The sequence below is a fragment of the Acanthochromis polyacanthus genome, chromosome 6 (genome assembly GCF_021347895.1).
Source record: "Acanthochromis polyacanthus isolate Apoly-LR-REF ecotype Palm Island chromosome 6, KAUST_Apoly_ChrSc, whole genome shotgun sequence".
Taxonomy (NCBI): domain Eukaryota; kingdom Metazoa; phylum Chordata; class Actinopteri; family Pomacentridae; genus Acanthochromis; species Acanthochromis polyacanthus.
This window is the reverse complement of record NC_067118.1, coordinates 38,858,208-38,910,270: the sequence shown is the minus strand read 5'-3', so window position 1 is coordinate 38,910,270 and position 52,063 is coordinate 38,858,208. Positions and strand designations below refer to the sequence as shown.

Below are 52,063 nucleotides of genomic sequence, written 5' to 3'. Positions count from 1 at the left end.
ACTTAGAAATGACGTAATCCCATAGCCTGTGTCATAGAGCAGCACATTATTTACAAAACTAGAAGCAACGTCTGCAGCACATGTAGCAGAGTACACATTATAGCGGAGCAGATTGTGGTGTGGAGTCGAACTTTGTCTTCATATATAGATAAATAAAAGTGGAAACATATGTCCTAAAAATTAAATATGAAGAGAAAAAGCATAAATTGTAAAATGTGTTCTCAGAAAGTAAAAGTGTAAGTAGACAATGTAATAAACTGCAATATTGCTGTATTTGTAGACGTAGTTCTTGCACATTATTAACTGAAGAAGTGAAGTGTAGTTTGTGAAATACACACTGCTAGAGTGCTATAAATACAACTGGTGAGAAATGTCACAATTTGTTTCTCCCTATAATTTGTATTGGGCCTCAAAAACTCCAATATTAGGCGTCACGCATAACGAACACAGTGTTTGTCTCAGAAAGACGTTTGTTTCAGATGCTGTAGGACTTAATAAATCCACAGTTTGTGACGTATATTTAACGTATAGCATCACAGATTCTGAAGGTTCTGTCTTGCCGCTGTCGCCTTAGGGATTCGCTCTGGGGATTCAGGCCTTATGGGTTCTGTAAAGACAATCTGAATTGTAGTCGGCGCTATATAAATTAAATTGAACACATAATATACACCCAAACCCCAGGCCACATTTTTCAGAACCTCTCTGCTGTCAGGTCTCAGACTGTGGGACGCTGAACCCCACATTCACCCAGCCGGTCATCACCAGCCCTGCACACTTCCCTTTACGTCACCGCCCCTCCTCGCTCCTCGTTTCTCAGTTGTTCCAGTGTCAGCTAACAGCTCCAACAGTCATGCTTCTCTGCTCCACTCCCATTCCACAAACCTAATCATCTTATAGCTAACAATGACATTAGTATTTACGGTAGAGCCATGTTTCTGAGCGCTGTTACACATGACGTGCACGCTGATGGCCTCTCCCAAGGTTTACATAGCAGAAACACGTGTATTTATGGTGCTTTTTAGTTTCAAATGAACATGAATTATAAGAAATAATGACTTTGATTTTTAAACTTCTCAAAAAAACTGTGTGGGTTGTGAATCGATTGACTGCATTATCAGTGTAATGTGTCAAACCTCAGTGGTTTTGAGTCTTTACCAGTCCTGATTACCAGAAAACCCAGTTGCCCCAGTAACTATCTGCTCGCTTGACCACACACAAGTAAAACACACAGATCATAGTACACTGGACACTAAATGATTATCATCTGAGTCACTGAGTGATTAATGTGTTTGAGGTTTCACAAGCCGTATGAGTTTTTGCTGTAGAGCTTATCAGTAGCATGTGATTATGTGTGACAACATGGACAGTCTGGCCCTGTTTATCTGCTTTCCAGTGTTCGCTGTACGTAATCGCTTCCAGACTGAAACCCTGGTGACGCTTCTCCTTTGAGACCGAGAGCTGCTTCAAACTTCTGTCAGTCCCGAACAGAGACTTGAATCGGATACAAATGGGAGAGCTGTTTCTGAGAGGCGGCCTGCTGGGTCTCCTGATGGAAATGTCTCTTTATTCTCAACACGGGGAGAAAACAATAACAAAAACAGCTGTCCTTCAGTGTGAGGATCAAACTGTGGTCATACAATGATGGCTGGAGGAAGGGTCACCGGTGCTGCTCTGCCTGAGCTGAGGTTACTGTGCCACTGTGTAATTGGTAACTGTGTTTGTGAGGATCTCAGTTCTCAGTGCTGACTGACCTTTTGTATAGTTACCATGGCCTCATGTTAGCATCAAGACTCGGCTTGGACGCTTTCACAACGCTGAGAGCTGCAGCATTTTCACATTTACACTTGAGTTAACTTACAGACCTCAATACGCTGATCTGAAGGCCTCAACTTGGCATCTTTTGATCCCCTCAAAGTGGAAGTGTGTGAAAACAATTCACCTAGACAGTCGAAGAAGCTGCAGTAACATCTGTGAGAGGCATTTATTAACACACAGACACTCACCAGGCAGCAGCAGCAGCAGCAGAGCTCCTCCATCAGCGACATCAACAGGAGTCTGTCCACGGGTTGCTGCAGGGTTCCTCCAACACACTGGAAAACTGTTGACCACCAGCCTCTTCTCTCTCTCTCTCTTTCTCTCTGCTTCACTCAGGCAGCACAACAAGTCAAGGCATGTTCCAACACGCCACCAGCAGCCGGATGGGGTGTATGAGCCTGCTCCTAGACCACAAGGGGGAGGAGCAGAGGATCAGACAAGGGGGGAAACCCAGAAAAGACCAAGCATGACTCAGCCTGCTTCAGTAAGTTAGCATAGCATTCCCTTTCAAACACATGAAGGAGCCGCCGCTTGATGGTACGTTAAGCTGGTTAAGGAGATTTCAGCTGAGTGAAAAAGTGTTAAATTGACCTGTCAGAGCATCTGTTTAGTCCTAGATGTGGAAAAAAAAAACAATCAGATCAGTGTCTTGTTCCTGGTTAAAACTAAAATTTTTTCTGGCTGAAGCTGGAGGGATTCTCGTAATATTCTGCGTTCAGTTTTGCTGTTCTCGCTCTGCTCTTATTAGTAAGTGTTCCCACTTAATCTTTAACACAGCTGTACTTTATAGAAGCTGTAACCAGGCACCAGAGCAGCATACTAATGAAAGCTGCTGATTCATCAAATCATATTATAGACTAACCCTCAGTAGGTCACATCAATTACAGATGAAGCCCATCAGTATGAATTATAAAAATGTGAAAAATCATAGGGAATGCATTGGCAAAGATATGAAAAACTTATGAAATATATATGTTTTTTCCTGGAGCGGTGACACTTTATGTTAAATCTAATTTTAAAAAGCGATTCTTAAAAGAGTTGTCCATCTGATGGATGACACAGATATATACAAGTGTATATTGCATGCTTTTTAGCCACGTTCAGCTGCATCAGATGTGCAGAATCATCACCATCCTTGAGCGCTAATTATTCCGAGCTGCACTGATGCTTTTTTTTCTTTTTACTAGAGGGGGGGTGATGCCAGTTCATCATTGCTGTAGTGGAAGTTGATCACTAGGCAGATTCTGGGTACAGCGGCAGGAGCCAGCTCAGCAAAACTCACCTGCTACAATATGGTCTGAGTTTGGCTGCCTGAGCATCTCTAAAGCGCCACACTGTACATCACTGGTGCTGCTCTCCACTGCAGCCTGTCAACAGACTGATGACCTTATCAATGAAAGAGCAAAGTCACTATGATGTTACGCCCAGAAAGAACTCGGAGCACTTAATGGCTCCGCTCGGAGGTTCGTCTTTGCCCCGCAGACGGCGGAGCAACTTTGTGAAAGAGCAGCGATGGTGCACTTGATTGCAGACAGTTGCTTTAATTTATTGGAAGTGGTGATGCGGCACTGCACTGCACTGTCGCGCTCTGACGAACCGCCAGCAGTAGTTTCACAAACTGAGTTAATTAATGGAGGCTCGAACTGCATGTTTACACGAGAGTGAAATATGGACGACCATCGAGCTCGCCCCACTCACAGGAAATTATTTTCTGCACTTTAATAGCTAAATCATCACATAAAACTGTAATTTACCCGTCTTCCACCTGGGACACAGACTGCAGCTGGGGCCTCACATTTGCATCTGTGGCAGTCAGGGGGGAGTCGGAGGGGGGAGAAGGAGCCCCCAGCCCGGCAAGTTCAAAGCTTGCTGCATTGATTACATCATCGGGACTGGAGTGCTGGAACGGGACAATGCACCATCAGAAGGGGGGGGCAATCGGCTAATCTCACCAGTGCCTCCCCGTGGCGCTCCATGGGCAGAGAGTGTGTCTTTTTCTTTCTTTCTCTTCTGCCTCTAAACTCAGCTCCGTGATACAGAGTGAGACGGCCTGCTCTGCCTCACTCTGACCACCACGGCGTCACGTGACCGAAGGACTGTCTCTGTCTGAGGGAGAATCGTAGTGTCGATGTGCATCCTCCTGTTCCTTTGCATTTGCATCTATGTGTGTGTATCTGTATGTGTGTGTGAGGTTGTGCTTCTGTGTGTGTGTGTGTGTGTGTGTGTGTGTGTGTGTGTGTGCATGTGTGCTATTAGAGGCCGACACTGCAGGAACTCAGCTGCTGCAGGACACTGCAGGATTGCTGTTCTGCTGCCGGCTCACTGGCTCTTGCTTTTTTTTCTTTTTTTTCTCGTCCTCCTCCTCTCTCTCTCTCCTCTCTCTGTTCACTCAGGCAAATTGCTCAAGGAGGATGGTGAGAGCATGTGCTGCATACTTTTTCAGCAGGGGGGTGGAGGTGGGGGGGGGGGAGCCGAGTGGAGGAGAAAGGAGGAGGAGGAAGGAGGAGGAGGCACAGAGGTGCAAAGCATGCCGGTGAGGCGCTGTGCTGGGCAACTGTACCTCAGAGAGAGACTACAGTAGAGAAATTGGAGACGAGGAAAGAGGAAGAGGAGGAGGAGGAGGGAAGAAGAGGCGAGAGAGGGTGGGAGGTGGGGGGAGGGCAGAAGTGAGGTGCAAGGAACATCAGGTGAGTGCGGCAGTTTCCTCTGCTGGCGGTGCAGCACCCACCCTCAGTGAAAGTGTGAGCAGGAGAACTGCAGATGTTCCGAGATGATGTCAGGCTCCGGATGTAGCGCGGACCTTTAGTGCAGTTCGCTACCACCACCACCATCATCATCATCACTCGCCTGCCTGCAGTGGGGAGAAATCTGAAGGCCAGAGAGATGCTCTGGACTCACACAGAGCCAGCTGACGGTGCAGGGTCAGCAGCTTTTTCAAGGTCTTAGCACAGTTACCTGAGGTGAACTCACATCTGACTGAACCTCCAAACTGACCTGGCTGGACTCCCCATCCTCACCTTTCACACTAGCACACACTACCCACTCACTTTATACGAAGCTTTACCCCCTTAAACTATTACTACTGTACTGAAAGGGTTGGAGTTGAGCTTAGACGTTGCAATAAGGCAAAAGAAGCAACACTGACTTTTGGAGCAGAGAGTAGCTGAGGTACTGCTGCAGCGATATCACTGAGTGTCAGCGCGGTTGTGCCCTGAGAAACCGTTTTCTATCTACTTTTACCCAAGAGACACATAAATCTAAATGTCTGAATGCACAAACACCTTAATACACTTTGTCTCACACAGTTTATGCCAAACTCTTCAAAAAAAATCTCAGAGAGCTGTACTCTGCGCCCTTATCCACTTACAGGATGGTACAAAAGTCCTACTAGCTACAGCACAACTTCATGACTGCACCACAGCTCCCCTGTCCCATGCAGGCCACTGTAGCCTCATTCTGTGTTCCCCTCGTTCAGCACTGAGACACCGACATCCCAGAATCACAGACACACCAAATCATTATTACCAGTTTCCAGCATCATATTCACAAACATGTCAAATAGAAACCTAAAACTGACGAAGAAAAGTAGAGAGCTAGGGATGTCTGCACTCCACTAACGGCTAGGTCAACAAAGATAAAAGTCTCCTCTAGTGGAGGGAACTCTGCATCCTTGTGAGTTTTTTTGTCCTTGTGTCAAATGACGAGTCCTCTCAGCCGCTATCTGACACGCCGGCTGCTATTTCCAGCCTGTACCATGTGTTAAACATGGATGAGGGAGCAGTGGAGCCTGACTGCTAACTGACTGGCTGTCTGGCTGGCCGCTGCTCGCTTATTACTGGTGCAGAGGAGGCTGAAACTGATGAGACAGTAGCAGCCAGGAGCTCCAACACTGCAGGCATGCACACCGACATATCAACTCCTGTAAGGCTGATTAAAGAAGTGCACCGTCCGTTGCGAAAAGGAAGACACGCAAGAAGACAGCATACAAGGTAAATAAGACAAGAGAGGAAAGGAAACGTATACCTACAGACGAGTCTCGGGACCGCAGCACCGGCAGGGAGGAAAACTTCTCTGCACTCACTCTGAGCCTCTTGGTTGCTGGTGATGTTCTTTCATGGCGCGGCAAAGTTGACTGCAGCATTGCCTCCTGAACAGAATGACATTGTTTGCACTCTCTCTCTCCCTCTCTCTGCCTCACTCCTCCTCCTCCTCCTGTACGCGCTCGCTCCCCCTCCTCTTCTTTGCACGCTTGCTGGCAGCACAAACTGCACAGCTCAGCAGTGTTCCCCCACTGCCGCAGCAGATCCTGCATGAGCTCTGCGTATCTGAGTGGGATGGGACTTTTAAAGGGGAACGCAACCTCCAGGGTCAGTGTGTGTGCACATCCTCAGTCCGCCCTCCTCTCCTCCCTATCCTCCTCAGCAACCCCTCCTACCACATCCTCAGCAAACACCCCCCCACCCCACCCCACCCCCGAGAATCATCAGTGTAAAGGACTCCTCACCAGAGAGACCCCCTCCACGCACACATAACTCTCCATCCCGCTTTTTATTCATTTTCACACCACAGCAAAAAGCTGCTTTGAGATATGAGGGTGCTCAAACCTCAGTGAGGAACTGCTCGCTCCACAGAGACGCCGTCATCTCCCCGGGTGTGCTTTGAAACTTGTCACAATGTCTGAAATCACTGAAATCTAATTTGCTCGGAAAGATGCCTGGAAGGACGTCTCCAGGTGTAAGTCGCAGAAAGACTATTTAAAGACGTTTAATTCGTCTAAGATCGGAAAACTGTTGAGATAAATGAGAAAAATCAACGTTTGTAGATCACGATTTGTCACCTGGTTATGTAGTAAAAAAAAAAAAGATTTATTATAGCTACTCTGAGAAGTCACTATGAATCATATTTCAAGCCAATACGTCAACAGAGGACAAAACACAAGACACACCACAGGATTATTGCACTCAGTGGCACCAGACACTGTGACAAATGAGTAATAATCATGCAAGCAGTAAGCGAATGTGGAATCTCAGGAACTCTCTCCAAGTTTCACAACTCTACTAAAGGTACAACATCCCCTTCAGTGAGGTAAAACGTCTTTAATCTGCAATCCCTGTTTCTTACCTTCCATTACCCAAGATGCACTGCTCTACTAGTGCTATTCTGCAGTGCGCTAAAATATAGAAATATCTTGACCAACCGAATTTGTCTTTTGTGCGTTGCACAGCTCTGTGAGAGTGAGATCATCCATCATTTAGTCACACATTAAGGTTGAACTTCTCTTTATGCAGTGTCTTTCTTCGTAGAGAGGCACACGGCGGTAAACTTCCCAGCATTCCCTCATGACATTTGCACCGCGCTGCACCGGGTGTTGCAGAGATAATGGTGCTGCCATTAGAAATTCTGTGTGTTTGAGGCATCAGCGTCTTGGCGATTCTCTGCAGCAGTGCAGCTCTCTCTGCTTCTCACTGCAGGACTGAGGCTCTTTTTTTTTTTTTCTAACATGACTTTGTTCTGCCTGGGCCCCGGTTGAACCCTGTGATCCTTCGTCTTCTGGAGCAGAATGAGGTGCTGCATGCATCTCACATTAACCCCAGAGTCCTGCCTGACAAGGGCAACGCTTACCTGTTTTTAAGCACAGCAGTGTTTGCATATTATATGATACGGAGGCTTTTCTCCCGCATCTCTGCTCTTATAAGAGACGCCGGTTCAGATTGCTGAATCAGTGATACTCACATAATGGACTACTGGGAATCAGCTACACGTGGCTGTCCATATCAATCAGCGTCTGCGTGAATCATGAGTGTGTGTCACGCAGAAGCGGAAATCCGTCAGCTGAGAGCGAAGCATCGTTCGCCTGCATGTGCGATCTGCATTCGGTGCTGCTACTGCATCAGCCTGCCGAGCCTCGCAGCATCTGTCCTCTCCTCTGTACTCTGTGACACCAGGGAAAATGCCCCCGCCAGCATATCCCTCACATAGCCCTTCGCCATTCTCAGTAATGGCATCCCCTATAATGAATAAGCCATGAGGAGGGGCCCTTTTACATGTCCTATTAGATTACCTCGCTGTGCTTTACCTGGCTACTGTCACTTCATCGCCTCTGCGTCTGCACTTGACTTAATATTCTCTTCTGTTATCCCAGCCAAGGGCACAATTTGTAAATGTGCGCAAAGGCTCATATATCACATGTGTGTATAAATATAGCGTGGAGTCGTCTGCATTCACTTCAGTGGAAATGTGCTCACACGGCTCTCACTTAGGATTTGCATTCAGGTCTGAGAAAAGTGCAGTTGGCGTTGATAGGAAATGTTGAGCTTAAATAGGTGATTGTTTTTTGGTGAGGCTCATCTTATCAGACGTGAGCTGTAACCAAACCAGGGTCATGCTCATTTGAAGCAATAAAGGTTATCTGTCAAATACGGACAGTCTTGACATGCTCCGATAATGAGGCCAACCTGGCCGGTGAGTTTGCGTGTGTTTCCTTTTTTCTCTTTTTTTCCCCCCTTTTTTGCCATTCACAGCTCATTCCTCAGCTCCATTGATCTGTCCGGAAAAGATAATAGACACATTGATCCACAAGCTCAGCAGCTTGCTTGGTTTACACATCAGTTCAGACTAATTCTCAATAGTCCTCAGTCAAGCAGGAGAATTGGCTTGACTGATGACTGACCCGTGGTTTTTTGAAGGAGTACATTTAAAATCTGCTCTGTGAAGATTTTCGGTGTCTTTGGGTGCTCTGTGTAGCAGAATTTATTTCTGAAAATCTGACAAGATGTAACAAAATGTGTTTCGGTGAGCGTAAATGATTCGGTGGTTAGAAGGCAAACCCTTGGGGGAAACTTGACACTGCTGATGAAAAATAGAGTCAGAAAGGAGGTAATTGAAGCTAGCTAGCAATAAATTGACATCACAAAAGTCTTTCTTCGCTCGCTTCAGTCTTTCTGGCATAAAGATAGACTGAATGAGTGAGTTTGTAGGCGAAGGTGTGTGGTGTGTTTCACTGCACCAGTTCTTCTTCACTGACCTCATTAAAGCTGAGTAGATTCCTCCTCCGGCCAAGTGGAGTGAAAAAGACACTGTCAACGACAAAGCAGGGCAAACGTGGTTGTACAGGAGCTGGACTGTGAGCACACAGGAGCAGTTTCTGGATTGCGAATTCACAACAGGTGAACATGTCCTGATAGGTTTTATTCACTGACATGGAAACACGGTGTTTTCTTTCTGTGTTAATAAAGAATGTGATAGAACACTACTCACCGTGATATTGAAGATCCCGTTTGCAGGGCAGAGCTCGATGTGTGAGAACATATGAAGCGCAGGAAGTCGTCAGTTCCTCCCTTCAGTTTGAGGTGAGCCGCTAGTAAAAACGTCTATGATGGATTGATGTTCTAGAGAGCGGCTGAACTTCTGACAGCTGGCTGCTCGGCTGTGGTGAATGAGCAGCAGCTCAGTCAGCTGTCAGTGTCAGCAGCAGCAGCGGCGGCAGCCAGTCTGCTCAGTACAGAAAAACACAAGCATAAATACACAGATCAGCCTTAAACGAGGGAGACTGCAGCTGCAAAGTCTTGATTAAGCCCTCACAGGACTGTAAAATCCATTTCAATCACACCTATGTAGTATTTTCACAAAAAAACAATGAAATATGGACGTGTTTTTTTCTGGATTTCTCATCAGAATTTTGCATACTTGAGATGACTTCAGATAAATATTGTCTTTTTTTCTTTGTATAGAAACTGAAGTCTGGATTTTTAGTTTCTTCTTGTCTGGAGCAGTTGTGTTTATATTTCCATTAGGCTGTATACCTGTAAATACTACTTTTCGCAATAAATCCAAGGCAGTGCCACTAAAAACACAAACGATCGCGTTGAAAGCCCTCGCTTCGGCTCTGTTTTATGAAACATAAATATGTGTGGTAGTAGGTTAGAAAAGAACTGTGTGTTAAATCGAAAATGTCAATATCATTCCTTGATTCTAAAAGAAGCTGCGCTCTGCTGAATATAGTCCCCGGTGTTGTTTGTGTGCCCTTTTCTTCTGCAGAGATGGCGAGCTGCTTGTTATTTCGGGCCTTTTCCCTGCTGCATTGTGTTGTGCGTTACGGGTTCTTGGAGTGTTGCAGATCCTCCACAGCAGCTCGTGTCATCTGGAGATGTATGATGACTCCTGGCCTACATTCACTGCTGCCATTTGTTACCATCAAAACAGGTATAGCTCACAGGGACAAAGATAGATAATGTATAGGCTCCTCCAGAGTGGCCTGCCCATGTCTGCATCTGCCTGTGAAACATTTTAGCAGCAGCAGCAGCAGCTTCGGGGTGATTCCTGACATGTATTGTCTTCACCAGAGACGTCTGCAGCTTAATGAGGGAAACTGGAGGAACTGGATCATATTCAGAGGTGGTGTGAAAGAATGAAGAATCCGTAGCCCTTTATCAGGGCATCATATTTGGTTACTTCTGCACACATTAAACATGATGATGCTCTCGCCTCGGTCAATCAGCGAAGGTCACTCTATGTTAAAGCACACAACATCGTGGCATTTGACCAATCAGCAGAGGCCTGGAACGTATCAAACTTTCTCTTTTCTCCAAAGTTGGAAAAAGACGGACTTGCGGCTCGGTCCTCTTCTATATTTGCTGTTGAAACGTCAAAACTACCCACAGTTAGTGGCTGAAACTCACACATTTTACAGTTGAGTAGCTGTGCTAAGTGATGACATATACATTTCTTGGAATTTTTTTTAGGGTTAATATATAATGAGATATATCTTGCATACATTTTTATTAATAGTAAGAAAAACTAATGTTTTTTATGTTCATTACGATCATGTCTTGTGATCTTTTTATTACATTGAGATGACTCAAAACTCCAAGATGACTCGGAAATTGTCTGAAATGACTCAAAAATAGTTCAGAATGACTTGAAAATGATCCATTATTACAGAAAATTAGTCCAGAATGACATGAAATTTGTCCTAAATCACTTGAAAATTATCCCAAAGACACAAAACTTGTCCAAAATGACTCAAAAATTGTACAGAACAATATAATAGAGGGACTTTTGACATCCATGGGATATATCTTGCATACATTCTTATCAAAAGTTATAAAAAGTAATGTTTTTATGTTCATTATGATCACGTCTTTACAAATTTCAGAATTATTAATTGTGGAAACAATCACCTATTAATAAAAAAAAGACTGGATATCACTAAAATGTCAACTAAATAACCATCCCAATTTAATAACAAACACCTTCTAATTAGATAAATAATAATAAAATGAGCTGATTCAAAAAGTGAGATAATCATGACAGATATTTCTTTTTTGACAATGTATCAAATTTTATAAGGAAAATAACAAATTGTATCTGTGCCCGAGAAATCATTTACAACTAAGTTATCCACTACAAAAACACCTCTAAAGTACACCATTTGTCAGTGTCAGAAATGATAAAAACAAGAAAAATCGTCAAACTTTCGACTTTTCAAAGCTCACTGAACTAACCAGGTGTGACAAACCGTTCTTATTTCTAATAAAGGGGCTTAAAATCGAGGGACTTTATCAAAATCACTTTATTCTACATTAAAATAAAATGGAAAAAGTAAATAATTTGCACCAGATTCTGTGATAAAGAAAAGCTTTGGCGCACTTTGATGATTGACTCAAAAACGGAGAAACTTTTAGGATGAACTGCAGGCTGTGTTTAGGATGAAAAGAGAGATTGAAATGAGAAAAAAACCCCACAGTTGGTCAGTAAAATAAATGCAGCATTGCTCGAAAACACTATACACATGTTCAGCATGGTGAAACATCTTTTTAGAGGTCACGTGCAGAGCAAAAAACATGATTTGCAATAGTTGTAGTATGTCCAGTGCATGAAGCCATCATTCTTAACACGTGTGGCTGCTTGAAGAATTGTTGCACATACTGATTCCATTTTTAACAAATTGAATAGCAAAAGGAATTCATCTTTTTTCTCTTTTTTTTTACAATTTATTGCTGTAAAACAGTGCCATAGGACTTCATATTCCAGAGAAAAATGAGTCCACGGCGAGTGAAAATGTGACAAGAACAAAAACACCCTAAAGGATGAGTCTGCAGTATTTTATTTCTCTCGGTATTTTCAACTTTTTGGCCCGTCTGTAGAGCTCAGCCTCATAAATTGCCAGTGAGGATGTAAATCTTTAAAATGGATCACAGACCTATACTTAAATTTAAAAAAAAAAGACCCCGTAATTTTCTAAAAGAGCGTGGCCCGTGGTTTTTACCGACGCTAACAGGAGTAAACAGAGCATTTATGTGGTGCCGCTTTCACCCATGGATTGGCAGCGGAACACTGTACAAATGACTGAATCAAAATAAACAACATTTGCTGTGTTCATTATAATGAAGGGAAAAAATATGGCTTATTATGTGTTTAGAATAACAATAGATGTCTGTGGCACAAAGGAATTCTGGCTGTTGACACACAGACAGGAGTTGGATTAATTCGCTGCTGTTTTTAGTGTTTTCATGGGATTTGTTAACAAAAAGAAATATGTATAAAATCACCAGACTTTGAATGTAAATGTGGAGGAGCAGAAGGATATATTTCACTATGTAGCCATGCGTTTTCTAGCATATGCTGGTAAATGCTTTGTTACTTATTGGAGCTTCTGCATTCTGTTTGTGTGAGAACAGTCTGCTTATTATCGTCTTAACTTATCATATGAGCCATTATGAAGCCAAACAGTGGATGTAGCTTTGGTATTACTGTCAGTATGGTGATTTATTTTTAGGTAATTGCCACCAATCTAACCAATAAATCTTGCACTATTAGTTTTAAGGTTTTATTTCCCCAATTAGAGTGTTTGGTGAAATAATATTTCCCTTATTAAGAGGATCAGTTGTGATGTTTTATGGCATTTTTACATAAAAATGCAGCATCCCCACTATCTGTACACATATTTTCAGTCATGACAGGCCAACAAATTCAGATTTTAATGCCGGAAGAGTCTCTGGCTTCATGTTAGCTTCTATAAAATAAAGAATTCTTGCTGTGTAATCTAGTTATATAGATATATATTGCATATATTTTTTATCAAAAGTAATAAAACTAATGTTTTTATCTTCATTATGATCATGTCTTTACAAATTCTATAGTTATTTGTTATGGAAACAATCACTTATTAATGAAAAATGACTGGATAACACTAAAATGTCAACTAAATAACCGTCCCAGTTTAACAACAACCACCTTCTAATTAAACAATAATAAAATGAGCTGATTCAAAAATTGTTTTGATTGTGTTCTTTTTATTAAGTTGAAATAATCATGACAGAAATTTCTTTTTTGGCAGTATATCACATTTTATATGGAAAACAACAAATTAAATCACTTTCAGTTAAGTTCCCCATCACAAAAACACCTCTCAAGGAAGTGTGTTAATTCCAGATCACATGACCTGCTCCGCATGATGTCATTTCCTCCTGAAGAAAAGACTGGCCAGATTCCAAGGCTTTCTGACTTATTTAATATAAAGTAGTCAACAGGTTTACTACAGTATCTTTATAAAGTTTAGATTTCAATTGTACTCAATTGTTTATATAATATTTAGAAGAATTTTTGTGTAAAAATGCCATGTGGTGTTTGGTTTTAAGCGGCCATGTTGGTTTTAGGCCTGAAGACAGCAGAAATGTCAACTATGATACCTGTCAACTACATATATATTGACCCTGTAACAAGACCACAGTGATTAATTCGATCTAATTGTCCCTTTGAGTTCATGTGTTTGAAAACTACCAAGCTCATACTGTTGTTTTATAAAAGAACTCCCTGGTTTAAATCAGAGAATTTAACACTTTTAATCACTACAGATTTAAGAACTGCCAAGAGTGAGTTTTTTTTTATGTATTCATGACCTCAGTTCAGTACCATTTATTCAATTCAGTTCAGTTTTATTTATGCAGCACCGTTTCACAACTTAAGAAATCTAAGAGCGCTTCACACAGTAAGGTCACAACCTCACAGTCTTATATTATAGAGAGAAGCACAACTAATTCAACAATTCCCTTTGAGCGAGCGCTTGGCCGCATTATTCTTTACAACTGATGAGTCAGATTAGTGAAGATGGTTTACATTTCATTGATTTGTGTTCGTGTTTTTTCTCTGCCTACCAGGAAAACGCTGCGGCTGCCAACTTTTCTCTCTGGATGAGTCCCACGCCGAGCTCGTGGACGAACACTGGTTTCGAGGAGGCAGCCGGTGGAGCCTGGAGCACATGAGAGTCTGTACCTGCCATCTGCCAGACCGCTGGGTAATGGATGAAAGCTGGATGTTTTCTGACGGAGCTGGTGCGAGCCGAGGACGACCTCCACCCGACCAGAGCGCAGACGAACCGGTCGCCTCTTGGCTTCGCTTCGTTCTCTGATCTGCAGGATGAGCTCTGTGGATCGTCTGCTGCAGAAATGGCCCAGCGTCTGATGACTGGAACGGCGGTGCAATGTGTGAAATGTCTCATTGTAAAAAGCTGCAAACTGATCTTTCTGCTTCCCTACAGTACTCAGGGGAAGACTGTAATCTGCAGGTAAAAATAGTTCCCAGCATTTTAAACAGTTTCCACAGCGAACTGCACGTAGACTGAACCCAAAACAACATTTTCTGAGGGTTTTAGACTGAATTGGATGGAGATTTTAGCCTCTCTCTGAGAACAATACAAATGCGTCTGGAGTTTAACCCTCTGGCTTGAGCGCATTATGCTGGGGAAAGAAAAAAAGAGGCCCTTTTTAATCTGCAGATCACCCAAGGAGGCTCTCATCCACCTGGGACCCCTCCCTGGAGGTGTGCTGTTCCACTGCTGATTGCCTCGCCGTATTTTAGCAGCAATGCACCACTCAAGTCTGCAGGCAACTTGACAAATGAGCGGGGATCTGAGCAGAGGGGATGCTCGTACTGCACCACACAGCCTGTCCCATCCACATCCCCCTGTCCCGCAGTGGTTCACCTCCTAACTGACGCCCTTCCTGCACCGAAACCAGCAGGAGCTCCACTCAAAGTCACACGGGCAGAGAACACGCCAAATACACGCCTGCTGACTCATGTGCAGGAGAAGGAGCCTGTGTATTTATATCGTTGCCTATGTAGAGGAAAAGTTGCAGATTTCAGCCCCGTAGAACCAGCTGTCATGTTATGTAGAGCGGCGAAAAACTAATGGACATTATTTGGATAATCAGTTAATCATTCAAGTCGCTTTTGATGCAAAATAAGGAGACATTTGCTTGTTTTTGCTGTGAGGATTTTTAGTCTTAAATCCTGATAACTTCAATGTCTTGGGCCCATGATTATGACAAAACAAGAAACCTGAATTATAGTTGGGATGTTTCATGATTTTTTTTGCAATTTTCAAACTAAATGATCTATCTATTACCTTAGAAAACAGGAGGATAATCTGTAAACTGGAAGTCTCTCCAAAAAAAGAGACGATCATGGTTGAAGCTTTAAAAGAAGCTGTGATGGTGTAAAATGTTTCCTCAGCGGGCCTCTTGAACGCTTCTAACTAACGAGAGGTCAGCACTCCCAGACTCAATGATTTTCCAATCCTCTCTGTCGGTGCACGCTACTCTAATAACTTCTACAGTGTTTTTTTATTATTTTTTATTGCTGTGTAAGGATTTGTGCAACACAAAGCTGCACTGTGCAGCTCTTATACTGCAAGCTATTCCCCTGAAACACGAGACGCCTTCTCACCTACAGCGTGGATCTATTTGAGCGCTCAACCTCGCGTCCAGGCAGAGAGGTGTAGGACGATTGTGACGAGGCATCGGGGGGGATTTATGCAGCTGCAGGTCTCTGCTCGTCTCGGCGCAGCGTATGTGAGCCGGCTTGGAACATGAAGTACCTGAAACTAGTTCACCGGCTTCATCAGTACGTCGTCTGCAGCTGCATCCGCCACTTGAGGACGGCATCCACCCACTGGTCCTCCTCAGAAACTACATCCCGGAGCAGAGATGGGGAGCAGAGTGTCTGACGCAGCATGCAATCATTCACCTTGACTGCGTGCGTTGCTCAGACTTGCCTTGCTGCAGCTGTCCACACATCCTCCTCCTCCCCACCACCACCACCCTCCACCCCGTATAGAGGCAGTGCACTCTGCCAGCCATGGAGTGGGACGTACTATCGATCCTGCTGAAATGATGCTTTCTAAAAGGGAGGCAGTAAGCATGTCTGCGCGCCCCTCCTCCACCGTGGAGGGGCCCTGAGATATCACCAAGCTCAGCACATTGCACCATCACCGCATGGGAAAATGGGATTTTCACCGGGAGACGAGCTGAGGGGAAGGTAATTCAAGTCGCCGAGCTATGCTCCCCCACCGAGGATGTAAAATGAGCCATATTACCTTCAGACGCTTCGCACAGTGGACAAATAAGGTCATTTAAAAAAAGTGGTATTAATTCCAGCTCTTGTCACAGAGAAATCAGACGCCCCAAAGTGGAAATATGCACAATCACGTGAAGTTCATTCAGCTCTCGGCCACTCATTCATGCACCTCAGCTGGATGACGGCGCTTGTATTTTGAGATCCTTCAAAGAATTAAATGCAAATGCTGAAGAACTTCCAAATGAATGAAGTAGTTTAGTGCAAGCAGGAGATGTGTACTCTAGAGGAACCACAAGATGGCATCAGTGCACTTGAATCTCCCGGCATTGGCTGAAGTTTGGTGCATATGTTTGCTGTGACTCACACAGGCCTGCAGCTATGAGACACTTCTGAGCAGGCTGTTAGAAAACAGGGTTCCTTACACAATAAGAAGCTAATCAGGAGTTGGGCTGATTATTTAGAAAGATAAAAGAAAAAGCTGTTTTTTGTTTCTGTTCCTTTTAAAAACGGGTGCTGCTTTAACCCTCCTGTTGTCCTCATTCACAGGCACCAAAAAATATTGTTTCCTTGTCTGAAAAAAACCCCAAACATTCAGCAAAAAAATCCCCAAATTTCTGAAAATTTGCAAAACTTTCAGGAAGAAAATTTCAATAATTCCTTGAAAGTTGTGTTTTTTAAAAATCCCCCAAATTTGGCAAGGAAAATTCTTGTAAATATTTTTTCAAAATGAGTAAAAATCTTCCCAAAAAAATCCTAAAAATATCTAAAGTGATTACATAAAAATGTTTCTTGAGAACATTCACAAAAAAATCAACCAAAATCCAGCGAAATTCGCTGGATTTTGGTTGATTTTTTTGTGAATGTTCTTAAGAAACATTTTTAACATTTCTATTTTTCCACCAAAAAATGTTTGAAGATTTCCTGAAAATGTTGAAAATGTGGACATCAGAAGTTTCACTGTGAAAATCTAGATTTTTATTCCACATTTCTAAACTAAAACGGGTCAGTTTTGACCCACAGGACGACACGAGGGTTAAAGATTCGCTGTGGCTGCATGAGTGATCCACACATGAAGGTTGTATGCAGGATGCATCATCCCGTATCGGTCCAAATCAGCCGACGGTCGACATGCTTGACATTCCCTGTGGGTCAGTGTGTCAGTCGGTGGAGGGTGACTGTGACTTACTGAGCAGCACTGAGTGATCTCCGCTGATCTTAGCATCATTGGCTGCTTTTATAAACCGTGCCAGTGAAAGACTGAGCGGCCTGAAGGTCAAGTGGGACCACAGAATGCGTCAGTGTTTTAGTGTGTGGGTCATGACTCACTGGTGCTCTGGATGATGTTTTCCTTTCTGCTGAAGTTGGACATTTGAGGCACGGGGCACTTGGCTGATCAGCTTTTGCTATCATGCATCAGTCATGTTTTCAAGACAGCAAAGCGGTGGACGGCGGTGGTAGTATGAAGCTGTACGGTCAACTGGAGAGGTTTAACCCCCCCTGTTGTCATCTTTTTTTTTTTTTTTTTCCTTGTCTGAAAAAAAATCCAAAAATTCAGCAAAAAACTTCCACAAATTTCTGAAAATTTGCAAAACCTTCAGGAAGAAAATTCCACTAATTCCTTAAAAGTTTCCCTTAAAAGTTTTATTTAAATAAAATCCCCCAAATTTGGCAAGAAAATTCTCGTAAATATTTTTAAAAAATGAGTAAAAATCTTCCAAAAAAAAAAATCCTTAAAATATCCAAAGTGATCACATATATATCAGTAAAACTTGTAATATTTTCTTGAGGAACATTCACATGAAAATTAAAAATCATTTTTATTGTGAATGTTCTTAAGAAACTTTTTTTGAAACATTTTTTTTCCATCAAAAAATGTTTAAAGATTTCCCATAAATGTTGAAAATGCTTTAAAACGGGTCAATTCACTCCTCCAGCAGATGTCCAACATGACAAATAATATCCAAATCTAATCTGTAGTTTTCTCTCTCTTCAGAATGGACAGAGCCAGACAGTTTTTTGTTCGACACATACTGTCTTCATACTTTCATCTGCAGAACCAACAGTGAATGTGTATGTTGTTGTGCATTGACAATTATATTTACATATTCGTTTGTATGTTTTCTCAGTATGCAGAATTTTGATACTGTATATTGTCGACAAGTGGGAATTTTCTCTGCACAAATACATTTGGGGCCTAGTTTTATTAAAAATAACAAGTAAATGCCCATCAGAGCAGCACACATCACAATCTGTTTTGTTCAAGAAATATTCTAACTATAAATGATTGAAAAGTACGGCTTACAAAAGAAATGAAAGAGAAAGTGAATGTTTGTGTGACCTGATCAGGATGTGGGCAACAGTAACCTGATGTTAGGTTGGATGTCAACAGCATCCTGTGCAGGAGATGAAGAACTGAAGTTAGGTTTATATTGGTAGTGGATTTTAGTATACGTTTTTTCTTGTCTGCATAACGTTTAACAAGGATCAATATATAACTGAGGGACTTTTGAAGGGATGGGATGTATGGGATATGTCCATGGGATGTATCTTGCAAACATTTGTATTACATTTTTTTAAAAGTCATGTTTTTTATGTTCATTATGATCATGTCTTTACAAATTTGTCATTATTTATTATGGAAACAATCACTTACTAGTAAAAAATACCTGGATATCACTAAAATGTCAACTAAATAACCATCCAAATTTAACAACAACCACCTTCTAATTAGATAAACAATAATAAAATGACATTCAAAATAGTTTTGATTGTGTTCTTTTTATTAAGTTGAGATAATCATGACAAATATTTCTTTCTTGGCAATTTTATATGGAAAATAACAAATTGTATCTGTGCCCGAGAAATGGCTTTTATCTAAGTTATCCATTACAAAAACGCCTCTCAAGGAAGTGTGTTAATTCCAGATCACATGACCTGCTCCACCTGATGTCATTTCCTCCTGAAGAAAAGACTGAAAGACTCCAAGGCTTTCTGACTTATTTCATATAAAGTGTGGATTTATGGCATGTCAACACGTTTACTACAATGTTTATAGAACTATACCAAACCAAAATCCAGTGAATTTCGCTGGATTTTGTTTTTTTTGTGTGAATGTTATTAAAGAAACATTTGTAGCATTTGTTTTTTTTCCACCATAAAATGTTCAAAGATTTCCCCAAAGTGTTGAAAATGTGGACATCAGAAGTTTCACTGTGAAAATAATTTTTTTTTCTACATTTTTAAACTGAAATGGGTCAATTTTGACGCACAGGACAACACGAGGGTTAAATATGTTTTTATAAAGTGATAGTGACAAAACCATTCATTTGAAAATGTGATGGGGACGCTTCTTGTTGTCTGACATGCTGGAATGCCCACGACTCCACCATGTGTCGCGTGAGAAGTGGTTTAAAATAGCTCAGTACGACAGACAACCCACCACGTGATGCTCTGAATGTCCAACAATGTGATCCTGTCCTGATAAATGTCCGCCAGCTTCACCGAAACCTTCAGGGAGAACAACAGTTCACGAGAAGAGTCAAAAACCTCATTAACTTTCTGTGTGAAACAAATAGTGGACATACTGACTTTTATGTTTTTGCAGTTGTTACTGACTTTCTGAGGAATTTCTGATTCTTAAGCTGTACGTCTCATCTGTAGCTACTGTTCTCGCCAATCTGTCCACTGTTCTCTTGTTTTTTGTCGTTTCTCTTTGCTTTCTTTTTCCTTCCCCCAACCGGTCGAGGCAGATGGCCGCCCTCCTTGAGCCTGCTGGAAGCTTCTTCCTCTCCACTACCGCAAATCTGTTCGCTCGTAGGAAATCTTAGGATTACTTGTCATGTTTCTGTGCCCCTGTCATAGTTTTGTTTGATCTGATTTTTAAATTAGTCAGGTAAATCTCTGTAAATAATAATGCTGTAGTGTCCGGATCATACTTTTAAAGTCAGGTAAATTAGAATTGTTTTTTTATTTTTATTTTTTTTTATTTTGTATGGTTTGAAATGTGCAAAATATTTTTATTATTGTTTAGCTAATTAGAAGGTGGTTGTTGTTAAATTTGGACTGTTATTTAGTTGAAATTTTGTGATATCCAGTAGGTTTTTATCAATATGTGATTGTTTCCATAATACATAATTATGGAATTTGTAAAATGTATGTATGATATATTCCATGGACTTCAAAAGTCCCAGAATTATATAGTGACCCGACAATTTTTCAGTCATTTTGGACAGTTTTCTTGTCATTTTCAACAAGTTTTATGTCAGCTTGGATAATTTCTCACCATTTTGGATAATTTTTGTGTCTCTGGGATAATTTTCGAGTCATTTAGGACAAATTTTGTGTTATATTGGACACATTTTCTGTAATTATGGATCATTTTCAAGTCCTTTTGAACAACTTTCAAGTCATTTTCAAAAAGTTTTATGTCAACCTCGATCCTTTCTTGTCATTTTGGATCATTTTTGTGTCTTTGGGATAATTTTTGAGCCATTTAGGACAAATGTCATGTCATTCTGGACCAATTTTCTGTAATTACGGATAATTTTCAAGTCATTTTGGTAAATTTTCAAGTCATTTTGGACAATTTTCAAGTCATTTTGGAAAATTTTCTAGTTATTTTGGATCATTTTTGCATCTTTGGAATAATTTTCAAGTAATTTAGGACTAATTTAATGTAATTCCCGACTAATTTTCTTTAGTCGTGCATCCTTTTCAAGTCATTTTGGACCATTTTCGAGTCATTCTGGACAATTGTTGAGTAATTTGAGACAATTTTCAAATCATTTTGTACAATTTTCTTGACATTTTGGACAGGTTTTGAGTCATTTTCAACAGGTTTTATGTCAGCTTGGATTGTTTCTCATCATTTTGGATCATCTTTGTGTCTTTGGGATAATTTTCGAATCATTTCAATAGATATTTCCCGTGGAGTTTAAACGTCTCTCAATTATATTTGACCCAGATTGAGCTAAAAAAAAAAATCCGCAGGAGCTTCACCACCAACCTGAGTCTATCTTCGCTGTTTCGTCAGTAGGGAGGTCCTAATCTGTCGGAGCAGCTGGGAGCATTTTACCACGTGATGCGGGAGATGTTAGAGAGCAGCCATCACCATTTCACCTAATTCATGTCCAGCCTGAAATGCAAAAAGGTAAGACGACAGGGGAACCGAGAAACTACGATGGAGTAGAGTCCTCCTCCTCCTCCTCCGCCGCCTCTCAGCTCCAGCAGGTCGGTTCGCCGTGTCGCTTTTCTCCCCCTGTTTTCTGCTCATACGGTGGCTGCCGAAGCACCCGTTTCGGTTTCGGTGTTCCTCTTTACATCATATTTGCATATTTTCGCAGCGTAAACAGCGACTGGAAGCGGCTGTCAGTCCGCAAACGTCCACTTTGTTAGCGGCGTTAGCTCGTTTTCCGCGTTAGCATCGCCGCTTCTTCACGTTAGCTGTGTTTTGTAGCCGTTTGTGCTAACGCCAGCGGATTGTGGCCGTTGTGTAACCGATGTTTGTCAGGTAAACACAAACAAAACACCGTTTAGCGAGGCTCGGTTCGGCCGTGGAAACTCCCAGAGACCTGGAGACACACAGCTACCGGGCCCACCGGAGCTAATTTGTAGATTAGGCTGCTTTTACGTTTAGCTAGCTCCGGAGAAGGCCTGAATACTGACACAACAGCCGGTTAACTTCACTGAAATACAGCTTACACAGACTTTGTGTGTTTAAACCATTTTAGAGAGCTGTTAATATAACTTTATGTTCAGTCAGGGCCTGCAGCTAGTGGTACTTCTGTTAGCTAGCTAGCTTATTCTACCCTAACTGATATAACTGGGGTGTACCAAGAGGTGTTTCTACTATTTTGTCCACCCTTCTTGAGTCAGCGATTGTAAGCAAGCACAAAATGTCGATAAATGTGAGTCAAGAAAGGGGAAAAACTGCAGTACTAAAGTCCAGTACGTCTATGGAGACAACACAGTCATGGCTAGACACAAAGAGAGGTCAAAATGTGTAGTTTGACTTGCAGGTATCATAAGAAAAAAACAAATATAGGTGGATTTCTTTATTTGTTTTCGATGTTTTCCAAATGCCATTTACATGTGTCACTAGTATTGGAGAAAAAACAATACCAGTGCTTTACACAGAGGAGATAGGACACAATTGTGGAGGTAAATTAAATATGTATGTAATAAATTATTTATAGTAGATAGTGCTGCATTTTTCCTGCATTAGTAACAGCAGGTTTTCCCAGATCAGATGAATAGTCTGAGTTTTACCATCTGACAGTCACAGCTGAGTCACTAATGGCTCCTTGATTATGCTGTGGGCAGAGTTTTGTTTTCATGTTTTTTCACGGAATCAGATTAGATTAAATGGCTTACTTTTAGCAAACATTTACAGGAGACGTGTAGAATAATGTGCTTTTGATGGAATATCTTCTTTTTTTATGCTTGGATTGCCCTTTATGTCACACATGTTTAGTTCAAGGCTGTCACTAGCCTGAAATTCAGATGATTCTTTGTGTTTTTACAGTGGAAGGTTGTAACTGTGGTAAAGGTGAAATTGAATGAATGCTCTTTATAATAGATGTTAGTCACAGATAGGTGTGTCTAAAGTAAGTACAGGTGTATTCCAGTGCCCACGGAGATGTTGTATGACTCAGTACATCAAAGTGTGCGAGCCGGCTTGATTTTTCTGGCCGTCCTGACCCACAATCCTCTGTGCAGTTGTGTTATATATGTCACAGTGTTCAGCAATAAACAAGCCCAAACAGCCAAGAAAACACTGAAAGACGACACTTAATTCTGCAGCTGTTATTATGATAAAGTATTTCAGTTGTATGTTCAGTCTGTGTGAAATGTACTTTGTAGGGGCAACGTAGGAACCTGAAGGTTTTAAATAAGTGAATGAATGAAAATATTGTAAACAGAGTGACACGATAGCCCATAAACTATATATCTAAATTTGACATAGTGAGTGTAAGATAACCTGTTATTGCTCCCCATGCTAGGAGAAATTTGCATTTTTACAGCGGCAATAAACATGCATCCATTATCTAAACACCACTTAATCCTCATTAGGGTCAACTACATCCGGCAATTTGCCACATCCCATTTATTGTCGATGTGAAATGAATGCCGCTTGTGGTGCATTTTTACCTGCAATCCGGTGCGTCTCCATAGAGTGGGCCGCACCTAATTTGCATAAAGTAGACTTGACTACTACTTTATGCAAATTGGATGTGTGTGGAGGTCCGACACATCGCCAAACTTTCGTCAAACGTCTAAACTAGCCGTCAGTGAACTACAAGGAGGACAGATTCAGCTGCTGCACAGCTTATTTCTCACCTCAAATGTGTTCAGAAATACTTTTCGCTGAACTGTTTTTGTAACAAAAGAGAAAGTTTGTGACCGAGCCGGCATGTTGGTCAGCTTGAAATAGAGGAGCAGACCGCTACCGAGTCGATGCGTTTGTCCAATCAGGGGCAGGATAGTTGGAGATGAAGGTCAGCAGGAGTTAAACACTACAAAATGAACATGAATAAATACAATGTTAATACACTGTAGATAACGGCAATAAAAAGTGGCTTGCAAAATAATTGTACGACTGCAAGATGCAGCAGTGCAAAGATAGCTGTGCGGATTTTATTGTGGATTGACGTGATGCTGATGACGCAAGTCCGCTTTATGTTTTAAAGTCTTACAGCAGATGGTATGAATGACCTGCGATAGGGTGGATGTCTCGGTCTGCTGCTAGAGGAGCTGCTTAGAGCCTCCACGGTCTGCATGCAGTGGGTGAGAGGGATTCTCCATGATGGATGTGAGCTTGGCCAGACAGAACCGGCCCTCCTGACCAGTCTGTTCAGCCTCTATCTGCTCCCCAGCAGACCACTGCATAAAAAATAAACGCCACCACAGAGTCCTGCACATTCCAAAGGACCTCAGTCTCCTCAGCAGGTGGAGACATCGTTTGCTCTTCTTGTACAGGACCTCTGTATTTTGTCAATTATTGTATTATCCATAAGCTTGAGGATGATTGTTTTGAAATTTTTAGTTCAGTTATCGCCATCTTGCTTTTTAAAAAACCAGACGTGATGATCAAGGGGGGGGGGGTCTTCAAACAAATAGCCCTTTCCTAAAACCCAACTACTTTGTGTATTTTCCTCTAAATGGAGCCATTATTTACCAAATTAACATTTTGCTGTATTGAATTAGACTTGAAACCAGCAATTGAAACCATAAACTGCTTATTAAAATGTTTGCTGATGTGACAAACTAAGTTGAGAAATACGATCATTTTTAGATGGACTTCTATGCTTTACAATCAGACTAATTTTTTAATCGGAGGAGTTACCCCCCTGCTGGTTGTTGCAGAGAATGCAGCTCTAAGTCACTTTTTAGACCCAGAGGCTCTCTCCATCTTTTAATGTACAGTCTATTTGATGTGGTTCAGGCTCAGACCACGTAGGTGCTGATGTCGTTACCATTTTGCTGCATGTTATTCCTCCAGTCTTTCCCCACATTTCCTGTTCCTCTCCACTGTAGCTATTGAATCGTAAATCCAGCGAGCCCTTCCTCTTGCATTTTAATCGGCTCCAAACCAACCCAGGGGCCCAGGAACCCCAAGCAGCCCAGGCCCGGATCCCAACCCAAATACGTCCCTCCACAAGCCGTCTTTTTATTTCGCTAACGGCTGCGTTTGCTCAGAAGTCCGAGGTGAATGTGCGAAGACCTTCCATTGTTCGATCGGTTCTGATTTACTTGCGCGTTGTGAGGTGGTCCCTTGCCACGGGGGGAGCTAATGGTAAAGTCTTGGCTCGGAGAGTGTGCAAATTAACATGTTTCAGTCTCCCTGAATGCGGGACAGGCATCGAAAAAGAGATTGTTTACATTCAGATGCTGGCCACCCGCTGCTTGCTTTTTCTTCCCTCCTGATTTCCAATCACTGAGGAGACATGACCCATTTAAATGGTTGTTTACTTTCATTAGAAGAAGAGCCAAAGCACTTCTCAATGAACTCTTGTCTACAATTCAATTAGAGTGGCCTTCCCAGCAGCACAATTTTCCACAGTACACAACGCTCTCTGCGGCCTCGCAGCAACACCGGCAGAAACGGGAGGACCAAAGAAAGAGCTGCACCGGTGACACCTGCACCCACAAAAAGTCACTTTATTTGTCTTTGGGATATTAATCCTTCATTTGTGATGTTTGATATCAGACCTAATAAGGGTTTCATTGTTAAAGAATGGCCTTATGTTTATACTGAAGTAATCAGAGTGCTGTTGCGTGTAGAGTTCCAAATTGAACTGAGCTGTATTGTGTGTGTTTTAGCCTTTAGATTCAGGCCTCTTGGTAATATAACTGCCCAAGTACCCCGTCACTACCGTGATCTATTGTCATGGAGTTGGTGAATTAAGTATCAGGCTGTTATTCTCACGTTTCTGCCACAAAAGAGCCGTGGTCCAGCAGCGTCTCCCTCAAACATGACCAAATGTTTCTGTATTTCTTCCAAGCCAGACGTTTTATTGCTGCTTTTCCTGTTGCCCTCTGACTAGACGGCTTATAATAGGAAATGGCTGGAGTTTTTCCACTGTTGTTTATTTTTTTGCCCTATTTTTGGAGATTGTGTGATAACATTTCACTTTCAGAGAACTTGAGTAGCCGCCTTCTTCTGCTTTTTGCTGCCTAATGCTGCTTTTTGTGTTCATTTAGCTTTTTTAGAACCACCGCTATTGGATGGTTTCACCTTTGACCCGTTTTAAAGTTTGAAAATGTGGGAAAAAATATACATTATCACAGTGATCTTCTGATGTCCACATTTTCAACATGTTTGGGAAATGTTTGAGCATTTTTTTTGGTGGGGGAAAAAAAAAAGAAATGTTAAAAATGTTTAAGAACATTCACATAAAAATCAACCAAAATCCAGTGAATTTCACTGGATTTTGGTTGATTTTTATGTGAGATATTCAAAGTTTTAATGATGAATATGTAACTACTTTATTTTTAGGATTTCTTTTGGAAGATTTTTATTCATTTTTTTGAAAATATTTACAAGAATTTTCCTGCCAAATTTGGGGCATTCTTTTAAAAATAGAACTTTTTTTAAGGAATTATTGGGAATTTTCTTCCTGAAATGTTTGCAAATTTTCAGAAATTTGGAGGAAAAAATTAGCTGAATTTTGGGGTTTTTTTCAGACAAGGAAACAATATTTTTTGGTGCCTGAAAATGAGGCCAACAGGAGGGTTAATAACTGTTTTTTTTTTACCTTTGCTTTTCTGGTTAATTTGGTTGATATTGCTGGTTTATTATGCGTCAGTCTGAGTCCTCCGTCGACATGTCGAACGCTTTCTGTTGTTTAAGAAGCTGAAATTGGCATCATGTTCTCATAAATTCTTGGATTGACTCTGCTTTTCCAAGAAGCACTGGGAAGGTATTAAATAACACTGAGGGCAACTAATCAGATATGCTTGCTTTATGTTGTTTGTGTGTCGCAATTTTAAATGAAATTACTTCAGAAGGAGAGTACAGAAGAATAATCGAGTGTGTCAGTTAAACATGTAGAGCTTTGAACACTACGTGGCTCTGAAACCTATGTGTGTGTTTTGCCAAGCTTCTGCATGGCTTCACATTTAAGTAAATGTCTAAACACATCAGTGGCATGTTCTGCAGGTCGTTCTCTACAGTTGTGAAGATAAGAGAGTCACACAGGTGACACATGTCTGCTGTTTTATCAGAGGGCACTTCTGTGGACTTCTAACCACGCTAATTGAATTTGTGAAGCTCAGTCACATCATGTGGTTGTTTGTGTTTTTCTCTTAGCACAAAACATTATGTAAGCACGAAAAAACAAGCCCAAAGCTTTATTGAAATAATGGTTTAAAGGTTAAATTAAGAGCTTCGTATCAAAATTCAATGTTGTCTTTTCTGTGGATAAAAGTTGTCACAACAACATAATCGTTTAACCCTTGAATCGTCCTGCGGGTCAGAATTGACCCGATTAAAAGTTTGAAAATGTGGGAAAGTATGTATTTTCACAGTGAAACGTCTGATGTCCACATTTTCAACATTTTTGGGAAAACTTTGAACATTTTTGGTGGGAAAAAAAGAAATGTTAAGTGTTTCTTCAGAACATTAAAAAAATCAACCAAAATCGCTGGATTTTCATTGATTTTTTTTTTTTTTTTGGGTTGTGAATGTGTTTAAAGAAAATACTGGAAGTTTTACTGATATATATGTAATGACTTTAGATATTTTAAGGAATTTTTTTGGAAGGTTTTTCCTCTTTTTCTAAAAAAATATTTACAAGAATTTTCTTGCCAAATTTGGGGATTTTTTTAAATGAAACTTTGAGGGATTATTGAAATTCTCTTCCTGAAGTTTTTGCAAATTTTCAGTAATTTGGGGAATTTTTTCGGAATTTTGTTTTTTGGGTTTTTTTTGGATTTTTTTCAGACAAGGAAACAATATTTTTTTTTTTGCCTGTAAATGAAGAGGGTTAACATTTAGCTGGCATTGCCTAATGGCTTGTTTTTAGGTGTACAGATGGGTAATAGTGTCTGGATCATGGATATCTGTTTGGCTGATCTACAGTACATGTTGTCCTATAAACACAGTCTGTGGTTCCATGGTATACTGCCACGTTGCCCAACCTTTGTTAGTCACTTGTTTACTGAGCACACAGTAGTTTAATCTGTCAGTTATTAAATGTTGAACTGTAAACGTTTAGTTTTCCGCCACAACTAGGTCAGTCTATTCACAGCTACAGGGTTCAGTCCATTCTACATGATATGTTCAATCTGGCAAATAAGTGCGACTGTTTATGGACAGAAACTTGTCGGTCTTGTCTTTCTTGGTTGACTTGGCGTTACAGTGAACTGGTAGGAAGGAAAAACAAATTCTGTTGCGTGGCAGCTGCAGACTTCAGATCAAGTTGAGGTGATAAAAATGTGCTGGTACATCTTCACTAAAGTGGTAGGAAATGAGGCCATATTCAGCAGATGAAGCTGCCTCTGTTGTGTAATGTTATCAGTGTAAAAATGTATTTAGGTTAACGTCTCAGACTTCTTAGGTCATAGGACACTGCCTTCTTTATGTTTTATACACTAAGAATCACTTGAGAACAAAAACTGCTTTACAGCTCTGCAGCTTATCAGTTGTTCACGTAATTCCAGATAAATTGCGTGAAAACACTGAGTGAATTTTCTTTTAAACGTAAACATGCTCTGTAAGTACTGTTGATGTAATTACCGCTGATCAAAAGACACGAAGACGCAATGATGGGCTTCAAATGTTTACCTTCAGTGACGTGGTCAGATCTGATGCTGTCATTTCTTGGTCCAAACAAAGGAATTGTGATTAAAGCAGTTAATAATTCATTCGTTTATCCTCTCCATGTAGGCTTCAAATCCACTTGGTCTCACCTCGACTGTCTGCACCCGACAGAGGAGCACAGACCAGCTGCTTGGGTTTCAGGAGCACAGTGGAGGAGAAGGTCTGAGGCTGATCACTCCCCCCATTAGTGTTTGAGGAGGGGGGAGGCAGAGGAGGAAGCAGGAGCCGCTAGAACCACCTGGAGCATGGGGCAGAAGGTCCCAGTTGGCATTAAAACCATTGATATGCGGGACCCGGCGTTCAGCCCCCTGAAGTTGGAGCTCCAGGCCCTGAGTCACACCAAGCCGTCTCGACTGGACCTGCTGCTGGACATGCCGCCCGCCGGCGTGGACGTCCAGGTCCAGAACTCGTGGAACAACGACGACCGCTCACTCAACATCTTCGTGAAGGACGACAACAAGCTGGTGTTCCACAGGCACCCCGTGGCCCAGAGCACGGACGCCATCCGCGGCCGCGTGGGCTACACCAGGGGACTGCATGTGTGGGAGATCAGCTGGGCCATGCGGCAGAGGGGGACGCACGCCGTGGTGGGGGTGGCTACGAGCGACGCCCCGCTGCACTCGGTGGGCTACACGGCCCTGGTAGGAAGCAACGCCGAGTCCTGGGGCTGGGACCTGTGCAGGAGTAAACTGTACCACGACGGCAAGAACCACCCAGGGAAAACCTACCCGGCCTTCCTCGAGCCAGACGACTCCTTCATAATCCCAGACTCCCTCTTAGTGGTGTTGGACATGGACGAGGGGACTCTGGGCTACATAGTTGATGGACATTATTTAGGGGTAGCGTTCAGAGGACTTAAGGGCAGGAAGCTGTACCCAGTGGTCAGTGCCGTGTGGGGACACTGTGAAATACGAATCCGGTACATAAACGGACTTGATCGTGAGTATAAACTTCAAATATTTAAAAATCCTGTTATTGTTTGCTGCCATGAGTGTTGTCATCCTGTCTTGTGTACAGCGCTTACGTAACCAGTGGGAGGATTTCTTGATGCAGTAAACACAGGTGAAACACTTAAAGGGTTTGTGCTATCGTCCTAAATAGGATACATTTTACTGCCGACGGGGTTACTGTCGGGCAGCAGCGTTTTATATGGCTGCTATTACAGGTATTATCTAGAGCAGCGCATGTCAAAACACATCATTTGTGTTGTTGCCTTACAGTGCAGATCAAAGACGTGATCTCCCTGTGAACTGCTCCAGCTTGTCATTATCTGTACCTTATTTTTAAAACTAGACCGCGGTGCTTCCTTCATAGGTGTTAATAAAAACACCCGGTGGACCTCGGTGTGCGTTGTTAAAAAAACACAAGCTGCTTGTTTTCCCCCAGACAAATGTAAAAAGGACTCCAATTGGATTAATCCCAATTATTCCTTGGTGAACGACTCATGAGCTTCCAGTGAGGAAACACAGGTGATTATCAAAACATGTTGTACTTCCCACATGTCCCCAGCGCTCTGTGCTCATTAGATTTTTATGTTCGCCTCAGATCCCTCGACCTAGTTTAGGCCCGAGTAAAAGAAGCGCTACAGATGCACTGATATGCATGAAAGCCGGTTTGAATTGGATATGAAATTCCTCGTACCGCTGGATGAGACGCAGGGAAATTCCTGATTTTATATATTGATGTTAAAGGCACTTAATCTTGTAATCTGGAGCTAATCTTCTGTCCCTGCAGCCCAGGACTACACGTAAAATTAGTATTTTCTTTCTGGGTCAGTTGTTACACCTAAAAAAGTCTAAACTAATGGTATAAGCACATAGGGGTGTGTAATGAATGTTAATTTATTTTATTTAAATCCCCAAATCTGTCTGTAGAGTGTATAGAAAGTTCTGTACCAGCATCTGGCTCTGAAAGACTGATGAGTTTTAGTCTTTGCTTGTTTAACCCTGTAAGACCCAAGAAAATTAAAAATATACACATATAAGAAAGAAAAGATATATAAAAAAATAGCAAAAGAAAATAAAATGAAGTAAAACAATTTTGTATAGACAGATATCGGTAAATAATTGTTAAAAAATAATGTACGGATGTTGTATTTTTGCAGCAGTGGGTTTTACAGGGTTAAAAGGTATTTCTGGACTGAAATCACAATTTTTAGATAACAGCTGCTTTAAAATGTATATTTTTTTAAGTTAGGGTCCATAAACCCAGCTCTAAATGACTTCAGATAAAGTGTGGATGGTTGATGGATTATTGAAACTCTCATCTGTCCCTCCCTGCTCTTTGTAAACTATCAGCAGACGATTGATGTCGTGTTGCCCCACAGGGGGTAGAAATCCACTGCAGCACCCACATGTGTTCATACCATCAGAGGAGGAGGGAGTATTCGTTGATTATCTGATAAAACCTGCATCCACCAAGGCCAGAATCTTGATTTAAAATTTGTTTTCTATTTTTAAAAGCCCAAACCTGCTTAGAGTTTTAATATCATATCAGCTGATGTTCTCTTTTTGGTAAATCTTTATGACACACACAAAAATACCACAAAACTTGCTGCATTCTCCAGGAGAACATAATGTTTAAAACGCTGTCCATTCAGATTTTTCTGTTTATGCGTCTTTGCTGTGTTTTATGTTTAACAGACGGGGTACGTTATGCAGTCCGAGTTCTGCTTTGACATTTACGCCCTCCTGAAATGAGTTCTGTTTTTTGCCAACACACAGCATGCACTTCCTCACCCTCCTCTCCCTGTCTTGTCTCCTCCAGCTGAACCCCTCTCTCTGATGGACCTGTGTAGGCGCTCGGTGAGGGTGGCGTTAGGAAGAGACCGTCTGAATGAAATCCATAGACTGCCCCTGCCGGCTTCTCTCAAGAACTACCTGCTCTACCAATGACGGCGCCGACGGCTACAGCGCTCAGCACACCCTCGTTTCTTTCTCGTGTTTCTCTGGGATCATTCTTGGGTTAAACCCGTTTGACAGCATTGCTCAAGCCTCCAGGACTGACTCAGCCTCACGGACGATTCAACAAGTACGCTCCTCTGTCAGTGGCTGGACTCTTTTGAGGTTCTTATCCTGTTTTTTTATGACTCTTTGCAATTGTATTCTCTAACTTTCTGAAATCAGGAATCACTGAGCACTATGCACACGCTGATCCAGTCGATGCTCTGACAGTCACGGCGTTGGTGTACCTCCAGCTTTAGGTGGACGTGGCGTCGGTGGTCAGTACCTCTGCTGTGACCTCCACCCTAGTAGTCTTTGAAATTTAAACGCTGTTGTGGTGAATCAACCGAGCGATGAGCGTTGAACTTTTTAACGTTGGTGCGGTGGTGCTCTGCTAGCTTTGCTCCACAAGGTGGCAGCACACACTTGTAAACCATTTCTAAACCTGATCTCAAATCGAGCATTATAACTTGAAATCCTAGTCGTTTTTAAGAAATTGTGATTGTTATTATTTTTAAATAGATATCAAATCAAATTTGCTGTCGACTTAGCACAGAAAAGAGATGCTGACCACTCAGAGAGGGTCTGTGGTGCAGTGTGGATGAATGCACTGTGAGGCAGCTGAACAGCAGCTCCGACCACTCACTGCACTATCAGGTTCCTCTGCCCCGCCGCCAGAATCAGGCATCCGACAGGAACACCATCAGCAGAAACTTTAACGGAAAGAAAGATAATGTCACTGTGATTATTCGTTGCATGCATCTGCAGGAAACTTCTCAATACAGTCACGTCTTTCTCATTTGTCACTCCTGCTTTTTGTAGAGCGGTAGTTTTCAGCCACGTTGGGTCGAAACCCAGAAGGGTTTTTAAACGTCCTCCATCAGCTGATTCCTCTGGTTTGAAATGAACCGGTGAAACGGCGCCGGTAGTGTGACTGTCGGCCGGACACGTGGCTGAGAACAACTGATGTAGTGTTCGTGTTTATGACATCTAAAGGGGGTAAAACGGTGGTTTTTGGGAGCGGGCTGTGCAGGTACTTGAATAAGCAAACTTCATTTTTAAGACACCATAATCTCAGAAAACGACAATCTATAAAGTGCTGCACAAATGTAATAAAGTATGGTCAGATTGCCAACATATTGTCAAATGCCATATCATAGACCTGTTGACTTTAGTGTTTTTAAAATGTGCAGACGTGTTGCATGTCCAGCATCCAGCTGGATGTGGACACGCCGCGCTACACCTGACTTTTCCTTGCTTGCAGCTTCCACTTTATTTGTATTCCGTGTTGTAGATTTGTTTTCAAGTATTAAATAAAGATTATTTCAAATTATCTGATGTGCGTTGTGCATGGTTCTCTTTAGCCCACGTGTCGTCCTGCGGGTCACAATTGACCCGGTTTAAATTTTGAAAATGTAGGGGGAAAAACAATATTTTCACAGTGAAACTTCTGATAGTTTCTACATTTTTGGGAAATCTTTGAACATTTTTTTGGTGGGAAAAAAAACGTTAATGTTTCTTTAGAACATTCACATAAAAATTAACCAAAATCCAGTAAATTTCGCTTTATTTGGGTTGGTTTTTTTTTTTATGTAAATGTTCTTAAAGAAAATAGACGTTTTACGGATATATATGTAATCACTTTAGATATTTCTAGGATTTTTTTGGGGAAGATTTTTCCTCATTTTTTGAAAATATTTACAAGAATTTTTGTCCCAAATTTTGGGACTTTTTCTTTTTTTTTAAATAAAACTTTTAAGGAATTATTGGAATTTTCCTTCTGAAAGTTTTGCAAATTTTCAGAAATTTGTGGAATTTTTTTTGCTGCATTTTTGGATTCTGAAAAGAGGCATTGAACTTTATACCTCTTTTAAAAAATGTGCACTAAAAGCCAAATAACACTGAATGCATCAAAAGCAAACAAACTTGCGTCCTCTGTCCACACTATACTGAGACTATAGGGAACATCTAGAACCTGATTCCTTTGACCTCCATCTTTCTGTCCATAAATAGCCTTCTGAAAGTCAGTGAGATGTGAAGCTGCAGTTTATAGCTGCTGGGAGACGTCCTGCAGGGGCATAAAATACAGCTAACCAAGATTTAACTCTCTGTGGCTCATTTACAATTTGGTTTTATGTAGAAACTGTGAGCCTTTCTGTGCTTTTTTTAATGCATACATGTTATTTATTTCACATTATTTCCTGGGTCTTGACTCCCAAATTGAACCATCTTTCATTTAATTTGAATATGGCCTCTTTATAAAAATACATCCAGACTTTGTGTTTGTAGTTAAACTCTACTGAAGGGGAGACAAACAAGCTCTTATAAATGGGTCAAACACTGAGGGAACCCGGTATTGTGTTGCGGGGCAGGGAGGGGGGTGTTTGACTTTTACTGTTGCATCAGTCTTCAGCTCCTGTGACAGATTCAATGAGACAGAAACACTTTAATCCCTGCAACGGTTCAGCTTTTTACATCAGGATAAAGGATTATACACAGAAACACACGTGTATTGTGCTCACCAGCCGGTTCCTTGAAAGTCCAGAAGGATTTATGAAACAACTTTACATGACAAGTTGTACAAAAACAGAAGCATTATGATTAACAATGAAAGGGGTGGGGGGTAAAAATGAAATGGCATGAATAATAATCAGTCCTGCAGCTGCATGTTCCCTGTTCGGTCACTAGATGTCAGCATTTCCAACACCTACATAACCAGTTTATCAACCGCACGTACTTCAATAACTAAAAGTAGACACAAAATGATGCAAACAGATGCTAAAATAACACAAAAATGTCACAAAATGATGCCAAATTTAACAGTAAAATGACAAAATGATGCTACAAAGACACAAAGGGATGATAAAATAACACAAAAAGACTTATGACACAAAAGGATGCCTAATTTAACACAAAAATAATACCAAAATTACACACAAATGACCAAAAGATGCTTAAATAACTAAAAAAATCACATGTAAGACAAAAAGCGATGCTAAAAAAGACAAAATAACACAAACATGACACAAAAGGATGCCAAATTTAGCACAAAAATTTGACCAAAATCACACAGAAACGACAAACAAATGTTAAAATAAGTAAAAAGTGACACAAAAAGACACGGCAATGACAGAAAATTCCGCCAGATTTAACACAAAAATGACAGGCGTAAAAAGATGCTTAAATAAACCAAAAAATGAAGCTAAAAGACACCAAAACAACACAGAAATGAAACTAAATGATTCCAAATAAAACACAAAAATAACACCAAAATTACACAAAAAGATGCTTAAAGTATCAAGATGAATGTGTGGCCAATTTCATTGTGACACCGCATGGATCATTGTATCAGCAGCATTTTACAGTTCGAGCTATCGAAGTAACAGAACATCCATCCATTCTCTATTCACCGCTTTATCCTCACTAGAGTCACTGGAGCCGATCCCAGCTGATTCGGGCGAAGGCAGGGGACACCCTTGGACAGGTCGCCAGTCTGTCACAGGGCTACATATACAGACACACAATCACACTCACATTCACACATACGGGCAATTTAGAGTCATCAATTAACCTCAGCATATTTTTGGACTGTGGGAGGAAGCCCACACATGCACAGGGAGAACATGCAAACTCCATGCAGAAAGATCTCAGGCCCACCCTGGGATTTGAGTAACAGAACATGTAAACAGGAAAAACAAAGTTCTGCTACATATGTTTACATTGCTATTTTTAGATTTTGGACTCAAGCCTGTTTATGCCGTGAAAAAAGGGGACCAAACTACTGTTCAAGAGCTTGACGTCTCCCAGGCAGTTTCATTTCAAACTTTTGAACGGTAGTGTACGTCTCTTTGATTAAACAGCTATCATCCGGCACGTTGTATGGAAATCCCCCCAGAAACTCTGCAGATATTAAATCCATTTAAATCTGCCTCTGAAATGTGCACGTTACAAGTATGAAGAGGCAGAAATCCAAAGTATAGTGATGGTTTCCCATTTCAGAGGTTGGCGCGTTTGCACAAGCTTAAATTAGATCACTCATTCTGACATGATGAAACAGACACCAGGCTTTGTTACATAATCAGAGGAACCACATTTCTAACTTTATTAAAAGAGCAAACTCAAACAACAACTAATTACAGAACCATCAAACTTCAACAGCGATTAAAAATTAGCCCAATCTCAGTGTTTATGATGCCAGAACCAGAATTGATGTTGAGGTTGAGCGCAGAAGGACAAAAACAAAAAAGACAAACGAGTACATCTGGTTTTAAGCGGCTGTTTTGGAACAATGGAATGGTTTAATTGCACAGAACTACAGACAAACAAAGTGCTATCGATGTGATTGAGTAACCTGTTTTTCTCTGGCTTCGATATCCTCAGGGTGACAGCAGGAATGAATTCCAGGTTTAATTGCATGCTGTGTTTTAGAGGGCGGTTCACTCCACAGCAGTGCATGTAAATAGTGGCACAGTTAATAGACATGGAGGCCTGTTTTGTCTCCGGGTGGCATTAACATGTTTGTTTTTGCGCCGTGTCCCTGTTGGAAAAGACGAGCTTGTTTTCACTTTTTATCTCCCTGCATCCCGGCTAATTATAGGCAGACAAACAGTTTGATAGAAGGAGACTGTTAGAGCAGCCGGAGGTAATAAAAGTTATGTAACTGCATTATGATAACCTTATAGATTAAGATAGAGCATAGTGTCATGCAGCTTTATTTTTATCTTCACCCTCATGTTGTCCTGTGGGTCAAAATTTAACAGTTTTAAAGTTTGAAAATGTGTAAAAAAAAAATTTCACAGTGAAACTTCTGACGTCCACATTTTCAACATTTTTGGGAAATCTCTGAACATTTTTTGGTGGAAAAAAGAAATGTTAAAAATGTTTCTTTAAGAACATTCACATAAAAATCAACCAATATCCAGCGATTGTTGTTAAAGAAAATATTAGAAGTTTTACTGATATATATGGAATCACTTTAGATATTTTTGGGGATTTTTTTTGGAAGATTTTTCCTCATTTTTTGAAAATATTTGCAAGAATTTTCTTGCCAAATTTGGGGAATTTTTTTAAATAAAATTTTTAAGGGAAACTGTGAAGGAATTATTGGAATTTTCTTCCAGAAGGTTTGGCCAAATTTTCAGAAATTGGGGGAATTTTTTTGCTGAATTTTTCGATTTTTTTCAGACAAGGAAACAATACTTTTTGGTGCCCGTAAATGAAGACAACAGGAGGGATAAACAAGCAGGTTGGTGGGGATATCGGTTAGTGCAGTTTGCATTTTTGACCCCTTCCTAACATATTTTAATTGAGTAAAGGTCAAATATGACCACTTTTTTTCCATTTTGTTCATTCTCATCATTCCTACTAGTATTAGTTATCTAAATGCAGAGAGTCCACCCCTGTACAAAATCAATCAAATGTCAAATGACTTCAAATCATTGCTCAATGACTGCATTTTCGCTAAATTGAAGAGTAGAGTCCATCCATCCATCCATTCTCTATACACCGCTTTATCCTAAGAGTAGAGTCATTTTTAAGAAAGATTATATTGTTTAAGAAAGATTATATTCAAAATCCAAACCCCAAATTGGAGACTCAATGCAACAAAAGTGAACAAACCTGTGATCACTGACAAAGAAGCTAGAAAACGTGTGATTATTTAAACTAAACTGAGTACAGTTGTGATTCCTAATTAGCCTAGCTGCATCATCATGACTATAAAATGACATGTGAAGACCAGAACTACCTTAGCCCGGGAACTATAAGCTACATCCATCAGCATGTCTGCATCATGGCTTCATATGGGAAATAATATTCAGAGTCACTGAAAAATAAGACTGTCAGAACGGATCCCAGAAGATTGAAGACCAACTAAACATTAGTGGAAACAGCAGGAAATGAGCCATAGTACCTCTAATCAGAGCTGCAGCGGTCTCCTAAAATGACACCGACTTTCACAACCTACTTTTGAAAGACAGATGACCAAGTGCTTCAGACTTGGCATGGAGGTTGTCAATGAAATGTTCTGTGATAGCTCAGGCTCTGTGAAGGACAGTTCCTAGCATTAACATCGACATCTATACACGGCAGCCAAGAAAAAAAAAACTCGCTTGCTCTTTTGGATTGGTTGTTGCTAGAGGTACGGACCCGTACCCGTAGCCTGTGGCCTACGGATACGGCACTTTCCATTTGCCAATCAGATACGCGAGATCTGGTCACGTGACTCCCGGTAGACGCTAGCCGTACGGACCCGTAGCATCGGTACGACAGGTGCGGACTCTAAACCTGACCCTAACACTAACCCTAACCTTAACCTTTGCTTACCTTTCAACAGTTTGCAGTGGTTAGCAGCTTCTTGACTCGTGAGACTCGCGTACGGGTCTGTATCTGTCTGGCAAATGGAAAGTGCCGTATCCGTAGACAAATAGGCCAAATATACATAAACTAATGAATGTTGGGAGCACGTTCTTTGATCAAATGAGACTAAAACTAATTTGTTCACATGAAGTCCAGCATGTTTGGCATGAATCTGAGCAGGACAACCACAGTCAACACATAGTCCTGACAGTGAAGAACATAGCTGCAAAAGGTGTTGGGGAGATCTGATTTATAGATGGCACCTGAAATGTTTGTGGATACACCAGAAAATGACTCCTACTCTGCAGAAATTTGGCTGAAGAGGAATATTCCAGCCCTCCCCTGAGATTTCTGTGTTTTCCTACCTGCAAACACTGGCACACAGTGTTCCTTCCCGACAGCTTGAGGGTGTTGCTGGTGGTGTGGGCGGCATGTAGAGACTGGCATATGTTTTACCATTATCAACTGAAGAGGAATATTCCTGCACAATAACAAACCAAAGCACACTGGCACAGTCACATCACATGAGAGCCTCTATGGGAAAAAAACAGAAGCGAAAACTATGAACTGGTCAAGTGTGTCACCTGACTTGTGTCCAATAGAAGAGAACAACACGCCACCATTAACAAAGAGCAGCATACATAAATAAATAAATGTATTTACAGAACACCTGTCCAGAACTTTGGTATCTGTGGAAAAAATTATTAGACCACTCTTTGTTTTCTTCAGCTTCTTGTTCATTTTAATGGCTGGTACCACTAAAGGCAAATTACCTGAAGAATACAACAAACACAGCAAAAAATGCAGCTGATTCCATCATACTTTATGTCCTCTTTGACATCCTTCAGTTTCATTGTATTTCCAGGGTTTATACAAGGACATTTCATGTCATCAGCAGCACATGTAAAGGCCTAGAGTGGTTTCCTGAGAACATTCAAGCTGTAGCACAACTCACAAGTTGTCATGTCTCACATAATGCCTAAAACTAAAGAATTATGTGAAGCCACAAAAGTAGCCGTCTTGGCACTGCTGGAAATTGGGATGAGTGAGAGACAGGTAGAGAAAAAACTGAAGATCTCCAAGACAGCCGTTCATCACACCAAGAAAAAACAAGACCAGCATGGTTCTAACAAACTGATAGCTGGTCAGGAAACGTCTTTCTACCACCAGATGACCGTCACTCATCTGTTCCTGTCAGGAATCGCCATCAGACCTCCAGGGACCTTAAAAATGAGTGGGCAATGTGGAGAAATGGGACTTGTTCAGCAAGGACAGTTGGCAACCGACTTCTTGAAGCTGGTCTGAAGTCCCACGGGGCAGGAAGATGGCCTTCATCAAGGAAAGGCAGAGGAAAGCCGGTTACTCTTTGCTGAGATCACAAGGATTGGACTGTTGATGATTGGACTAAGGTTCTCTTCAGGGATGAATCCAGTTTTCAGTTGATGCCCACTCCAGACAACGTACTGGTTAGGAAGAAGACTGGAGAAGCTACAAACTAGACTGTCTGCCCCTACAGTAAAACATGGGGGTGGATCAGGGACCATCTGGGGTAGTCTCAGTCTGGGTGGAACAGGGAGAATAAACCAGGTCATGTTTGGGGCTACTCTTGAAAAAAAAAGTCTTCTTCCATCAGCTGGAAAACTCTTTCCTGCCTCCAATGACTGGATTTTCCAGCAAGACAAGGTCAGTTAAAGCCTGGATGGAGAACCAGAACATCGGAACCATGCCTTGGCTGCTCTATCACCAGATCTAAATCCAACTGAAAACCTGTGGAAAATCATAAATGCTAAATGAAGAACCACAAACCCAAAAACAAAGCAGATTAGTTTGAATTTCCTCAACAAAAAATGGGCTGCTGTGACAGCAGAAGCTGGTGGAAAGCATGCCAAGAGGCATGGCTGCAGTCATCAAAAACAATAGTTATGTAATCAAGTACTAACTCCTCTGTGGATCATGGGACTAAAACAGACAGAGAAAAAAACATGAAATGCCTAAAAGCTGTTTTTGGCCGCACCATGCCATAGCTATTGATGAAAGAACTTAAGAGATTTTGGCTTTAAACTGTCTAGATATCAGCTCTTAAACTCTTATAAGCTGTTTTTGTTGATACCATTATACCTGTCCAAACAAATGTACCTGTAGTTGTACCAGGCTTTAAAATGAACAAGAAATTGAAGAAAACGAGGGTGCTCTAATCAATTTTTCCGTGACTGTATTTGAGATTGAGGTGATTTTCTCACTACTGTTGTAAGTCCTCTGATTGTGATTGTCTCCATTAAGTCCTTAAAAATGCTCTCCCTTGAGTTATTTTGTTTTTGTCATGGTGTATCTGTATATTTATCATGGCTCATTCATAACGAAACCAAGCATACTTCCCTTAAGGACTGCGGGCCATTATAAGAATACTGCTGTTAATTCTGCGCATGATGCACAGGATCGGTTTCATTGTGTACCGAAAGTAGTCAAGGTCAGTGATGATCTGCTGTTGTGTTTTTTTCTTCGGCCGCCTGTAATTGGGCAACGACGTGAAAAAAAAGCCAGGAGAATCGAGCACATGTTCCCACGTCACGGACAACACCCCCAGACGGCCATCTGACGCAATGAGAGCCGCACTTCAGGTCACCCTGCCAGCTCAGAGCCGGTGTTCACACTAGCGGAGGCACACCGGGATCCTAACAAAGACCGCTTCTGACCTCTCTCTTTTTTTTCTTTTAACACTACCGCCATTCTACCGACACTGTAATAAGAACATGGTGGCTGTTTGAGAAGAGGGCAACATGGCGCAAAGAGACACGCTGCTGCATCTCTTCGCCGGGGGGTAAGTCACTTTAAATGCCCCCAATGGGGTATTAATAACTCAAACGTTCACGAAGAGGAAGCATGAGCTTAGTGTCCTTTGCTGCGGTGCTAATTCTGAAAGGATTTAGTCTTAAATCGGAGGCAGACTAGCCCGGCATGCTAAGCTAGCTCGTGTTAGCACGCAGCGATCTTTCGTTTCTTTATTCGTTTTCAAGTGTTTATTGTTCATTAAATACGTCTGGGGTGTAATTAATGTTCGTGTTACACACTTAACTAACAACCTAGCTAACGTTGTGGCGAATAAAGCACCACTTGGTACGTTTTAAAAATATATATATATATTATTCTTTGTATCAGCTAGCAGTTAAGTTATACCCGTGCGGAAGTTTGCTAGCAGCTGCCGTTAGCTAGCAAGAAGTCGCTGTCAGCTGTTTCGGAAGGTTGTGTTAGTGCTGTGGGGTTACTTTGTGTTACGAGCTGATATTTTTAACTTGTAACTGAAGACTGACTTGGCGTCGAGACCGTCTTCCTCCCCTTGTGACTGCTTTGGATGTGGCGCAGCGACAGCGTCTGTTAGCATTTAGCCGCAGGTTGCCCTTCAGTGTTGCATAACAGCGGAGTCTTCATAGCAAACAGCCTCACTTCCAACCCAGTGATCTGAGAAAACCGTCAACCGCAGCCTGTTACATAACTGATGTTCTTTTTTGACAACTTTCTGTCTCACGTGTATGTTGTAGTAGTATTTATGAAGCCCTTATAATGATATTCAATGCTGTGATATAATGTGGAGTTGGAGGGCAGCTTGGTAACGTTAAGGTCACATTTAGGGACACTGGCTTTAAAAAAACAAAAATGACGCCATGTCACCCTTGAATTTATGACCAGCTTATGAAGACAGCCAAGAGACATGTGTCGTCTTGAATCAAACAGAACTTTCCCAGCACAAACAGCCTCTTGTTTTCAAGTCCTGGCCTGATTGTTTTTTTTTTAAATAAAGTGATAAAAATGTCCTGATTTTCATTGTTTCTGTTTTTTTTCATTGGGCTGCTTCTTAGTTTTTTGGAACCTGTTTTTGTTAAAGTTGGGTTTTTAATACAGCCTAGGTACTTTTGTAGTTAGAATTTTTATTCTAATACAGAAGAGACACTATTTCTTTAATTATTTCATTCGCTATTTTTGAAACTTGTCATCATAAAACATGTTCAGTACCCTCTGAGAAGCCTATCTGAATTTATATCTTTGGTTATAGACAGCATTTGGTAGAATATCAATTTTCTATCCATACAGGCGACTTTAAATGTGTTGAAATTACAGGTATGTTTTAGTAAATTTTGAGTATCATTGGAATATCTCATTGCCAATCACCCTAACCTCTTATTATCTTCATAAATAATAAGAAAATGTATGTAGAGAGTGTTTTTTGGGGTATTCTAGGAGCCTTCACATGAGTTAAAAATGACACAGATAACTTTACAATTAAACATACTGCGCACAACATTACTCAGACTTGCCCAGCAGTGAAACAACAAACTAGCTCATCTAGTACGACAAAACCACTAATTAATGCACACAATGTAGGTCTATGAGTGCATTTGTTTCTTAAAGGGCCGGCAGTGTTGCATCTATTTCCCTTTGTTTCTTATCTTTGTGTTCAGCGGTCATGGTCACATTGTTTCATCATGTATTTGTTTGTCACATTGGTCTTGCAATGTGCAGAAACCTAATCAAGAGTTCAGCTGGAGGGATGACTGGTGATGAGTGAACTGACAATTAGGTCAGGTGTTACCTCTGCTAAGATGTTTGACTCTGTCCTTCAGACGGTACATGAGGCTTACTTTAATCTGTTCCAGACTTCTAAGCTGATCACTGACAAGGTTACACGGTTAATAAAGGATGTACCGGGGAGAGTTGCAAAGAACTAAATTAATTAATTGTGCGGAAATTGAGGAGAGCGCGGTCTAAAAGTAGTCTTTCCTCAGGCAAACGACCCGTTCCAAGTGCAGTTAAAGTGTCTGAGCTGGAAAACCCTGTAAACCAGATGTGTCAGCTTAACTCTGCTGCAGAGCATGAGACCAGGCTTTGACCATAATTGTTCATTGCACTTGGCCAGTAGTGCTTCAGCTGTGTGATGATGGAAAAACACTCTCCTTGGTAGACGTTATGAGTAACCTTGTAAATAATCACACCACACCACTTTAACAGGTTGTACATTTGTTAAACAATACGTGTTGACTGAGGGCACATCACCTGCAAGATTTTGAACCTCTCAAGGCCTAAGGTTCTAACTTTCTGTGTGATTTATTTTGCAGATGCAGTGGTACGGTGGGAGCCATCGTCACCTGCCCCCTGGAGGTGCTGAAGACACGGCTGCAGTCCTCAGGTCTCACCCTCCGGCCGGTCTTCCAGGTCCAGCTGGGCACCCTGAGTGGCACCGGGGTTATCCGACCGGGGGCTGTGACACCCGGGCTGCTGCAGGTCCTACGGTAAGCTGCTTGTTTGTATTGTTTGTAAAGCAAACAGCGATGCAGCGTGCCGTATCGGCTATCCCATGAGGCATCTGTATTTCCCTAAATGCAAACACGGGGACAAAGTGTTCCTTCCTGACAGCTGGAGCACTTTGATGTTTTTCAGGGCTGCCATGTAGGGACTGGCATTATTGTTAGCAGGTGACTTTTCTTTTGGCATAAAAACCCTAATTCTAAAATGCAGGTCTTTTTCTTTAGTTTGGAATTGTTGCATTAGATTCTGTTCTTATTAGTCTGTGAGAATATGAAACATTTGGCAAAGCCTGTGATTTATATTCTGCTTTCGTAGTCTTAAAATGAAGGCCTTTAATCTTCTCCTACATTATGTGGGGATTAAGTACTCCGTGTTCTGCTCACATTTAAAGTATTAACCCAGCTGTTTGGGCCGACACAAACCACGCTTTTCCATCAGGCCTGATATGGAGCTACGGATAAAATCCGTTTTTATGGCGTCCACGACTGTAGCCCTTTAATTAGAGTTTGCTTAGATTGTGGAAGACTAGAAGCCCCAGTGGGCCAACAAAGAACTGGAAAAGGTTTGAACTCCGGTGCTGCATCAGTGTTATATTACACTTAGAGCAAGGAGGTCTCAAATTCAGCCGGTCTAGACTGGTGTAAGCTGCAGCTGTAGGCCGTAAAAGTTGCACATGCCTAAAGACAACTCTTTTTTTTTTTTTTTTTTTTTGGACAAATATTACTTTGTTAGTTGAGGTCTCATGTGAGTTTTGCAGCTTAATTAAGTTGATGCAAACAAATTGTTCAGAGATGTTAGTGTTGAGAAGACATTTATAACAAACCTGAAACTCTTTGTCTCTATATTGAAACCTCAAGACCACTACAACTTAAAAAGAAGTTATGTCTTTAAGCTCATTGTTGTTTGAAAAGAGGTGCTGGGGATCAGAGAGAGATGATAAATACATGAACCCGGCTAGACTGATGAGGTGTGCGTTATAGAAACCAGTCCAAACTGCAGTTTTTCTTGCCTTCTGGGAAAGCAGACTTCCATTTGGAGAATGAGTTTGGTTCCGTACAGAGTTAACCGGCTCTGTGGGGATGTGGCTGACGTGACAAACCAAGCAGTACTGTGGTGACTGAGTTCAGTGGATGAACTTCAAAACCGGCTCAAGTGATCCGAACTGGCACAAGACCTGGGATGATTGCTTGAGTTGGGCTATCATGTTCATTCCCCTAATATAGCCTTGGATAATCCAGGCTTTTGCTGAAACAAATATAGAGACAGTTTAATAAAAATGTGTCCGATTGAAACTGTGTTTTAATGGCTCAACGACTCTTTGCTTTTATTTCAGGTCAATTCTTGAAAAAGAGGGACCGAGATCTCTCTTCCGAGGGCTGGGGCCGAACCTTGTTGGTGTTGCTCCTTCAAGGTACAGTGAATTCAGTGTTTACCCTCCACAGTGTACATCTGGGTTGTCCATCTGCCCGTCACCTGTTAGCGTACAAGTTCACGATAACACACACCGAGGTACCAAACGTTAAACAAAGCAGAGTCCTTAGTTTTCTGTAGAGTCAGTTATTTTTATGAACCTCAACCAAAGAAAACAAAAAGGAGGACACTGTGCCTTTTATTTTTCATTGTCGTTGTTAGAACATATGAACTGTTTAAACATTCACAGAAATACAGGGAAAAACTAGATGTTCCTTGATCTGCAACTGAAGTTCAATCTGAATCTGACGTGGGTACACCTTCTGACGTTTTAGTTTCACCTTTGTTCTGCTTTCAGTGTCAACAAAAAGTCAGTACTTTGCCCCATTTTTTTCTTCTCGGGCGATAGTCGTGGGTGTAAACTCCACTATATAGCCGTAATATAACCATTCCTAAACGTTCATTTGACTTTCTGTGGTACTGAAAGTGGTTATAGGTTACTTATCATTCCCCTTGTGGTTAATTAGTATTCGCTGGATTATCCTTTGCTCAGCGGTGCCACTCTCCCTCTGTTCCACTGGCCAACTTGGACAGGTTCAGAGTGAAAGCAGCTCTGTGGTTCCCAGTGCTTATTCAGCCCATTCTGGTGCAGTGACAGTCTGTTCCAGAAGCCAAGCAGACAGAGCAGCGCTGGGGAACAGATCGCTCTGGATGCACTCTGTCAAACACTCACACCAGCCCAAATGAACCGATTGCATAACTCCGGCTATTATTAACCACATTTAGAAATTACATTTGTATTTCATCAAAGTGTGCTAATCTACAGCTGAGTCAGTGTCCAGTTCTGAACGGTCTGTTCTGTGTGTGTTTCAGAGCCATTTACTTTGCTGCATACTCAAAGTCTAAAGAGATGTTCAACGGGCTGTTTGTCCCCAATAGTGGACTGGTGCACATGTCCTCTGCAGGTGCTGCAGGTGAGTCATCTGTTCATTAGCTTGTGTTGTATACTTGTGATAAACGGCAGTAAAATGGGACGCTTTATTGTCTGAAAAGCACTCCATATATTTTTGTTTGCCATGTGGGCACTTTCAGAGTCTATGAAACGGACATCATTTCCTTCAGGAATGTCATATTTTCTTGTGTACACCACCAAAAAGTCAAATCTTACCAAGTCTATTTGTGTTATTTTTAGTCAAAATGTCTCCTCCCACTTGATTTAAGAGAAATTCCCTTAACAAGTGACATTTCAGCAGATGGAGGGAGTTGTTTTAACCTCGCAAAACAAAGTCAGCAGCTGTCTCCCTTTCACACACATACACATTCCACATACCCACAGAAAGCTTAGAATCTCCTCTAAACACTCATAATGATACTATATGATGACGATACTATCAAGAGTTTTTTTTATTTTTAGGCGAGGATAAAAAACTTTCATTTTTTCCTGTGTTCCTTCTGCATTTGCTCTGACACAGTGGCACCTACAGTGATGGTTACACCTCTGATGAAATCTCACTGGTCTTACCTTTATTTTGATATCACGATTATTCTCATAGAGGTTGTATTTCCACAGCTCTAACCTTTTTATTTATTTTTTTCATTTTCGAGCAGGTGCCTCAAAAACAGGGATCAGGGACTAACAGGTTAAGACAGTGCATCTTAAATATCTTGTCAAGTCAAATAATCTTAAAATTATCTTATTTTAACCCTCGTGTCGTCCTGTGCGTCAAATTGACCCGTTTGAAAATGTGGGGTGGGGGGGGAAATTACAGTGAAAAGTTCAGCATTTTCAATATTTTTTGGGAAATTGTTGAACAATTTTTTGATTTGGGGAAAAAAATGTTACACTGTTTCTTCAAGAACATTCGGAAAAAAAATCAACCAAAATCCAGTGAATTTTGCTGGATTTTGGTTGATTTTTTTTCTGAATGTTCTTGAAGAAAATATTAGAAGTTTTACTCATTTATATGTAATCACTTTAGATATTTTTAGGATTTTTTTTTGGAAGATTTTTATTCATGTTTTGAAAATATTTACAATTTTCATTTTTTGAGTTTTTATTTCTTGCCAATTTTTTTTTCTTAAAAATAAAAGTTTTAACGGAAACTTGTAAGGAATTCTCTTCCTGAAGATTTTGCAATTTTTTATACATTTTATGGATTTTTTTGGAGATTTTTTTTTTAGACATTTTAACAATATTTTTTGTTGCCTGTAAATGAGGACAACAGGAGGGTTAATACACCTAAGCTTGACAATCCTGGTAAAATAAAGGTTAAAATAAAGTTTCCCAGCTAATTTTAAGATCTCAGTATTCTCAATATCATATCTTATTTCAAGAAATCTTACCAATCCATTTTTACTTGCTCTATTGGCAGATTGTTTCATTTATTTCAAGATAAAAGTTGTTTGAACTAATTTTTTTTCTTGTTTTGAACGGGGCATTTTTTCCATTGTAGTCATATATCCGAGTCATTTCTCTGTGCTCATAATCTCCTTCACTGTGTTTTTACAGCTTTTCTATGAGCTAGATGATTGAAGAGGATGATTATCTTATTGGACACCAAATATGAAACTGAATGTGCTTGTTTTGTTCCTTGTTCTCAGCTTTTGTTACCAACTCTCTGATGAACCCCATCTGGATGGTCAAGACCAGAATGCAGCTGGAGAAAAAGTATGCACACTGTACTTTGTTTTTTTAGCTCTTGGCAGACTGAGGCGTCCTGGTTGTGATGTGTGTGTGTGAAACAGTGCGACTTATTTCCAGATCCTGGCTGTCGGGAAGCCTCTCTCTAGAATGTGACCTTTGATAGAAACCTTTACGCTGAGCCTACCTTCATGGGGCTGTCCTTGAGTTCTGCTGCGTGTGACCCGAGTCCATAAATACACAGCGTGATGTCCTGTCCTGCCTGCAGAAGACGAGTCTATATTTACATTTCCAAGTACAGGGTAGTAGTGTCATGTGAGCTCACAGGAGGAAGTTTGTTCATCCACACTTGACCAACAACCCCTTTGTCCTGTAGCACAAAATGGTGGATTTATGATTGAGAAAGAAAAATAGTGAATAATCTGAAAGCACCTTCAGTTACAGTTAGAGTTGCTTATATGGCCCAATGAGGAAACACGAGGTACTTTAAAAAGCTTCCTTATGGAGAAATGTGAGTAAGTGTTTAAACAATAAAACGGGTTGTTTCCTGAACATTTAAACGAGGACTTCAACTGTTTGTTTTATCCACCGCAGTCTGGCGATCCTGATGAATAAATATAGACAGATGATCATAAACAGTTGTAACAGGTGTTAGTTTAGCCCTCCATTGGCTCCCAGTTCATGCTAGAGCTGATTGTAACCCTCCTGTTGTCCTCATTTATGGGCACCAAAGAAATATTGTTTCCTTGTCTGAAAAAAAAAATCCAAAAATTCAGCAAAAATATCCCCCAAATTTCTGAAAATTTGTTAAACCTTCAGGAAGAAAATTCCAATAATTCTTTGAAAGTTTTCCTTAAAAGCTTTATTTTTTTAAAAAAATCCCCCAAATTTGGCAAGAAAATTCTTGTAAATATTTTCAAAAATGAGCAAAAATATTCCAAAAAAAATCCTAAAAAATATCTAAACTAGTTGCATATATATCAGTAAAACTTCTAATTTTTCTGATTTTTTTTTTGAAATAATTTTCTATTTTTTGTTGTTGTGAATGTTCTTAAACATTTTTAACATTTCTTTTTTCCACCAAAAAATGTTCAAAGATTTGCCGAAAATGTGGACATCAGAAGTTTCACTGTGATTTTTTTTTTTATCCCCCCCCCCCCCCCCCCCACACACACACACACACACACACACATTTTCAAACTTTAAAATGGGTCAATTTTGACCCGCAGGACGACACAAAGAAAGTGCTTTATGAATAACAGTTATTATAATGTCACTCATGGACCGTTTTGACCTCCTGTCACCTTTCAGAGCCAGGGGAGAGAAGAAGATGAACGCGCTGCAGTGTGCTCGCCATGTTTACAAAATGGAGGGAGTCCGGGGCTTCTACCGCGGCCTGACTGCGTCCTACGCTGGCATCTCAGAGACCATGATCTGCTTCCTCATCTACGAGACGCTGAAGAAGCAGCTCGCCCAGAGCCAGTTCAACTCACCCAAGAGCGAAAGCGAGAAGGGAGCGTCGGACTTCCTGGGCCTGATGATGGCAGCTGCTTTCTCAAAGGGCTGTGCTTCCTGCATAGCCTACCCACACGGTAAACACTCAGGTCCACTGCTTGTCGCTTGCAGCTGAACAGCCAAATGTGTGGGAGGAGGGTCTTTACACTGCAAAAACTCAAGATCTTACCAAGTCTGTGTGTCTTATTTTTAGTCAAAATGTCTCATCCCACTTGATTTAAGATACATTCACTTAACAAGAGACATTTCAGCGAGATGGAGGGACTTGTTTTAAGACAATGCATCTTAAATATCTTAACAATCTTGAAATTATCTTGTTTTGAGTTGAATTTTACAAGAAAATTCAAAATAAGTTTAACCCTCCTGTCGTCCTGTGGGTCAAATTGATCTGAAATGTTAAATATGTTTCTTAAGAACATTTACAACAAATCCAGTGAAATTTGCTGGATTTTGGTTGATTTTTTTTGTGAATGTTCTTTCACAAATTTTAGAAGTTTTACTGATCTATATGTAATCACTTCAGATATTTTTAGGATTTTTTTGGGAAGATTTTTACTCATTATTTTGAAAATATTTACAGGGATTTTCTTGCCAAATGTGGAGGATTTTTTTAAAATAAAACTTTTAAGGGAAATTTTTAAGGAATTATTGGAATTTTCTTCTTGACAATTTTGCAAATTTTCAGAAATTTAGGGAATTTTTTGCTGATTTTTTTTTTTTTTTTCAGACAAGGAAACAATATTTTTTGGTGCCTGTAAATGAGGACAACGGGAGGGTTAATCCATCTCAAGTTAGGATTCTGCATGAAAACAAAAATCTATTTTTGAGTGAAAAACTTATTTTTTTAGCATGTCTGGCTCTAAATCTATCTTATTTCAAGAAATCTCACCAAACCGTTTTTCACTTGTTGTATTGGCAGAAATTTTCACTTATTTCAGGGTAAAAGTTCCTTGAAATATTTTTTTTTCTCGTTTTGAGAGGAGCAGTTTTTCCATTGTAGACTCTCCTTGTGTGTCTCCACAGAGGTCATTCGGACGAGGCTGCGCGAGGAGGGCAGCAAGTACAAGTATTTCTTCCAGACGGGGAGGTTAATAGCGGTGGAGGAAGGCTACGCAGCCTTTTACAGAGGACTCATTCCACAGCTAATCAGACAAATCCCCAACACAGCCATCGTCCTCTCCTCGTACGAACTCATTGTCCACCTGCTGGGAGATTCCAAGTGAAGACCTGTTTGAAAGTTGTGTTGTTGTTTTTTTTGACAAATGATGAACGCCACATGAAACCCAAAACACGCTGGGCAGGAGACTTTTGAAAACGCAGCGCATACATGTTTTGATGTGGCGCTGCAGAGACTGCTATGGTGGAACTGAAGCAGGTTATACTGGTATCCAAAGAGCTAAACCTATTATTTTATCGAACGCTTGTTAGGAGTTTTAAATAACACAAGCAGTCAGCGGTACTTACTGAAACTCCAAGAACCTGTGAAAAAAGGTCATCTTCTTAGAGGACTACTTTTAAGTTAACTAAATTATTTTTGTTTTGTTATTTCACATCAGTGTTTGTTCCTTTTATCAGTGGTAAATGTTCCACCACGCACAGCTGGGCGGCTCGGCTCCATCAGTAAATGAAGGGATGTGTTTCAGAAGCAGCGGTAGCAGTTGTTCTTCTTAGCGTTATGGCGGCACAAACTATTTTGAGATTACTATTGTACTCGGACAAACACAATCTGCTGGATTTGAAGTTTTGAGTTAGAGAAATTTATCATATTTTTCTTTAATATATATATATAAATACAGGCATATCTGTATGTTTTTCTTTGTGGAAAAGATGGTCACCTTTTGCACTATAATGACAACTTGGATGCGTATTTGACCAGTGGCTCAATAAAATGCATCGAAAAACTACATCTGCTGTTGTTTAGCACTGAAATAATGATCCTCTTGATATATAAGTGTGCCTTTTTTTTTTGTTCAGAAAAGATAAATAACTTAGAAATTGGCCTGTGCAAGAGTAATTTGCAGGTTCTGGCCAAATATTCTGATAAAGTGATGTAATTAGGAGTCTATAATTGATGATGACATCTAGACTTGGCTGAAAATACATTTGGAGGAAGCTGGAGAAGAGCGTCTTCAGTCACAGCTTTTTGAATATTTGACATTTTTCGGTGTCCGACAGTCTAAAATGTGCAGTTATTACCCTGCTTTGCTTTCTCCCTTCAACTGTTGAAAACATGTTAGTCTTCACAGTAAACAAACCAGGAAAAGTTTTCCTCCATCTCCACGTGTCATTCCCAAAAAACTGATCTTTTATGGATTAATATTAAATCACAGTCGGTGTATTTGGAATTTAATGAACCCCAACAAAAATTGTTCACACTGACTACAGTTAAGTGCAAATAAAACACATGCAGTGTATCAGTGGTCACATTTTTCCAGTATAATTGTAAAGGGGTGGCAATTACAGTCTGGAGACAGCGTGTCATTTTGATCAAAGCTCTGTTACATAACACAAGTTCCTCATTGGATGAAGTCTCACTTCAATCTGGTGCCTTTCCAGCACATTTACATTTATGAACCTCTTTGGCTTCACGCTTTAGTGGGGAGGAGATGTCTTGGCTCGCATGCAAGAAAGAAGAAAGAAGGAACAGTGTGGTCATCTAAGATGGGAAATCAATAGGAAGTGGAAAAAAATACGTGGGGCCGTTTATTTCTTAGTCACTTGGTGTGTGAAACTCTTTGAGCACAGACATGAGTCAGCGAAAACATCATCTTCCCGCTGAGCTTTTGGCTGATTCATCCACATTGTCCCGTTGCTGGTAAGAATAGACTCATAACCGCAGTGTTTGAAGTGGGAGGATTGCAGCAGCAGCAGTCATGTGGAGCTGGGTGTTCTCTTTGTTACTCCCATTCTCCGAAATGCAAGGGCGTCAGTTTGTTTTTAAAAGTGGGGGGGATGGAGACCACAGCACTTTGAGAAAATGTCGAAGAACGGCGGCAAAGTTCCACAAGCTGGGCTCAAACTCACAATCCCCGCACCAAAGGCGGAGGCTCAACCTGTTGAGCTATCGGTACCTGTGGGTAAAAGGGTCTGTGGGCCGCTATAGTACTAATTCTCCCGGGCCGAAATTTTGCCCCTGCACGTCTCTGGTCGGAGCTTCCACTTGGCATAGGCGCAAATTTAGCATCTGCACGGTTTTTTTTAACCTCACGAAGGTGTGCTGTATGTCTGCGCAACTCTCGGCCGAGTGTGGATGGTGCGTTCATGAGCGTCGGAATTTTCTATACTGCTGAAAATAACTGGGTTTACAACGGCTTACATGTGAAGAAATTGAATGTGTTGGAGACAAAATGACCCCTGACAAAAAGTGTGTGTGTGTGTGTGGGGGGGGGCACATCCCCACCGTCCCCC

General features: G+C 41.1%; 2 protein-coding genes across 3 annotated transcripts; both read left to right on the top strand.

The window, feature by feature from the left end:
• Positions 1–21,178: 21,178 nt before the first annotated feature.
• On the top strand, positions 21,179–32,767 carry spsb1 (splA/ryanodine receptor domain and SOCS box containing 1). Of its 2 annotated transcripts, none has more exons than XM_022204799.2 (3): positions 21,179–21,319; positions 28,559–29,431; positions 31,259–32,767. In XM_022204799.2, exons 2-3 carry the CDS (start codon positions 28,738–28,740, stop codon positions 31,384–31,386), a joined length of 822 nt encoding a protein of 273 aa, XP_022060491.1. In that variant the 5' UTR covers positions 21,179–21,319; positions 28,559–28,737; the 3' UTR covers positions 31,387–32,767. The 2 variants fall into 2 exon arrangements, with proteins under 2 accessions (XP_022060491.1, XP_022060490.1); XM_022204798.2 differs by having other exon boundaries at positions 21,223–21,399.
• Positions 32,768–40,368: 7,601 nt separating this feature from the next.
• slc25a33 (solute carrier family 25 member 33) lies at positions 40,369–50,559 on the top strand. The gene is made up of 7 exons (XM_051950073.1): positions 40,369–40,609; positions 42,900–43,073; positions 44,423–44,500; positions 45,373–45,473; positions 47,101–47,167; positions 48,452–48,732; positions 49,679–50,559. Exons 1-7 carry the CDS (start codon positions 40,569–40,571, stop codon positions 49,876–49,878), a joined length of 942 nt encoding a protein of 313 aa, XP_051806033.1. The 5' UTR covers positions 40,369–40,568; the 3' UTR covers positions 49,879–50,559.
• The last annotated feature ends 1,504 nt before the right edge of the window (positions 50,560–52,063 follow it).

Excerpts from the sequence above, each read along its gene's own strand:
- spsb1 (XM_022204799.2), top strand. The coding sequence starts at position 28,738 with ATGGGGCAGAAGGTCCCAGTTGGCATTAAAACCATTGATATGCGGGAC. Across the intron at positions 29,432-31,258 it reads GTACATAAACGGACTTGATC|CTGAACCCCTCTCTCTGATG; the intron begins GTGAGTATAAAC and ends TGTCTCCTCCAG.
- slc25a33 (XM_051950073.1), top strand. The coding sequence starts at position 40,569 with ATGGCGCAAAGAGACACGCTGCTGCATCTCTTCGCCGGGGG. Across the intron at positions 43,074-44,422 it reads GGGCTGCTGCAGGTCCTACG|GTCAATTCTTGAAAAAGAGG; the intron begins GTAAGCTGCTTG and ends CTTTTATTTCAG. Across the intron at positions 44,501-45,372 it reads GTTGGTGTTGCTCCTTCAAG|AGCCATTTACTTTGCTGCAT; the intron begins GTACAGTGAATT and ends TGTGTGTTTCAG.